A 71,395-nucleotide genomic window follows, 5' to 3' on the forward strand; every position below is an offset into this window, starting at 1 on the left:
GGACAGTAATGCTGTTTAGGAGCCACAAATCTCTCCTGGAAGTTCAGCTGTAATTTGCAACCTTCCCTGAAGAAAGGCCCTGAGCAGTCAGTGTTTATGACCAACCAGCCAAGCAACCTTTCCCTACAAGTTGCCAAAACACATCCTTGGCAGAAGCCTGGCCAGGTGTTCAGAGGGCCTTAGAGAAATCAGAACACTATTGATAGCCAGGTAGGATAGCCACTGCTGCAATAGCTCACATGAAGAAATGTAACAGGATGTCTGCCCTCCCCAAAAGAAAGAACCAAAAAAACCAAAACCAGACTTACTGCAGTGCCAATGTCATTATTATTACAAAATCCTGTAATCACACAAAACTGCTTAAGGGCTCTGTATCTTTGAGAAAGCTTCAAGATTACACCAAATATAGCAGTTATGGCAACAAGTCTTATTTTAGCTCTGTATAATGTCAGCATGACCACAAGTTGGAGATTGTCTCTTTACAAAAGTCATCAAATTCAAATAGAAGACACTGTTAATTCAACATCCAGACAAGCTTTTGCTAAGGTAGATTTATTAAGTATCAGTGTTACCAAGTGTCCTTCGTGAATCAAAAGCACCATGGTCTGCTTCTGTGTTACACTTCAGGTCCATCTTCTCTTGGCCAAAAACATGTATTTTAGTTCAGTATTATTTCTTGAACTAATGTACAAAATGTAACATGTGTCCCAATACAACCAGAATTGATATTTCTGGCCTCTAAGGTTGAAATAAATTACCAGCTGCCAAGCAGATTTGCCTGTTTATGCTCACAGACAAAACACCCTGTGCTCCTCTCTGGCTGTTTGACACTTCACATTGGGAACAGCTGAACTCAGCCATGCACAGAGGTACAGAAGGATTTTTACAAAGGTTTGTGCCATGCTATTACCCACCTCCACAGTGTCCCTGATCTGGTTTGGGGTCCTTTCACCTGGCAGCAATGCTCACCTGAAAGCCTGAAACCAGGAGTGTCTAAGGGTCTCCTGTTCATATGAGCACCTGAACTGCATCTCACAGGGCACCTTTTCTCTGCACCCTAGACATGAGCAGCAGGTGAGTATGTAACAATGAGGCAGGTGAGATGTCTAGCCAGATGCAGTTATGTGGATTTTTACAATTTGTGATCAGCATCCAACAAGGGCTACTGATTTTACTGAGACTCAGACCTGGGTATTTCTCCCCTACTTTTAGAGTTTAGGGGTTTTTTTAGGTATTATAGAGCACCACTCAAAAAAGTGCCTTAGTAAGAGGGAGGGGAAAAGTGGATAGAGAAAGGTTTTAAAATTCAGCTCACTATTATCCATGCTGCTGCTGCTACCAATTCTGATCTTAATATTTATCCAAAGAAAAGGCTGAGGGATGAGGAAAGACATGGACAACACTGGAGAAAGAAGAGTCAAAAGAGAACAAACAGCATGGACAGTCTGAAGCCTAGAGTGACAGGAGCATTACTCCAAATCCTCAACTAAGCCAGGACATGTTAAAAACTGCTGCTTATGGGGTTACAGGAATCCTCATCCCCACCATCTATCTGGGAGATTAAACATCACAAGCATTGGCTGTGAAACACTGAGGACTTTTCCTTGGCACTCCTGGCAGAGCTGCAGCCCAAGAACTGAATCTCACTGCTGGAGCCATCAGACACAGCCAGACTTCTGCAGGGCTTGGCAGGCACAGGATCTGTATAAAATGACTGCATGTTACCTCCCTCTAAAACTTCTGTTTGTCATCTAGATGAGACTGCAAGCATCTTCACACTGTGTTTTAAGCATATAATTAAGAATATATAGTATACAGTTGGCCCTTACTCAGCAAATGGTGATGATATAATTAAATCCCATGAACAAGGACCTGAACAACTGAAAAATTGTATTTTCAAATTTCTGTATATGATGGCTAAAGGCAGAAACTGCTTTTATGATGGAATAGAAAAATGTCATGTACTATTCAGTGTAAAATTGATCTGAAGCATTTTTAATCTACCAACATTAGCTCCCTCAGCTCCCCAAAGGGAAACTGTTTGTTAATTATCCTAGGAGATCAAAAGGACATATAGAGTGAAAATTCTTTTAGAAGAGGAATCTCTAATTTAACAGCCAAATAAAATTCACTGTTTGATTACCTGAAGTTGGGGAAAAAGCAAAGTACATCTAATGTATTTAAACTGTAAGGGTATGGTATTTTGGGGGACCTGATCTTGTAGATCATATTTTTATATTGGGGATTGTTTCTGTACCAGTTCTGAACATGGAGCCAGTATTTTTGCTCTGCTGCCTTTTAAGGTTCTTCACTAGTAGTTAGCCCAAAGGAAGCAGAACAAGTTCCTGCAACTCTGAACTGCAGTTCAGCTTGGCTGAGCAGCCCATCAGTTCAGGCTGGGCACCTGTCAACATTTCACAGAAGAGAAAAACTCCAGCCTACCCACCTAAAGGGACACTCCAGGGTGCACAGGCTCCCAGGAAACTGGTCCCATCATCAAATATGTTTTGGTGAACATTCAGCAAACACAGCTGAGAAAGTGGTAAACTGATTTGTGGAGCCCACGTGGAAGAGGTGGGAAACTGTCTTCCAACTTTAAACTAAGACTTTGTTTTTAAAGACAATAATCTGTAGTTTAGAAGCATTTATGGATCTATTGGAAGTTCAGGGCATCATCTGTGTAAAGGAAGGAAGTGTGGTTAGATCATCACAACAGTTTAAGTCATGGCTAGAAACTTTATAACAAAGAGGAAAGCTTTGTTCATTTTTTACACTTTGAGGTTCCTACCAGATTTAGAGACATTTATACTCAAATTATCCCTCTGGTGAGTGTGAGAAATACTCATCCAAAATCCTGCAGTATGGGAGGATTAGGTATAGCCCAGCCCTGAGTTAATATCATCTAATTTGAATACAAAAAGCTGTTGAGAAGCAGGTTCCAATGCTTCAAACAATGCTTCAATTCAGGGCAGACTGTTCTGACTCCAGCAGCTTTCATCTGTGATGTTTCATCAATGTGTGGATTTTTAATCTGCATAATCTTTAACTCAAGTAAGTTTTCATTCAAAAGAGAAGATGAAGACATTAGGTAATAATTTAACAACTTAGCTCAGATTAAACATCCAAGAACAGATTGTAACCAAGCACCATTCCAATCTGACAGCAAAAGCAAGGCAAAGAAACACAAACAGCTTTATACACACACACACACAGTATCACATAACTGGTTTGAAATAGGAACCAGCCTCCAGGGGTTATGAGCTTCTTCAAATGTCCTTTTGTTTCAATGGGAACTCTGCACACTGTTAATAAATTACTGATGCCATACAAACACCTATATCCAAAAGTCAGCTGGTGATTCACCTAAAACTGTCCTCCCCCACCTCCCAAACAACAGCAATTGGTAACAAGAGCTTCTGTTTCCCCAGATTTAGCCAAGCTTCCCTTTATACAAAAAACATGAAGTACCAAACAAATACAGAATTTTAAGATCTGAAAGAGTAATTGCTTTCCTAAGAAACTCAGAAATGTGACATAAAAGAAACAAGACTAAGTCTGTATATAAAATTATAGGTTGATGTTAATTATGTAGATTAAAATCACAGATGATGTCTAGTATGTAATCATGTTAAAAAAACAGGTTTCAAGAAAGCTTTACTATGAAAATGAAATTAAATTTGGTGAAGTTAAATGAATTTTGTTTCACTTTAGCAACTGTGAAAATATTACTTTACTTTAAATGCATTCAGAATTTCAAATTCCCAATATGTAAAATTTTCAAACTTTAAATAGTTTACTACGGCTATAGCTGTTCTCTGAAATGAAATATTAGCCCTTGTAACAAAGAAAAAAATCCCTTCTCCATTTTTAAATTTTTTTTTACATAAAGGATGAGAAGCGCTCCCAAAACAAAATCAATTTACAATTTTAAAAGGTTACTACAGATAAAAATGTACATTCCTTTTTCTTTGTGACTACATATTAAGCAAGACAGTGCCTAAATGCAGAGAATGCTCCATGTTGTTACTGCACAAACATTATGTGTTGCCATATTTACACTGGGGAGTCCAAAGGCATAGCTCAGTGGCATCAATCCTCACATTATGAGAAATGGAAAGCACTCGTTCAGCTGCACTCAGGCTGTTGCTTCTTTGCACCTGGAATCCACTGAGAACTCACCCTGACCTTTCATGTTTCCCTGAAAAAGCTTCCCTACACTTTTCTATAAACCGACAGACACTGGGGATGAACAGCTCTTCAGGTCTTTCATTGACTATAAAAAGCAGGTTTCCTTTAAATCAATAGTTTAATAGTTATGCTAAATACAGATTTTGCCACATTTCTTGCTTGTAATTCAATGTAATGCTTCTGGGTACCTCAGTCATCCTCTTGCTGATTTCTTTTCTGTCAACAGAACAGGAGAGTTCAGAATGTTAGGACACAGTTATCTGAACTAGGAGCACTAATAAATCATGTCAAGTGCTCCAGATACAATTGATTAGACAGTGACTGCATTTCTAAGTCATTTTTTGGAACAGTAAGAGAGAATTTTTCAGCAAATGGAAAAGAGCAATATCAACCCTCTCTCTTATCCCAAACTACAGGATTTTATCTCCAGTAAAGAACAAGGTTTGCCTGGTCCATTAACTCATGGAATACACAAGAACCAGAAAACATCATGGTGGTGACAAGAGTCAGTGAGCAGATGCAGGTAACCTGCCCTCCCTTCCCTAACTTACTCATGTCTTCATGTCACTGTGCATTAAAAGAAGAAAGAAAACAGACTGAAAAAGGAACAACTCTATCATGGCTTTTCCTAATATATTTGTCTTGTGACTTTTAAAGAAAAAAGTTAAAAACATTAGAAGTTAAAAGCATTAGCTCCAGGCATTCAAAAAGCACATTTCCATTCATACTACATTCATATTTACATTTCAGTAAGAAAGGAAACAGCTCAGTCCTTCAGTAAGATTTGTCAAACTACATTCACTGTTTTCCATAAAAAATAAAATTAATTAAGTGAAGTGAGAGCAGTAAAGAGCTTGCATTTCATCACTTCAGAAACAATCAACCCAACATTGTGTGATGGTTTCACACATTGCCTTTTCTGTAATTTTGTACTCTTTGTTAGTAACAAAAGCAGAGGTCCAGGGACTTTGGTGTTTCTATTTGACAAAGGCAGGAGGTTAGAGATTTTTTTCTGCTACTTCTTACCAGTTTTAGAAAGTCAATCAATTTGTGAACATCCTCTCCTGTGGAAAGGTCCACAAAGTCCTTGGGCAGTCGGTAGCTCAGGTAGGGGCTGGGCTGGACGGTGACTTTGCTGTTGGTACAACGGAACACTGGATAATCCTTTGGAAAAGGAGATAAGAACAGTGGACATGAATATGAAATGTTTCTGGGACTCCTCCTGAGACTGAGTCACGCTGCCAATGAGTTTATTTGGCACTCATTCAACTAAACTTGCGCTTTCTAAAAATTGTAGCTTTCTTATAAAACCTCTGCCCACTTAGGAGCAATTTGAAATGTCAAACATGTTAAACAGTCAAATAATGGCTTTCATTACCTCACTTTAAAGTTTCTACAGTGTATCAGTTATTAATGTGTTTAATAAATTCATGCTTGTGACAGTGCTGTAATAATGGAGCTATAAGGAACTTTGGGCAATGGTATCTAGATACGTATCTGGAGAGGGAAAAATCTTTTTGATAGAACCCCTAGATTTGTCTTCACAGTTTAAACACATTTGCAACTATAACCTTACTGAAATTATAATGTAAACTTTCCAACCAATTTACTTACTGAAGGAAAAAAAAAACCTCTATAAAGCGGCCAAAAATATCTCTAAATGCTGAATTGTAGCAACAGGTTTTGGAGAATGATATAATTTTCAGTTCAACACATTGAGATGCCATGCAATTGCCAGCTGTACTGCAATAAACAGCTTCATTTTAAGAAAGATCAGCAACTTTACACCCGATTATGTGACTGGATGTCAGATGAAACATGAAGACAAGTTATTCTACTTTTCATCCTGGACTGAACTACACAAAACTGAGTGAAGCATCTGGCAGCGACAAAAAGAAATCCCCAAATGAAAATTCACATGTCCCACAGACAGCTCTGAATTGGGAGTGTGTTCTAACAAAGGAGACACAGATTTTAACAGGAGGGTTCATGGAATGGGTTTTCATACAGCAACAGCCCCAGGGTGAGACAGAGGCAATGGCCTGAAGGACAGCCTGGAGTGGGGTGTCCTGTCAACGTGTTATGGAAAGGGCCACAGGACTAAAGAAACTCCCAGATGTTAAAATCAGCTCAATGAGGTTTGTCATTTCAGTGACCTCTAATGCAGTTCAACAGCCAGGAAATAAAGAAAAGCCCACACTGGCCAGCCACCTCTCCTCAGAAAATAACCAAGTGTTTTCACTAACACACCACTTCCTATCTCCTACCCAGCTGCACAAGGGCTTGTTAGGACGTGAGGACTCTGTCTCCAGATGCAGCGAGAGAAAAAAAGCTGGAATACAAAAAATAAGGACTATTTCTCCCTTTCTGTATTAATGGGAAGTTACTTGTTTTTACAGAGGAAATGTGGCTTGGAAGAGGGATAGAAAGCCTTGTTCTGCAAGTCCTGGGAGTTCAAGCAGAGGACAAGGCTTTGCTAAGGGTATTCCAGAGGAGGAAGAGACAGAAGTTAAGCTTCTGCTTGTCTCCCTCCAAGCTTAAAACTGGAGATGTGGGAAACTGCATGACATATCAAAAACCAAGTAGAAATTTAAGTGACTATATAGAAAAGTAATAGATTTTAAGAAAAACTGAAAGGAATGCATCAAAACTGTGTAAAAGCAAGATTCAGGGCATCTTCTTTGCAACGGGGTCAAAGCTGCAATATGGAATTATACTGGTTGAACTAAAAATTCCCTTGCAGGCATCTAAAACTAGCAGGTGATACTTGTTGAGATTAACTACAAGGTAGATTTTACTTATGTTTACATTTCATAGGAGCTTCCTTTATTTCAATGGGCTTTGCATTACCATTTGATTGGAACAGCAAAAGAAAGCAAAAATAAGGCCAAGAATCCTGCTGGATGTTATTCAGCCTCCCTCACCTGCTCTGTTGCTTCCCCTTCACTCTGGTCTCCTTTCAAGTTTTTTCCAGAGGTGAGTTCTTCCCATGTAAAGAGCAGGGAGTCTGTTACTTCACCAAATGGGTTAAAATCTATTAACCAAATCTTACCCTGCAAAGGAACCATAGATGAATTAAAACAAAGCAAAAAAGAGAAAAAAACCCCCAAAATACACATATACTTAGGTGATTGTAGTATGCTTAGTCTTTAGATAAAAAGATGTCAAAATTGAAACTACCTGGGTTTAAATGTTTAAAATATTCTAACATCCTCACCTCATCGAGTTTTATATCACAGCAAGCTATCATGTATTAATTTACTTTGATTTTCTTTGTAAGCAGAAGTTCAGACAGATCTCAAATAAACTGAATTTAGTTCTATGCAAAATGTTTTCAGATGAGCCCACCAAAGTTCTGGCTAATCCCCATGATCCAACAAGATCCCCAGAGAGAATGAACAAGGAATAGGGGAGACCACTAATCAAAAACCACAAAAAAACCCCAAACCCAAAACACAACCAACCAAACAAAAAAGCACAAACTGCCCACACAGGGATTTTGCTTTCCATGAAAAACCACCTCAGCAACACTGCACCATCCAGCACACCACAAAAATTGCTGTTCTTGGTCTTACAAGGGACCCTAAAAACAGAGAGCAGGGTCTGCAAAATGCTGGTGGAGCTCATGAAACCTCAAAGATGCTGTACAGACATAGATAAATAAAGAATAACTTGAAGTCATTTTTAATATAGTCATTACTAGCAGTCCACACTAGTTTCTACCCCATCTTTAACACATCTGTGTTCCAAACAGTAGTGGTAGGGTGCACAACAACACAACTGCTCTACAACTGAAAAATGAAAGCAGAGACTAATAAGATGTATTAGAAGTAACAGACATGTGGGGGAGGCAGAAACAGTCTGTGTTCCTTGAGGCACTTCAAGAGACAACCCCCAGCACTGGGCCATCTTCTCTTGCCCAAGGAAGTATCAACTACTTTAATAAAATAAAACACTAATAAATTATAAGGAAATATGACTACAGCTGCTAGTAAAAATTTGCAAAACCAGTATTACATCTGGATGAAATCAGTTCTATCAAACAGGGAAGGGAAAAGTTGCAGTAACATAAGCAGGGCTGAAGAGTTTTATTGTGTTTATTATGAAGATCAACTGGAATTGGAAAACAAACCTGACGACAGTTTAGCTACTAAACATTCATTTTGCTCTCTCCTCTTTTCTGAAGGATCTGGCTTTGAAAGATCTTGCCTATCTTGATTCAAGCAGCAAATACATTCAATTATTTACACTACAGCCATCTGGTTTGTAACACACCAAGATGCGTTTGAAGCGTGGGCAGAGAGTAACATGGAGACTGCCTCCCCCACCCACGCCCCCTGAGCTGTCCCACAGGCACTGACACTCTGTGGGACTGCAAGTGATGCAAACCTGTGAGCAGAAATGTTCTGGTGCCTCTGTGAGCATCCCCAGCCAGCTCCTGCTGCAGGTGTGGGGAGTCCCAGCAGAGATGAATGCTGTGGTTATGACTTGCAGGCTGGAGCTGGGCCAACAGCCCAGCAGGGAGCTGTGGTTGCACACATGCTTTCACAGGTGTCTGTCTCAGGGCAGGTCTAAGCTCTCACAGAGCACATTTTAAGAAGCCAAAGCACAGAAACAACAGTGCTGAAACCAGACAGCTACAAAAGAAACTACAAATTGGGGAGCACAGACCTGAGAGGTTTCTTATTTGCTCCGGAAGGGTGAGCAAGCCCAGATCCGCATGGCTGAGCTGCAACACCTCTGCACTAATATTGGCACCACCAGAGCAGAGAGCCAATGGGGCAAGCTCTGCTGTCATTTCCCATCCCTGGTCTTCCTCAAAAGGCTGCCACAAACTCTCATGATAAGCAATCTTTTACTAATGGGGGTGTCTTGTCAGCTCCAAGGCAGCACGAGGAGGAATCTGTGGGTTTAGATTCTGTCTGTGGGTTTAGATTCTATTCATTCTATCACTCTAGAAAAACAAGCTAATGAACCAATTTAATCACACACAGAAGCAATGGCTGGCAAAGTTCATTCAGCAGTTCAGAGAATCCTTCCTTGCAGCAGAAACGTTTCTACCTAATACTTCCCTATGCAAGGCTTTCACAGAAATTCCTCTTCACCCCAAATACATCCAGCTCAGCTTTTTCTCAGGAACAATAAGATCGTTTCTCTAGAGAATAAATGTACCCTGGAAAAAACTGAAAATTGATTTTGAGACTACTGATAGCAACATGTTTTTTTGAGAGCACCCAGCAGTGTTCCTCCACCCCTGCAGACAGCAGTGCAACAGTTGTTTCCTTGAGATGGTTTTAAATCTGCACTGAGCTTTGCTAGCTGCAAATTGATGACAAGTGGCAAAACAAACTCAATATCTCTTTTCAGGGCTCATTAACAGGAGTGTATATAACCCTGGGTCAGTAACCAAACTGCCTTTTCTTAAGATTAAATTCTCTCTCAAGTCTTACATGCAATGTTATGATTTAAATACTGTTTCAGATAACTTGCACTGTGTATCTAAAAAACAGCAGTAAGGCTATTTCTCTGCTGTCTTTTGGGTGCTATTAGTAATCTTTGCCATACAAGAGCAGAGAAATGCACAAGCCAGGAAAAAAAAGTAGTGCATAAGTGGAGGGGAAAAAAAATTCCCCTACTTGAACTACATGGTGTTTTCTTCTCATCCTAAAAGGATCAATAGATTTACCACACCCTGTCAGCTTCATGCTTTTTTTTGCTAAGGTATTAAGCAGCAGGGCACTGAAAGGAAGTGCCCATGACAAAGCCTGTTGGTTAAAGGAAATTACAGACAGATAAAATGCAAAATTAACTGTTACATCTCCCTAACTCCAGCTGCACCTTCCTGCACAGTGACAATGCTCACAAGGCACGGACACAAGCACTGGCCTGCTCCTTTACAAGAGCTGGGAGCCAGCAGCGGCCTGCAGCCACTCCCTGCATTGCTCTGCCTTACCACAGTGACTTGCCTTGAACTTGTTGTTCACACCTGGGGGACAGCAAAGAGCAAAAGCAGAGCCAACTCTCAGGCTTTTGTGAACTGATTCAGTGAGCAGGACCTGTGGAGCCAACTCCAGACAGCTCTAAAGCAACTGAAGTGAGCACGGGGAGGAGACTGCTGTCACTTACAATGGTAACAACAACTTGCTTCTCTCAAAGCTGAATATTTAGAGTTGAAAGGATTTAAAACAAGCAGTCAGTGAACATTTCTCTCCTTCTGTAGGTGAGGTTGCTGTGCAACCAGCCTGATGAGGAGCACGGGCTCTGGAAATTAATCATGCTCACAATATTCTTTTGCTGCCTGTAACTCACACGCCGAGGGAGCGATGAATAACACAGTTGCAAACCACAATAGTACGTGTGAAAGGAGAAGCATCTGACACACAAAGGGCTAGCTGGCAGTTTACAAGACCTGAGGGTAGAATCCACCGAGAGAAATCTACAAACAGATATATTTTATCTTGACAGATGAAGAAACACTGCTCATTTGAGATACCACAGGCTGAAACCTTTTACTTAAGTAATTTCTCTTCATGCCTCAGCTATGAGGCAGAGCACCCAATGGCAGAATCTGGTTCAATGCCCAAGTGCTGCTCCTCATTTTCCCTGACAGCATCCTCATGTCTATCAATCTGAGCCTGGGCAGGTAATTTCAATTACAGCACAGCTGCTCTAGCCCACAGCCTTGTTTTAGGCACCTACATTAAAAGCTGGGCTGAGAAATTGAGAAATGGTACAGTCGTTGTTTTCCACGTGAGACACGTTCCTGTTTTGTAAACTATGGCATGATTTACTGTTACACAATTACAAAATACTTCAGCAACATTCAAAATGAGACTCAGGACTTACTTCCAGTACACTCAACTCTAATAAAGACTTTCTCCAATCAAGCCTTTCAAGCACAATTCATCTGACCAAATATTTCTCCCCACTCGCACTAGGAGAAGTCAAGGTTACTAACTCTGATACTGGCACCTCTATAGAATTATTTAGGTTGGAAAAGTCCCTTAAGACCATCAAGTCCAACCTTTAGCCCAGCACCTCTGTGTACACCCCTAATCCACACCCCTGAGCACTATACCTACAAATCTTCCAAACAGTTGAGGAGGGATGTTTCTCCCCAACTCCATCACTATCTGGATGTTGAAGGTTCTGATCTGCCCAACTCAGAGCCACAGCTGGAGCAGTTTGAAAAGAAAAAACTGGCTTCCATCTGTCACAAACATTCATACCCTCTTTGGAGAATCATCCCTTCTTATCCTAGACTTCCAGGTATGAACCATTTTCGAATCTCACAAGGATAATCTGAAGAAATATTAAGGATAATTTTGATGAGTTCAAATGCTATAGTGAAAAAACAAACACAGGGAAAAAGAAACAAAGCCCAAGGAAATATCTGTCTTAAAAGAAAATGCCCCAAACCTGTTTATGTGTTTGAAAGCTATTTGGACCATACCCTTAATGAAAGAGTCACAGAATATCCTGAGTTGGAGGGGACCCACAGGGCCACTGAGTCCAGCTCCTGGCCCTGCACAGGACAGCCCCACAAATCCCACCATGGCCTGGGAACACCACCCATAACCACATGCTTTTAATTTTCAGTCAGCCCTGAAATGGTCAAGCAGTAGGACTTGATGACCATTGTAGGTCCCATCCAACTGAAATAGTCCTTTCCACTTTAAATTACTGCAGCAAGGACTCTCATGTCATAACAAAAACTAAGTTGCCTCTTGTAGATTCACAGAACTGAGAAAATTGCAGTCTAAACCTAAGTTCTGTGCTTTAGAACAGACAACTTCCCTGGAAGATACTAACTAAATAATTACATCACTGGCACAGACATATTTACACCCCTAATCCTATTATTCTCCTACTGTAGACAGTATTTATCACAGAAAAAGACCTGTGGAACAGAGTAACATCAAGTAGGTTTTCCTTGGTGCTTTTTTGTTTGGTCGGGGTTTTTACTTCAGTGGTTTTTTTGTTTGTTTGTTTGGTTGCTTTTTTCCAGGACCATTTCTAGGAAGACAAAGCCATTACTTGCTTGATCTTTGTAGCATTGCAAGTTTTCACAGAAGAAACAATTATATACAACCTATTGTTCACTTACCCTGCTGTCTCTGTACACATCAAAAACAACTGAAAAGGAGAAAAAAAGTTAATTGTAAAAGATATATAATTTCACAGAAGATGTCTAAATCTGAATAGATACTTGTGTACACAGTACAATCTGCAAAGTCAATATGTCTAATTAACTACAAGCCAGAATTGGCTATACTTCTAAGAGGGAGCTGAAACATTTCAAGAACTATTGTTAATGCACTAGGAAATCAGCTGCTGGGTTTTTCCATTTAATTCTGGCTTCTTCTGTTGATTTTTCTCCCATGAAGAATATTTGATAAACTCTTAGCCCAGGGAGCTTATCCTTGACATTACTGCTGTTTCGTTTTCAGCAGAACAGAGACGTTTAAGGGAAGGATCAACACTTCATTGTGTTGGACATTGCACAAACACTTAATAAGAGAAGGTTCCTGCTCCAGACACTAGAATTTCAGCAGCTAACAAGACTAACAGGTTGTAGGAACAAAGGGGTCGGTGGCAGTGAAATGGCCATGTTTGATGTCACCCAGAGCAGACACAGCACGCCTAATTAATATGAACAAATCCTTCAAACAGCCCCCTTGCCACTCAGTGACTGACTCAAAGCTGCCTTGCCTGGTTCCACTGCTGTTCCTCCCCTTGCCTTAATTAAACATGACTCTGTATGTGCAGCTTTCCATCAGCTCCTGTTCTGTATGGTTAAACAAACCTTTGAGCTGTCTTTCTGTTGAGCTAGGGAAATCAACAGGGAAGCATTCAGGATGGCTACATGCAAAAGTTGTACCAGTTTAGTAGGAAGAAAGGAAAAAGAAAAAAAAAGATTTAGAAAAGCCTCAGACAAGTGCTATATTGTTAGTTCCTTCACTAATAAGGGAATATTTCAGCTAAGAGATTTCCCAATACACGTGGATAAACTAAACTCAGGATGTGACTGCAGAACACTTGAGTCTCAGGAAGCTGCCTGTCAGGAACAGGGATGTTGACTGATCACATCCCTGCATGTAAAGCTTAATCTGATATTTCATGTGAAGTTGGCTGGGCTAAGGGCAAACCACAACTCCACAGAGCCAAAGCCAGTCACGTAGCTGGTTTTTACCATGCAGCCTAAAAATCCTCCCAGCTTTTGCACAAGCTGGGCTGTGTCAGTGCCAAAGGCACTCCAGGATTAAGTGCTCTGCTCTTCTAGGAAGACAAGCCCTCAGTGGCTAAGCCAGTCATCAATGCAGAGGGGGTACAGGAACCCCAGGATTTCTTCTCCAGCTGTTCAACTGAACTTAGTGCCTGCACCACATCCTCTCCTTAGTCATAGCCAAAAGATATCCCTTGCATCTGAGGGTTTCTATAGTGAGGCCTGTCAGCCTAAAGCAAGCCCATGGCAATCACTGAGGCTACTGGTATTTATTGGGATTCACACAGCTGGAATTCAGGCTGATTGCACTCTGGTGACTGGTTCAGGACAGGCACAAACATTGAACAAGAAGAAAAGCTGAATTATTCCCACTCTCAGAGCAGCAGTATCCTGTGCCAGTGAGACTGTAGTGAAACTTCACCAGAACCTGCTCTAAACAGAGGGAAAGCCAAAGCCCAGCTCTGCACTTTCAACACCTCCAGAGCACTGCTCTTACTGGGCTCTTACCAAAGGTATTTAGATGGTTCTAACATAATTTAGAAGTATTTATAAAGCATTCATCCATCTGTTATCCTACTGCTCTGACTCTGCAATGCTTCAGCTGCTCTGACTCAACTCTTCCATCTGGAGATGCTACCAGACCAACTGGAAAAAGCAGAGCAAACAGCATCAAAATCTCCAATGAAACAAGAAGTCAGGAAAAAAGCTGTAATACCTTTCCTTTTAAAAGCAAACAAACAAGCAAACCCAGATTTTTATTGTTAACAACACATATGCTACCAGGCAGTGGATCAAAGGAGATGATGGGGGATAAATGTAATGTAGTTAAAAAAGAAACACCCACAAAAACACAGAAAACATTTTCTGCATGGCATTTCTCTGCAGATGGACCAGCATTTAGTGGCTAAGAATAAAAGGTTAACAAACCTTCATGCCAGAAGGTTGCCCTGAAACCTCCTTTCCCTCAAGGCAACTCAGATGGCACCCTTTACATAAGATGACATTTCAGACCTTTCAGTTCACCAGCCAGCCATTTCAGAGCCTAAATCTAGGCATCAATTTCCAAAAATAGTGCCCTGAATTCTTATCTATCAGTTGATTACATACCAGCTAAAAATACATTGAAACACAGAGGAAAATTAAAAGGCAGTAATCAGAATGCCAGATCTATATTACTGATCTTACTTCAAAATGTAATGGACTTATTAAATTAATGTACTATTCTACTGGTCTTCTCCAAGCAGCAGTCCATGAGAACTTCTCTGGGCTGAAACAGAGCAGCTTTGCAGAGTAAAATTATTAAGAATTTCAACATAACAGAGACTGGCACTTGAAGGTGCCTTTTTCAGACAGTTAGAGAGGGCAGATCTATTTGACTGCTCTGGCATCTCAGTAAAACAATTAATGATGTTAAAAACCCACCTAAAGGTTTACTTTTCAAAGCATTAGACATGACTAAAACTGCCAGAAAATTTTTGTTTATGGTTTTCTGCTAAGCTGAAGTTTCGTCCATGCCAGACCTAATTTGAATTTCTTCATCACGTTTTTCACCACTATTGATCACCCATCATGATGCAACAGCATTCAATTATCACTAAACCATGTTAGAAAACTATTTCAAATCAAATTTGCTAAGGACTTCACATTTAGGGAACAACACAATTTACTTGGACTGATTAGGTGTATCAAATACTGTGGCCTTTATTCAAAGGTTTTGGCACCTAACCTGGTGTGCATTGATATTCTAGAAGAAATAATTAAAACTTCTTTTAAAGAAACTTAAAAATCCTTTATTCAAGGAACACATCAATAATTTAGCAGCAAACATCTGACAACACCCACAGATACCCTCAAGATACTTACAGTCTTCATCCAAGAATTTGTATTGTATGTGTTTCTTGAAAAACTCCTGGATGGACCTACAGATCTCTTCGTGCTGCTTAGAGATATGATCATAGTACTGGGTGTAGTCCCTCTGTGATATACCTGTCAATAATTTCAGGTAATTATAATTATAAAGAGCTCTAGGCGTGCAAAAAACCCAACCAGAAAAAAAAAAAAGGCAGTTCTCAGACACAGAAGATGGGATTTTCTCAAGTTTCTATCTTTATTAGTGACTTACTGTTTGGCTTTATTCTGTTACACTTAAAGTACTTCCATTAGGAATCTCTTCCTTGAACAGCTCTGTCCAGAATTTTGTGAACCTCATATATGTACACACTTTGAATATTTTAAAGTGAATTTCAGGAGGAAACTTTGCCTGTGTTTAAATTTCCAGGTCCCATCTTTTCCTTTCAGTTTTATTCCCTTTGGTTACTCTGGTCCAAAACTTTGCTCTGCACATCACAATAGGGACCACAATTTGGAACAATGAAATGCCAGGAGCGAAGGCTGAGCTTGCACATTAGCAAAGCTAATATCCAAATGCTTGGATACCACAGACTCTCATTTAACTGATTTTTTAAGTGTGGAATAACATGTGCCTGCTTGATAAGGACTACAGGTGAATTCCTAAATCCCCAAATCAGTGGGATGGCATGCAGGCCAGTACCTTAGTGCTCCCATTTGCTCCCTCAAGGGTTTTCTTGCTTATGTAGACAAACCACCCCTCCCACAAGTTCTTAATTTCATACATTTGTCTACAAGACACTGGTTTAAAATGACATCAACAGGATTATACACTTGCATGCATCTTGAGTGACAAGAGTTCTCATACAGGATATGTGTCAACATAAAACATTGCAATACCCTGCTTGACAAATGTCAAACCCAAGACCTGCCCCATCACTGCAGAATGAGTAATTCAGGCTATTTACATACAAAACCAGACAGAATTCCCCAAGGAAGATGTATCAGTGACCTCAGTTTGCTGTTTTAACCATATACAAAACACAGAGTTTTACTGTAAGACAATGCTGACTACTGCCAAAGATGTGCCCTTTTTAAAAAAGTTCATATAAAAAATTTGTGATGTCAGTGGAACTTTTGATTTTTAATACCACTGCAAAGCTTAAATTGAATCTAAAAAACAAAACCCAAAAGTTTATGGCATCTAAGGGGATGCAGATGTGTAACTGGAAAATCATTCACTATACTGCAAGCATCATTCCTTAGTTTGACTGACAGGCTTATTAATTTTAAGAGTATGGGAACATATTGTGAAGAATCTTGGAACTATCTTCAGAAATGCAGCTGGAGTGCTAGCTAAAAAAAATCCCATACTGGCAGATATACTAGGTTTCAAAACCTGGCCATGAAATGTACAGAGTGCTTAATTAGCCAGTGCACAAATGCTTTGTATCTCTGGCAGTTATGGTGTTCCAGCATCACAAGGCAGGACAGGATTCAGCTCTCCTCCCTTCAAAAAGCTCTGTCAGGAGCCATTAAGCAATACAGACTTAATGGGAAATCTCTGCTATTAGGAAGATAAACTCTGTTACAGAGAGTTGTAATACACTTGCAACTGGCATAAATGGAGAGAAAATGGGAAGATGAGTACAGGAACACCAGACAGAACAGCCAAATAAAAGGGCTTAGGAGAATGGTGTGTGTTGACAGTACCTGGATTAGCACAGCTGAAATACCTGTGTGCAGCTCCATAGGAAACCCAAATGAGGAAATGAACAACAGGGAGTGTGCTCCTAAAGGTTCACAGAGGTGGAACTGGATGGAGCAACAAAGTGCTGACAGCTCCCAACAGGTACAAAAAGGCACAGCCAAAACAAGCCCACACTCACCATGCTAAGACAGGAGGAACAGTGAGAACTACAAAGCCAATACCTCTGGCCTTCCATATCACAAGGAACCCTGGACAGACCACTTATGGATATGGAGCTTGGTGCTTGTGAAAATGTAGGCATGAGACAGGCAAAGTGAGCAAACCTGGTTTTATCTTAAAGCAAAAAAAAAATCACCTTCCTTCCTTTAGAGTCTGTATTTGCTCCATCACTGCTATAACACTTCCTTGTTAGAAGAGTTTAGGCAGAATGATTCAACCTTGTTCAGAACAAATGTGCACTAATCCTGTGCTATTTGAGTTTCTGTTCATCTCTAAAGATTTCATGGTAGACCACACCAAAATCAAACTTCAGAGTAGTAATTAGCCTGAAATTAAACCCCTCAATTCAAGCACCGGTATGTGCACTGGGTATCTCATTTCCTGCTATAGTCAGCAGAGAATAGTCAACACTACTAGAGGAGTACAACTGAGCTAAATTTACCCTAAATTACCCTAAATTTACCCTGCTCAGCTGCCTACAACACATGCTCTAGCACAATCTGCCTGTTCTCCAGCTGCCAGAGGTCTCCCAATGCACCCACCAGTTCTGTGCATGCTGTGGATGGATACCCTGGCTCTTCAGTGCCACTTGAAATGTTTTACATTTAGGAGTCTGCACTTGAGTAACAGAACAACAGGCTCTAACTAAGCTACACTGAATTTAATATGGACTCAAGACACCTCCTACACCTGTGGAGATGTTCTGACCTCCCCAACTTTCTGCATATAACATCCTCATGGGTTCATGTATTTACAGCACAACACACAACTGCCTCTGTATTCATTCTGCAAGTTGAGTCGATGCAATTTGCTCCTGAATATAAAAGACTCTGCCTTTGGGTGAAGTTTCTGAATTAACAATTAATTTAAGAATATTCCCACTGTAATGGCAAGCATGCTGAGCTGTCAAGCTTTCAAATACAGTGGAAAGTGAGATGTGGTAAACCACATTTTAAACTACAGAAAGAATAAACCATTAATTTCAGAAATGAGGTGTGGAAAGAAAGAGCTTTCTTCAGCCTTAGCTCTCATTCAAGGAATGAGATCGGAGAAACTCCTCAAAACTTCATCCAGTAATTTTGTTTTTAAGAAATTCCTTACCTAAAAGCTTGTTTTCCTTGACAAAGCATCTGAATTCTGCACCAGGGATTAGTTCACACCATTTGCGAAGAACAAGCTGTGCAGGAAAACCAAATGACAAAGCATTGTTTCAGAAAAGTAACAGCATCCTTTTGTCAACAGGTCTGCCCTTTAGAGCTACAGTTTTGCTGTAATAAGATGACCACTGATACTAAAGAATAAAACAATCTTAAATCTGCAGTTCATATAATCATCTTTGAAAATATTTTAAAACAATTAGATTTGATAATAATTTCAGAGAATCACAGAACGCTTTCAGTTGGATGGAATGTCTAAAGACCATATAGTCTAAACTAGCTTAAAGCAGAAAGGTTCAGATTGGATGTTAGAAACCATGAGGACTGTCAAGCATTGGAAGAGATCCTTCACAGAGGCTGGGCAGCCTCTACCCACTGAAGTTTTCAAGACAGATTTTATAAAATGCCAAGTGAGACAATATGATCTCATTCCTTACCCAGCTTTAAGCATGAGGATGGATGAGACACCTCCTAGGTCTTGGTCTACTAGGGACCTCCTGAGGTCCCTACCCACCTTAATTATCTGATGCTCTTCCACTTTGTACAGTATTTCTAACTGTGAACTCATTTATGAAACAACTTCCAAGTTACATTAATGATAAAGCATGGAAAATAAAAACCCTGCTGTACAACACAACAAATCTGTCATGGAATTGGCAGAAAGTTGCTCCCTAGTCAAAGGAGCTGATGAGCAGAATTAAATTTATCCAAATCAACCTCTATTCTGGTACACACCCAAGCAGAATTCTGTGACGCCTTTGAAGGCGCAAACCAGTTAAAATAAGGACACAGGACAGAAATAGAAAGCAAACTATTATAGTCAATAGGACAGACTGCCTGGGAATTAAAGCATCTTTCTGGCACTTTCTCAAGTTTCTGTATTGCCTAAGCTGAAATATTCTGAAGGATTGATGTTTTTAAAGGCCCCAGTTACTGCTAGTGGATGCTGGAAACTCCCAAACCCTTTAAGCTGCAGCACAAAGCTTCAGTAACCAGAGATGACATTCCTAACTATGGTGTTAACATTAAACTCTTTGTTCCAACTTTTAGATGTCCTGTATCTTTAAAGCACACTTGATAGTGCTTTAAAATAAAACAAGGTTCATTCACTTTTGAAAAGCCTTTAAGCCCACTGCATGATGACAAATGTTATATTTACATAAAAACTATTATTAGAGAGATGACTAGATGTTACCACAAGAGCAGTAGCTCCACATTAACAGTTTAAAGCATCTCTAGCTGAACATTTTGATCTGGTAACAAACATAGGAAACAAGATGTGACAGAGCAGTTCAGGATGTCCCCAGCCACTGCAGCAAGCCTCACCCTTGGTAACCTCAGTGTGATGTTCACAAGCAGCTCACCATCAAGAATACATTTATTTGAGGTACTGAACTTGTCCTTCCTGTCACAACCTGACAGACATGAGAAGACACTGCAAGGAAGCTTCTCAAGTCTGCACTTCAGCCCACCTGATCTGCAATTAAATGAACTTCTTATGACCTGCAGTGCTGAACCAGACTTCCCTTCATATTGAAAGCAACACGAATAAAACAAACATAACACATTTAATGGACAGAAACCCAGCCACAAATGTCACCCAGCCTGTGAGCAATTCTTTTAAATTACTTAGAAATCATGCAAGGAGTCCTACCTCATAGTTCAAGGAAGGATTAGGGGAATCATCAGTACAGTGAATAAATCTGGAAAAGTAAGGCACAGGCTTCAAAATCTGCTTTACATGTAAGATTTTAGCCATAGTGAGAAAAATAACCCCAAACTGAAACATAATTGAAACCCCAATAAAAATAACCCCAAATAACCCCAAACTGAAACAGTTCTCATGTGAAACAAAAGAACTACTGTTAAATTATTTCCAATATGTACAAAGCAATAAAATGCAATACATAACAACTCTCCTTTTGACAATTATCATGGGAAAAAACCAGAATAATCATCTCTTTTATTCTAGTGCAATTTGGAAGCACTTACATCCGGACAGGGATGTGTCCCAAACGTCAGTGTTTATTCACTGCTGATTTATTTCTGTTTGAATCAACAGTGCTGCTCTTTTCCCCTTGTATTGTTATGTTGGCATGACTGAATTCTCAAAAAACCCAATAAACTTGAGCAATCTAATCCAGTTTCACTGCAGCATGTTTTGCCAAGTACTTCTAATGTTTAACTTCCCAAACCACACAACAGAGACACATCATTGTGCCTTACAGCAGTTCATTTCCATGAATAAAGGATGCAAAACAGCACTGCTGCTCTGCACTCCTGATTCCATAGCATGGTATTTTCTAGATTAAGAAATACTCTTACAAATCCCTTGAGAGTGGGAATAAACAAAACTATTTCTACAGCTCCAAGCAGATGTCAAGGTTTTGTCCCTTGTGAAGAGCTGACTCTGTTGGTCTCCTTTCAGGAGCTAGCAAGAATGGAGTTATAAGCCAAGTCAACTTCCATGTACCTTTTTGTCATTTCACAGTAAACCTTGCAACAGATTCTGTAACTTTCAAAAGGTATTCACAGAAGAACATGTGTTTTTCTTCCAATTCTACTCCCTGACCTTATTGGCAACAAACTACTTGGAAGCACAGAACTGTGTTAAGGGTCATTGCTGAGCAATAGTCCTAAATACAATATTTACAGGATCTCCTTTTGGCAGAGAACTTCATTCAGCAACCCAAAAGGCTCATATAAACATTGCATTTGTAAGACATGGCTTCCCAGCCTTTGGTTTGAAGTGAAGAGCTATTGTAAGAGTTCATTCTGTATGCTGCCAGCAGAAATAAATTTCACACCTTTTACTTTAGACTTTAATATCCACAACACACAGAAAAGTAGGGCAGTACAGGCAGGCTTTCCAAAAGCACAGTGATCAAACACATCATATATATATCTGTAAGCCTGTGTAAACAGATAACATCCTTCAGCTACAGTTTAGATTCCCCTCAATTTAAGATCTGTCAAAGCAATAGAAACAAACCCATGAGAGCTTACAGTTTTGCTAGAGTCAGAATTCCTCCCTTACTGGAGTATATGCCTATCATGCTGCAGCCAATAATAAACTTATCTACAAAGGCAGCTGAAGTCCAGCATGTGGAGTTTTACAGTGCCTGCACACGAGGACTGGTATTACCTCTCACAGGCTCCATATCTGAGACTGGGGTACACGCAATCCACTTCATTCCAATTACAGTCTTTTCCAGCAGCCAAAAAAAAAACCCAGCCTTATAATCAAAATTATTCCTTAACTCAACCCTCAAATGTTTTGGGTAAGAGCTATGTGAGGAAGGATGGTTCCTCTTCCCTTCTAAGTCAGAAAATTAAATCCTTGGGTGCCACCCCAAGCCCCACAGACTGTGTAGGTATCTCTGCAAAATCAAGCAAACAGGCAAAAATACTTCAAGACATGGTAAGGGTATTTTTTTTGACCCTTAATGACACAGGACTAAGTAAAAATGAGGAAAAAAATGGGTGAACACAGCACAAGACAAAATAAACTCATGTTTTTGTAATCTAATTTTCCTTCTTGATATTATCATGAGTTTTCATTGACAAAAAGCTACATTTGTTCAGGAAGTAAATTTTGGGCAACTTGAGTTTGCAGTTTTATATTTTTTACCAGCTCACTGTACGATTTATTGCTGAGACCCATCTCTACTTGTGTATTACAGATGAGCTTTTGATCTCTAGAGGCACAGTGCTAAGTGGGGTGGCTTCAACTCACATCCTATTCAGGTTTGGACATACTTGAAAGAAAAATCAGAAAGATGTCAGGAACCCCAAACTGAGACATGCCTGAGCTGTGTTTTCTAAAGCCTCTGAAAACTATTATTTTGAATACTATGAGTGAAAGGATCAAACTCTTCTGTTGTGTTCTGGTCAACAGCTTTTTGACAGAGTTAGAAGTCAAGACCAGAAGGATCAAGATCTCTTTATATGTGGCAGCTCTATGTCAAACTCCAAATGCAAATACTTGACCGCAGGACATGCTACAAAAAGTGATTATGCAGGTCAGTTTTCAACACTAAGAAAAGCAAAAGGTTGGCAAGTTTCTCCAGTACCTACCCTGCTAAGAAATTCATGAACTCACTGCAAATCACTGAAAGAATTAGGAACTATTATGATTATGATAAGGATTGTAAAATTTATTCTGTACCTGATACTTCCCTGTTATTATCTCATGGTTTATTTTAAAATCTTATTTAAAAAAGATTAAGGAGAAGTTTTTAACAGCCTTTGAACTGTATCTTTATTCCTTTATTATTAAACCTTGCTGGAACTCTGAGGCCTAAAAGAAATAGGAAATTCATACACCACTGAAAAGAGAATCTTGTACCACACTGTAAATTGCTAGGAAAAAATGAGCAAGAGTAAAACCTCAAAATAAAAAAAATTGCCATCAAAGGCCTCATTTTCCACATCCTCTCGTGTGCAACTGCCTACCTTGAAACAGTTTATATTAAAGCCTTAACTATCAGCTCCTGCAAAAAGATACTGGAGTGCTAAGGCACATTCTTCATGGTCCAACACTGCCTCCTATGTTCTGTTAGGAGAACACAGGCTGTTATTCCTCCACATCTCAAAACACTGAAATTTCCCTACAATTTGGAATTCAATATTAAAAGCACCAAGTTTAGCATCAGAAATGTTGTCAGAATGCAGAGGCACTATCACATCATTAGAAGTACTGCTAATATTTCTACCAATCTCAAGGTGAGCAATCGATCATGTTTTAACAAAACATAGTCCACCCATTCTAACAATAAGGAAAAAAATGTATTTTACACCAATGCATCCATCAGGGCTATACAGAGCTTTTTGTTCAAAAGAGGTGTTTTAGTCACTCAACAGGAAATCTCAGTTAGAAAGGGATTTTTTTTAATCACATATACTCAACACTAAATTTCTGAAAGCCTACATTAATTCCTGAAAAATTAAGATCACACCACCCACAAGATTTTTTGTGAACTCAGCTAAGTAAAATACAACGCTGACTTTGAAGCAGAGACAACATCAACTGCATTAATGAGTAAATCGCTCTGAAGTCTTGGTTAATTTATTTAAAATTAACATGCTGGAAAAGGTAATTTATTAGTCTGAACTCTTCAACCAAGGTGTCAGCATCAAGAGAGAATACAAACTTTTAAAACACTCAAAGCAATTTAATCATGCTCAGTATATTTGCAATGAGTTCATATTTTTTAATAGTTTGTATTGAAGCATTACATGGTTGAAGTTTTCTCAGAACTTGGGACAGTTGAGAATTACAACAAGGGTATTCCCTGAGCTGAACAATGTTTAGAGGCAGACAGGAATTGGGAGAGGAAGAAAAAGGCAAAGAAAGTGATTTGTCTTAAGTCCCACATCATTGGCTTAGATTTCTAGGTCAAATCCCAGGTCTACAAATTGCCATTGCAGCATATTTACCATATTATGACCCATGAAGTGGATATTTAAGTTTATATAATTGCACAGGAAACAAAACAACACCACCAAAAAAAGGGTATTCAGCATTTCAGCTGTTACTTATGCAGGGCAAGAAACCTTTACACCATACTGAGTATTATTGACAAAGTAGAAATATAGTGCATTTCTCCTCTCTCCAAGTAGTCCTTCCAAGGGATTTGGATGCATTATGTATGTAATTTTCATTTGTTCAGCACTTCAGGTTCTTATGCCAGCTACATTTTTAATTTCTGCTTGCTAAGGACTAGTGAACTGGCAGCTAATCACTAGTATAATTAAGGACAACCACTGTTCTGATTTAGCAATAATCATTGCACTGTTTGGGGACATTCTGTACAAATAACTTTGTAATTTAGAAATACCAAGTAGAGACTGGACAATAATATATGCTTTAATCAAGTATGACATATTCATAAATGACAAGATGTACACAGAGGCCAAGGTGATTTCCCACAATCATGTCATAAGCTTTACCTTTTTACCACCTTAGCTGTGCTATCTGGTGGTCTTATCACATTGGAAAAGGAGCATAAATGGACTGGGGCAGGGGAGTTTGAGGTGCTGCCTTTCTGCAAGAGGTTATTTTCCCATAAAAGGATCAGGAGGAGGGAATGTGCCTGCTATGGGCTGCTCAGCCACCACTGTTCTTGTGTGAACTTCAGGTGAAATCACTGATGCTCCAAGGCAACAGCCACACTGTGAAACCCCACACCACAGCCAGCAGAACGTCCTCACTGCCCCTCCCACCAAGCCAGGGCTGACTGCAGGGGTGAAGAGCTGAGGCACTGACTGGAACTGACACAAGATTAATCCAGACAGAAAAGACACTGATTTCAGTATCAGTGAAGGTGGTTGAACCAATTCATTCTACCAATTCATACAAAGAGTTGCCACATCTAAATCAAGTGGCACTTGCTGAACACTTGCTTGTCTCTGAGACTCACTAGAAAACAGTTAACCAACAGGAATTCTGCAAAGAGCTCCGGGTATTTTTTGCTGGACCTCTTTATGCATGAAGACAGTAAATACAAACTCCATACTATTTAACATTCTCAAAGGGATGATGCAAAGTGTGCAGTCCTTTTCAGACCTACAAGAATCAGTCCTGAAAGCCATTGCAACAAAAATTTTACTACTCAACTCTGTGAGCAAGCCATCCTCCAGACACCTCACCTCTCATTAGGGGAAACCATGAAAAGCAGCTCCTTGGGAAGGCACCAAAGGCTTCTGAGAATTCACTCACCTCCAACATGTAAACTATAGATTTATAATCTCCCTCATTCCTTTCATTCTCTGTGACCCCAGAATCATGAATTCTCATTCTTCACAATTGTTTCCCAAGCCCAGCATACTTTTCAAACTGTTTTATCACTCCAATATCTTCTCCCCTCCTTCTCCTCAGTCTCTTCCCCAGCACCTCCTCTCATTGCATGTTAGGCATGGTGTAAAACCAAACATCAGAATTGGACTTACAGCCTTGCTGACAAGAGCCCCTGTTCCCCTTTTTTTCCTCATGTACCAAAAACTGGGGGAAGAGAGTCTCATTAGAGTTGCAGGAATAAAAAAGAAGGCAGTTGCACGGCATTAATGTAACTGGTTTCACACTTTAAAAAGAAAATTTTCATCAAGACATAAGCCACTTGACATGAAACTTACACCTATTACCCCCTATAAGGCACCTAGAACAATGGCTCTGCATTTGACTGAGTCTCCTGGAAGATCCTGTACTGTAAATAAGCATTGAATAATTATGGGAAAAGAATCTCTCAGCCATGGATTGCCCCTTTTCTGTGAAATTCTGCTTGTCTAGGAAAGACAAAAAAGTAACCATAGTAACAGAAATATCAACTCCAGTAATCTCATTTTCTTTCAGAAAAATGCTGTATTTTAGAAATGAGTGACATAAATCAAGGAGATGCAGGTACTACAGGAGGAAACTGTTCCTATACAATTAAATACTCCCTTCATGTGACAGATAAAAATCAACCCCAAGCACATCATATTTTTCATTTTATCTGTAACTGCTATCCTTAGTCACCTGGAATGCATTTGTTTCAAGAGCTACAAGAACTTGGGTTCAGAACAATCTCTACAAATATGTGAAATATGCTAGCAGAAGTCTCAAGCATCTTCCAGGCAGCCACACAAACCTCAACAGCTTTAAAATAAGAGGACATGGTAAAGTCACACTGTATTACCATAAGAAGTGGCACCAATAGGGAGGGTAGCAACAAGTAAATACCAGGAGGGGAGGGAAGGCAAAAAATCTCAAGAATACAACACGACTTGCTCTGGAAAGGAAGTCAAAAAAATATGTTCTTAGTCCATACTGTCAAGGCACACTGGTTGCATGTGCTACTTTAATGTGTTTCTGGTTTGCTTTTGGCTTTTCCTGGCTGTGCAAAACTAAGATTGTCTGCTGGAAATGGACTTACGGCTGAGTGAGGTCACGGGTGATGAAGTCTGAACTCTTGAAGAGGAGGAAGATGTCACTGAGAGCTTTACATTTCAGAGAGCTGTTCATTGCTATCCAGTAGGCATCCTAAAGGAAACACAGAGATTACCTGAAACACACCTTTATGAGCAGGAGAGACTGCAAACTTCAAGTCTATCTAAATATTATGCAAGGTTTGAAATACATGCAGAAAAGTATTTCTTTTTGTTTTGAGGAAAACTTCATTAGTGGTTAAAAGAGACAAGATAATTATTGATTTTCTTGTGAATACTCTGATGAAAGTAGTGCAAATTCATTTGCAAAATTAGGTTTTTTGCCTTACTGCTTCCAGGGACTTTCTCGGAATGCTTGATTGAACACAATGTCTCTTGAGAACACAAAACAACAATATTTGGGTGCACTCATCCTTACAGTATAGTTAAGAGCACTTAAAATTAACTAGAGGAAAGTTTATTGCCTTTTTTTTTGCTTTTCATCTTTATACCAGGTAAAGGTTTCAACAAATATCCTGATCAAGAAGAGCCTGCCCATCACACAACATCTGTAACCAGGATATAGGTTTTAGATAGGAAAGTTAGTGCTGCCATGCATCAGTCTCCCTAAAAATGCACCATCACCACCTAGTGATAGACAAGATATCAGTGAAGAGGTGGATTCACATTTAAGGTAAAGTAACTAGTATCCAACCATTTCAGTGATAGTGCTGCCATGTATCAGTTTTAAAAAAACTTCTTCCTTCATCAGAATAACTAGTCTCCTCTTCTTTCCAAAGCATTGAGAGAAAACAAACACAAAATATTTGTTACAAGTTTTGGGAGCCAGCATTCTTACCCTTGGAGCGCTCCAGTTGAGTTTAGGAAAAACACTGCCACCCAAGGAACTTATTGCTTCCTGAACTTTAGCTGTGAACTCGGGAAATTCTGGTGCCTGAACAAAGAACAGCAGCAAAAATATAAATTTCTATACATTTAATAGAAGTGTAGCCATCTTCTAAACACTATTAGAAATATATATTGCGTTAGAAATAAGTCCAAAATCAGTATGAACCTTAGAAACATAGCGCACAATAAAATCATTTAAATAAATCACTTTATCAAATCTGTCATTTTTTCAATCAGAGAAAACTGAAAAAGCTCCCACCCAGTTGTCACTCTCATCACTAGCAAATATCATGGAACTTCAGGAGAAAACCCAAAACATCATAAGAGCCACCATGAAATCAGCAACAGCTGGCAAAAATACAAGTCAAATAACCAAACCTTAAATCCTTACCTGTTGGTTTATATCCTATGGTAGATTATTGTATACAAATAAGATCCAGTAATATTTAAACTTCTAAAGAGTGATTTTAGAATTAAATATATCTTTATAAATTCATAGGCAATTTGAGAGACAGCTGCTCATTTAGGCTCTAGTTTTATAAAATGTTAGTAATACTTTAATTAATCAGCTCTTCAATTAGGTCTTAAAGTAGTTGGTTAACAATATATTGATTCAAAATAGAGGACACACTGCAAAGGTTGGACTCAACAACCTTGCCTTGTAAAGAACATTGAAAATGTAAGATTGAGGTTAAAAAAACCCAACTCTTCAGGTTGCTCCAAACTCTACTCTGAATGTGGTGCTACAGAAAATAAACAGGTTGCTGACCTTTAAAATAATATGAAGGGATTTGAAGTATATGTCAAAGATTTTTCATATAACAGGATTTATAGCAAGAAGTACATAGGAACACGATTTCTGCCTATTCTGAAACTCAATTCAAAAGTAATTCCTAGGCTAAAGCTAACTGATGCCTCTAAAACAAGAAAACCCTCACAGCCATACAAGTGAATAAAAAAACCTCATACATGCTGGCATCTCCTCACTGCAGCTTCCCCAAATGCAAACATTTAGAAAAACCTTCTCACATTTTAGTGCAGTGACCTAGACTGAACTTCAAGCATTCTGAACCTTTCCTACATACATTACCTAGTCTCCATGGGAAACTACACTCGGAAAACTGAAACAACCACTTCTCTAATTTTATTTTTAGACTTTCAGTTGATTCTAGAAACTGCTCCTGCAAGAAGTAAAACTCTTCATCCACTGCATTCTGATCCAAGCTTCACTTGTTTTGACAGGAATCAGGAGTCCTACCATATATGTAATACCAGCACATACTAAGCCTCCTTGGGAAAATGTTCCAATGTGTTATTTGATTAACACAAGAAGATAAATATACACACAAGAGGGAAGTTCTACAACTGCATAAACAAGCTGGACTCCATCATTTCCTGAATTTTGAATGCCTGGCTTTGTAACCATTAATATTAATGCAAGTTATTCTAAAAACAGAATTTAGTGCCCCTCCACTTCCCTCATGAGGAAGCTGTAGACTTACCTAGATATACTAGAGTCATTTGCCCTGTGCTCTTCTGACAGGTAAATACCTCTTAATTATGTATTTCCTTATTGTGTTCTACATTATAACAGAATCTGACTCAAAACTCTGGTTTTACTTATTTAGCATCATCACCGTGAGCTTTGCAAACCATATGATGGATCCTAAAACCCTTGTTTTAAATTATTTACAATTAAGGGAATCTAGGTTATCAAAGGTTAGATATCTGAACTGAAGATTAATCAGTGTGCACAAATATATTAGTTTTAAACTCTAGGCTATAAATTCTGTGCTAGCAGAAGCACCACTCAAAGCAGGGTTGTGATTATATGGCACCCAATCCAACATGAGCAATTCCCACCCTGATGAACATTAGGGAGCTAAAGGACTGAAGTCACAGCATCGATGGCAGACAAGTGCCTTGAGTACTTTGACAGTGACAGGGCAACAGCAAATTAAAAAAAAAAGATGCAAGAAAAACATCAAGAAAACCTGGTTTGCATCCACTATGATCTTGATTCCATGTGCAAGGAAACCATAAAGACAGGAAAAGAAAAAAAAACACAATAGCGAGAGATGTACTTAGAAGAAATAATGGCACATCAAGAGAAAAGTTGTGAAGATTAAGCTGCAGGGGCTTGGTTTCTTCTGCATCCAGTCTGATTAAATAATTTGGAGATACTCAAAGTGGTGAAAATGAAAGAGCTATATTTAGAGCTGTACTGCAGTTCATTTCCTAGGGTCTAACAAGTGTATGATTGTCAGGGATGAAGAAAAGTGTTTTATTTTAGTTAAATAAAATTAAGCCAGCAAAACTTTTTGGAAGTTACAGACATCTACACTGCCATCCATCTAAAATGGTCTGAAAAATGTTAAATACAGCAAGAGATATCTCTAACCAGCAACAAGTTTGTATCACAAGGCTGCAGAAAGGAAAACTGCTGACAAACCCACACTGGGCTTTTACAGGACCTTACCTTAAGTGTTGTAGTGTTCTCATCATCTGACCACTGTTCAAAATAAGAACAAACCAAAGGTTACCAGCTTCCTAAGCCATCCTTTATAATTTATGAGAATATCAGAATTCATGCAGCCTCTTACAACATGGAGTTCAAATCATTACCCCAGCCAGCATAACCATCCTGCAATTATTTTGGCTGTTAAGTAAGACAGGAAAAACACTGTACACTCAGCAGAAGTACTACTCTAAAGTATTGATAAAAAAATACCTGTATATATTTCAAATTTGATTTATATTAGAAAGATGGGCATTTCAGAACTCAGTCTTCCCTATCTACAGCTTGTCTCCAGCTCCAGCATTTCCATCCTTAGACCCATGATCCATTAGCTTCACTTTTATTTCTTTTTCATCTCCTTTTTGTACCTTCTGTCACTTTGTAATTACAACATTTTTCAGTGTTTTTCCTCTAGAATGGCCTTCTGAGTTACTATGGCTTCAGAAACTTTCACTGTTTCTTGAAGTAACTACTCCAAATGTACTCCTAATTTTTCAGGGTATGAAACAGCATTAAGTTCAATTTCAACATTCCCCAATCATGATTACAAATGCAATTATCAAGATAAGAAAAATAAAATCTTCTGTGGAAGAGCATAGAAATATCTTAAACTTTCCCTGACTTCACAGAATAAGTGATCACATTTTTATGTTTTTCATGGCAACTACCACATGACAATTATTTCTGTGAAGGACTCTCCACGCCTATAATTATGCAGAAAAAGTTATAAACTCATCTTTTTCTCAAGAGACTTGACATTAATTTGCATTTTATGACCTGTATCTCCTCTGCATCATCGCTCCCCTCCTGAGCATGACTTGGCGGATCTTCTCTGAAAAGAAAAAAAACAAAACAGGAAAAAAAATAAGCACTGGAGTTTGACTTGACCATGTCCATTACATTTCCAGAGCATTTACAGCTCTTGATGTCAAAATGTTTTCATAAGAAGATTAAACCTCAAAACTCTGGCAGAGAAAAATCAGAGATGCCAATACTGAAAACCAAAGACCAAATAACTGGCATTAGGCCTAGGTCCTACTCTGAACACTTTGCTTCTTTCAAATCAGCAGATCACTTTTTGCTCTAAAACACCATAATTGAAGCTTTTTGACACCCTGCTCAGGATTCTTTTCCAACTTTACTGTACTCTGACACAAACTTTTTTTTTAAAATAAGTTCAATTTAAAATTTTGCCTCCATACTCCCTTTCCAAGTCAAAATTCATAAACGTTGAGTTTCAAATGTTGACCTGTGAATTTCTGGCTCTGAAAAGAAAATGTTCTCACATTCAGCACATAGACAAAAGAAGATCCTATGGAAAGTGGAGAGTGTAGCAAACAGGGCAAGGTCAAATGTATATCCCTGCCAAAAGTCAATTCTTAGACAAGCTGAGTCTCTGCAGTCCCTCAATGCACTTCCACAAGGACTAAACCATCAGTCTAGTTTTTGAGATCTAGAGGTCAGATAAGGGTGCACTGAAGGTCAGAAGCAATCTTGGTCTTGACTGCAAGAAGATCACATTCACTTATAGCTAAGGAAATTAAATTCAGTGAAAAAAACGGTTTCTAAAAGGAATTTTAACTGCAAACATCTTAAAAATGTAATTTAAGTCGATCATACAGCTGTCCATTACTCCACTGAAGACAGCAAAATTGTAAAACACAGCTGTTAAGTAAAACCTTCAATTTCAGCTTTTCTGAAGCTTATTAAAATAAACAGCTGCTGCTAAAGAAATTCCACAATTCTGCAGAAGCAGGTGACAATACTACCTCTGATCCAAAATAGTTTAAAAAACAATTCTAATTTTCTGAATATACTTTAATAAGAAAGACAATTTAGAAATTAAAAATTAAACCCTTTCATGTTTACAAGGAGTTCAAACAGCTTGAATTTTTATATAAATTGATAGCTGATAAATCAAATCAAGCTCCCTTTCACACACAGCCTCACTGGTTGCTCTGCAAGGGGCAAACTCCCAGTTAGGGAATCATGGAGTGAGGATTGATTTCTGACTTTGATCATTAACAAGATGCATGCAGCAACCATTCCACAAGGGAACCACACAGTGAGATCCTACACAGAAACAAAGAGCAAGGCCTGTGTTCTTACCAGCTGCTCCTGCTACCTCTCCATCTCATTCTTCTCCATCCAAAATCCTGGCATAGGTGTTCATACAGGACATTCAGCTTTGTCATATGCATGGATTACCCATATGCAAATAATTATATAAAATGTTACTAATTATTGAGTCTTTATGCAGCTTATTTTATTGAGAATTAAGCTCAGGTAATGTCACTTCACCCTTGGACTGGCATGGGACAGGTCAAGCCTGTGAATTGGACCCAACCAGATCCAAAGAAGCAAACACAAACCAGCAGCTGAGCATCCCAGAGACTGGTACTCTCCCCAAAGAAGGGTGGAGAAAAAAAATGAAAGGACTTTGTCCACTTGGTCTAGAAAGAATTGTAGTTCATGGATTTTAGGATCTGCTTCAGGCACCAGCAAATCCAGCTGTACTAACAACAGTCAGCCCTTTCACATGCTCACACAGTGTGAGGTTTACTGCAGTCACACTGGTCAAATTGAAAAACTCATTATGCTCAATACAATATGTATATACAAAGTGGTGCTGTGAATAAAAAATGGCATTAATACTTGGAAGCTGGGGAGAAAACACACTTTACCTTCCAGAAACAACCAGTGTTCCATCATCCAGCAAATACTCTTTCACATTCTCTGGCAGGGGAAGAATAACACTGGAAGAAATGTGAAAATCTCTTTAATACCTTATTGTTACTTGTTATAATAAAATCCTAGTGGAATAAAAGAATTTGTTTTTTTCATAGCCCATATCCCATCAACACTATGTTTTATCCTCTAACATTATGGAAGAAAATTCTCTTTCACCCATCTTATCCCTCACCCAAAAAACCATTGCCCATTTTCCCTCCATGGATGCATAGGACAAAAATTTTAGATTAAATACACAAAATGCCCCACTCCTTCATAGCTCTAAGAAATTCCAAGTAAAACTGTGTGCAGCTTGTGAGGAGACAACATGTTGCTCAAACTAAAGGTTTTCCTTCTGAAATCCAAATCAAAATATGCCATCCTAATGTTCCAAAAACGCAGGACTATCACTAAACTTACCAAAAATAAACACTAAGAAAGATAAAAGATCAAACGCTTTGATTACTAAAAGCACAATGTCAGCACTTTTTGATCCAGCAGGGCAGCTATCTCAACTTTCCTGAGCTACTGGTAGTTCTTGTAACCATCTCATGACCTGAAGCACTTTAGAAACTGCAGAATTTCCTACTGGCTTCCAGAAATACACACAAACACCAAGGTGGCCACTTGGGTTGGACCTATTCAGTCATAGTTTAAGTAGTAACAGCAGTGTGGGGAGCAGGATGTGGATAATGAGAACAGTGTGGATATCTTCTGATGCTCAGCATGGAGTCCCATCAGGAGAGCAGGGAGCACAGGGGTACCTGGCCTGCCCCGGGGCTTCCCAAAACACTCCCTTGGGATGTAGAGACAAGACCCCAGCTCCCTGGACTGCAGCTGATGGCTTAATCAATGCTTCATGACCTCCAGGCCAGCTCTGCCCCACGCAGGTCCCTCTATCTGACCCAACCCCACAGAATCCCAGAATGGGTCAGGTTTGAAAGGACCACAGGGCTCATCTGTTCTGACCTCCCTGCTCAAGCAGGGCCATCCCAGAGCACAGGGATGTGTCCAGACATTTCTGGAATATCTCCAGTGAGGGAGACTCCACAGCCTCTCTGCACAATCTGCTCCAGCGCTCGGTCACTGCACAGGACAGAAATTCTTCCTCATGTTCAGGTGGAACTTCCTGGGCATCAGTTTCTAATCTTTACCTTCTATTGCTGGGCACCACCAAGCAGAGCCTGCTCCATCCTTTGGAACCCCCTCTTTAGAGATTTATATTCATTAATGAAGTCCCCTCTCAGTCATCTCTTTTTCTTTCCAGTACCTGAGGGGAACTTGCAGGAAAGATGGAGCAAGATTATTTACAAGAGCTTGTAGTGACAGCACATGGGGGAATGGGTTCAAATTCAGAGAGAGTCAGTTCAGATAGAATTTCTTCCTAATATCTTTCTTGTGAGGGTGGTGAGGCCCTGGCACAGGCTGCCCAGAGAAGCTGTGGCTGCCCAAGGCCACGTTGGAAGGAGCTTGGAGCAACCTGGTCTAGAGAAGGGTGTCCTTGCCCATGGCAGGGGATTGGAACCAGAAGATCCTTAAGGTGCCTCCTAACCCACACCATTCTGTGCTCCCCGAGGCTGAACAGGCCCAGCACCCTCAGCTTTTCCAGTCCCTTAACACGCTCGGAGCCCTGCACTGGAGCTGTTCCAGGATCTCCATGTCCCTCCTGCTCTGAGGAGCCCAGAAGCGGACATGACACGACACTCCAGGTGAGTCTCGGCAGGGCTGAGGGGAGGAACAGGACACCCTTCCTCGCCTCACACTCCTCCCCACACGCTCCCCTAATGCCCGCACCGCCTCTCCCAGCCCCCGCCGCCCCTCACCGCCCACACCTGCGGATGGTGACTGCCTTGAAGAGCGGGTACCACACGGAGAACTGGCAGTGCGCCACCTGCTCCTTCTTCATCCTCCTCTTCCTCCTCCTGAGGGCGGCCGCTCCCGGAAGCTCCCGCTCCGCCCGGAACCTCCCGCGCAGCTCCGGGCGCCGCCCGGCGCCATCGCCGGCGCACAGGGCCCGGCCCCGCCCCTCGCCTCAGCGCTGCCCGGAGCCGGCGGCGCCCCGAGCGTCCCGCAGCGCTGCCTTCGCTCTGCCCTGCCCGAGCCCAGGAATGGCTGAGTAACGCCTTATCCTTGTAGGTTCTGCTGTCCTCCCTGTGCCCGCGTGTGCCCTGCATGGAGCTGTTTCATAGATGTTAAGGAGCTGGAAGGGATCTTAAAGATCATCCAGTTCCAATGACCCCCTGCCACGGGCAGGGACGCCTCCCATGAGACCGGGTTGCTCAAGGCTTTATCCGACCTGACATCCACGGCTCCCTGGGCAATTTGTTCTGGTGTCTCACCACCCTCACAGTAAAGGATTTCTGCCTAATATCTCACCTAAATTTCCCCTCTTTCAATTTGTACCCATGACCCCTTGTTCTATCACTGCAGTTGTGATGAACAGACCCTCTCCAGCTCCCCTGTAGCTCCTTCAGGTGCGGGAAGGTCCTCTGAAGTCTCCACACAACCTTCTCCAGTTTTCCCAGCCCGTCTTTGCAGGGGAGGTGTTCAGTCCTTTTATCAACTTCATGGCCTTCTCTGGGCTTGCTCTGACAGTTCCATGTCCTTGCAGTGTTTGGGACACAGAACTGTGCTCAGGGCTCCAGGTGGGCCCTCACAAGGGCAGGGGAGAGGGGCAGAACCTTTGGATGCAGCCGTGGGCTGTGAGCTCACACTGTCAGCTCATGTTAAAATTTTTATCAACCACTATTTCGTTTTGCTCAGTCCCAAGTCAAGCATTAACCGAGTAGTATAGGGGATATTTAAGCCCCGTGGTTTAGCTGTTGTGTCCCCTGCGTGGTGTTGTTTCCATGCCATGTTTCCTCCTGTGCTCTCCCATCTGCAGTCTGGGGATGTCTCCCCTGTAGCCATGATATTTTCTGAAAAATCCTTTCCTTAGGATTTTTCCTCCTGAGAAGCTGAGAGGCTTCAGGAACAAAATGTAAACAATTATTATCTGCTGCTGTGGAATGCAACAGGTGGATCTGTGATTGGCTCATGTGGTTGTTGCTAATTAATGGCCAATCACAGTCAGCTGGCTCAGACTGTCTGTCTGAGACACAAGCTTTTGTTATCATTCTTTCTTTTTCTATTCTTAGCTAGCCTTCTGATGAAATCCTTTCTTCTATTCTTTTAGTATAGTTTTAATATAATATATATCATAAAATAATAAATCAAGACTTCTGAAACATGGAGTCAGATCCTCGTCTCTTGCTCGGACCCCTGTGAACACTGTCAGACTCCCCAGCTGTGTGACACCTCAGCTGTTGGGAAGTTTGATAACACCATGGAGCTGCCTCTCACCCTCTTCTGCTTCCGGGAGATAATCCTTGTTTGCTTTGCAGTTACTTGCCCATGTTTTATTTGGCACTCAGTGGGTCATCCATGCTTCTAGATACCATGATAAAAATGAAATGTTGTCCCCCTACTTTTCTCCCTCCCCTCAACTTAATTGCTACTTAATTGATTTTTTTTTCTAGAATCATAGCATTAAAGTGCAAGTAACAAGTTTAAAGTGCCTTAGGAGTTTTTAATGATGTTTATCTTCAGCTTAGATATCTCAGAGTGCTGTTGGTTAAATCGTGCATAAAATGTTGTCAGTGTCTCTTTTGCACATTCTTTATAGGAAAATCTGTATTTTGTTTGACCTTGACCTTGAATTTGCCATGGGACCCCCATTGCTGAGCTTCCATTAGATCTGGTTGCTGTCAGCTAGAATGTGTGTTTGGATCAGAGAATGTCTTCTGGAAAGTGATTTAGGAAAGCTAATCCATCTGTCTAAGTATTAATATTGAAGCATAGTTCTGATATCTTGACTTCTCTCTCCAGCTGCTTCACAGACCTTGGCTGGCTTAAGATTTTAACTGCTGAGAAAAATAATTTGGAAACTGTAGAATGGCTGAATGCTGCCTTGAAAGGAAGCCACTCCATAAAGAAATAAGCAATGGGAATAAAGTTTCATGTTTTATAAATGGCATGGCTTTTTCAGGACAGAATTTGACCCCAGTTTGAAATAAATGGAAGAGGTAGCATGATTTGCCAGCAGTACACTCTAACATTGGGCACAAAAACTACCAAAGTAGAAAACATTTATTTTTCCCCATAATTCATCGTTTGAGTGCTGTTGATTCATGTTAAGGCAGCTGATAAATGTGGGCACTTTGACATATTCTTAAGATTGCACTTATAACAATTAAAAATGTCTATTCTTAGAGCTCATGTAATCCTAAATCAGGTAGCCAGGCTGCTGTATCAGCTGTGTTGAATTTTTAACTCAGATGAACTCATATTTATATGCAGAGTGAATTTTATGAGGTAGAAGAACTGCAAGACAAGGCATGTTTTGAAAGCTAAGTAGGCCTTTACAAACCTCACATTTTAGTGTTAAATTTAATTTTCAGTTGCAGCTAATTTTGTTTATGAACAGGAGACGTTGCCATCCTTGACAGCATGACTAACATGAGATGCCAGAATTGCAGCCTTCATTTTACCAAACAGTATTTCAGCTTTCTAACAGCAGAAATTCTCACTTTTGTACTGCCAACTGAATCTGGACAAAAATACTGTTTTGGTGGAACTTCTAAAAATGTCACTATACGTAGAGTTACTGCACCCACTTGTGGAGGAGACCCAAACTACAGAAGCTGGGCTAGATCAGCATTCCCCTCTCTTTGAGGTGTTCACCCATTTTAGGTTTTAGTGATCATTCAAACCGCTGAAACTGTGTATTTTTGATGTTGTTATTATAAGTATCAAGTCACTGCTGAATCTTTCAGGAGAGAACAAACTGTTTTGAAAGCAGGTTCTGCCATGAGATGAGGTTCTAGTATTTTTTTTCATGATACAGCTGTGCTAATCCACATTTGAGAAAGATACACTGGTATTTGTGCAGAAGGATTGGGGTGATCAATGGAACAGGATTTCCTGTGAGAGGAGAGTAAAAGAGGAAGACTTAGCCCAATCCAAAGCCAACTTTAACAAGGCTATGGTTCACTCTCTACTCCTTTGATATATTTATATTGACAATACAAAAGGTTATAATTCATTCCAGATGCAGGAGGTGAATTTGCTGTAGCTGGGGATGTAAGGTTTTTGTGTTTTTAAAGACATCACACAGAGCCTCCTTTGACTGTTTCTCCTGGGCTGTGCTTCTTTGGCCTGTGTTTGGTGGAAAGCTTGATCTTGTGTTTGAGAGTCACAGCATGAGACCATGGCCCTTGTCCAGATAAAACTCTTCGATCCTAAGAGAAGGGAGTTCCAAACATTGGAACAGCTGATTGAACTGAAGTGGGGTAGAAACTGGAACACAAGCAAATGAGCAGTTTGTGTTACAAATAGTGGTAAGGTAGATAATAAAACTGTAGTTTTGAAAATAATCTTCATTGCCTTAAAAGAGTATTATAGAACTTTTTTTTTTACTTTTTTTTTTTTTTTTTTTTTTGTGAAGGAACAGAATTGGGTTTAACAGGTTAGGGTTTCTTTTCAAGACTTATGTTACATAAAACCAGTCTTCACATTTGACTTTTATCACCAACTTCACCCAAAACCACTTCCTTAAGAATTAAGAGAGAGCCTGCCCAGTGTACAGACCAAGGAAATGGATTAATGTACTTCAGTTTTACTCCTGCTGATAAACAGAAATATTTAGTCCTACCTGTTCCTTTTAACTACTTACTGCAAGCACATGTCAATGCAGTACATAAGAAAGCTGATTGTTGCTCTTTCATGTTTCACTAGTGTGCAACAGATGTTACCACAAAAGGGATAAAGATGAAGCAAGAAATGAAAGTGCTGAAGTTGAGTGTGACAGAGATGCTTTTCTCATACTTTGCTACTGTTCTTTGCTAGACACCACACAGAGCCTTATTAATCCATAGCTGAAGTCATGGAAAGGTTCTTTTTGACTTTTTGGAAAGATTATGACCGTCAATGCTATGGATGATTGAGATCTTTAAGATTATCTCATCTCATCTCTCCTGGTGTTTAAACTGATTTGTTTCTTTTCACTGGCTTTTGCTTATGATTCATGATTATTTTCAGGACTTCAGTATTAAGTTCATATCAGAGATGGTTTCCCTGGTATAAGTTTCTGTGCTGAAAGTGCCCTGTAGTTCCACAGTGACACAGGGTCAGTCTCTAATACATTTTTTTTCCTGCTGCCTGCTGTGTTTTTAGGCTGGAACTGGATGGGGGAGTGCATAATCTCATTTTCCTGGAGATGCAGGCTGAGGCACAAGCTGCAGGTGCAGAGCCTTGCTTTGGGCACTTTTTTAATGAAAATGCTGCCTTTTGCATGGTGTTGGGTACATAATTCCCAATAAGAGACTGACATGTCATGGTCACACCATCACACCAGCCCCATGTGCTGCCCCATGTTTTTTGACCTTGTTTTTAGTGGAAGGATTGAGTCATTTACGTGTTTATTTGTGGTGTAAGCTGGAGGTAGGTTCTAGTTCTTATTTTTAATAGCAGAAAGTTTTATCACTGAAGTCCTCTTGGTATAAGGGGTTTTTTTGACTTTCACAGTGGAGTGCACAGTCCTGTTGTCCAGACACTGTTGACAGAGCATTTCACCCAGATCAGAATGAAACTATTTGAAATGGATTATTATCTGTATATGTCTCTGACATTTGAAGACACTTAATTAAGTGTCTTCAGCTGGCATAGCTACCTGACAGCTGATAGGGCTGTTAAAATTATACAAATCAGGGATTTGACCCAAATTTACATTTCTCCTTTGAATTATTTGGCTCTGAAATCACTGGGTGGAGCTGAAAACATGAACTGAACTTGCTATCGCACGTCCCTGACTTTTTCCAACAAGCTATATTTGTTAATTTACGGTGCAGAAATGAACCTTTTAACTTTACACTGAAAGCAAATATTGATTTTTTTTCTTATATATCTGGACTTTGCACAGGAGGGGAAAAACCTGACATTGCTGAAAATGGCAGCTGAGACATCCACAGAAGTTGTAAAACCAGCAAAACAATCCGTCCTTAAGGAAGAGGTACCGCATGCTTGGGTTGGGCACTATTTTGTTGTTAAATAACGATTATTTGTGAGTTTGTGAGTGCAGAGTACAAAATGCTAGAGAGGCTGGATGTTCATAAAAACCTGTTCAATAGACAAAAAATTTCTTCCTGATTGTCAGAGAGTTTAACAGATGTGACATTCCTCTTTATTGAAATAATTATACAAATTGTCACTGAGGAGAGAGAAATCTAGAGTGTTGCATTATTTTAAGCTGCTTCTCTTTTTTTTTCAGATTTTATATCTGTTTCTTGTATTGTGTCTTCAGGAGGTTTTTCAGTGTTCAGAAATAATGCTGATATTTCTGAGAGACTTTACAAATTGGTGGGTTATGAAATGCAGCAACAATTGTCTCTTTCAAACAGTTTTCTGTTTCTTTAAGGTGGCAAACCACCAAGGGTTGCTTTAACATTTAGGATTGTACCACGCTTTATGTTTGCTGAAAAGATTTGAATTTAGATAATTGCTGTTTCAAAGACATCAGTAAGGAAGTAGTAAGAATAATACCAGTCCTAAGAAAGGATTCTGGAGGCACTTCATTCTTATTAGAAGCCCTTTCACCCTAAACTGCCTATATTTGTTTCTGTTCCCTTTAAATGAAATCTTAAAAGTTAATCTTTGGTGTTAAGGCAGGTTTGGCAGTGTGCTGCTCTTGCTATAACACAAATGTGGTTTCTTTTATTTGTTCTTCATGGACTGAACACACTCTTGTAGTTTATTCCGGTTTCATGGCACAAGGAAGGAAGAGATTTGTTTGCATTATGTCTTTTCTCTTAGGCATTTTTTGAATATGAATATTTCACAAGCATAAAGGACTTAATTTTTGTGATCTTTTTGGGTTTTCAATTAAGAGCTGGGTATTTTGCAGGCAGCATTTTCATTTTATCCTCTTTTGGTTTGGTTTTGTATAGGTTTTTTTATGATTTTTTGTTTGGTTTGTTGTTTGGGTTTTTTTAAATTTTTCTTAGTTATTCTCTTTTTTTAAACAATGTGCTCTTTGATATCACTGGAAATTTATAATTAGATCTTACATATTTTAAACTATTTACTTACTTTTTTCGATCATTTTTTGGGCTTAATACAGAGAAGTATTTACCTTCCTTCTGCCAGTGGCTTTTGTATCAGAAGTGGTTCTGTAACTGTGCAGTAAGAATGTGGCGTGATGCTGGAATGTCTTCCATGAAAGTGGGAGCTGATCTTACTTCATTCTTCCTTTTTCTGGGAAGGCACATTCAGGCTGGTATAAGCAGATGTTTTTTGCCCATCAAAGTAATAGACAAAAAAATAAAAATAACTCATTTTAAAGCAAGTTACAGTAAAAGAAGCAAACTGCTAGGCTGATATCTAGGGATTTTTCTCTTTTAAATGAATTACATAAAAGATGAGGAAACATAGGGAAAATAAACTCACTTAGCCCAGAAAAGGCATTTGGTCATAGTATTAATGTCAAGCACTCACTCAGCAGCTCTCAGAACCCTAAAGGGACAGATATGTGTCACTCTTACAGCTGCAGAATACAGCAGATACACAAGGACAAGAAAAGTTTCAGGGTAGCTTGGTTTTCAGTCTTGCATGCTCAGCTTTTGGGCTGTGCCCTCTGCTATGGAGGCACTCGTGAGCAGCAGTGTATTTAAAGTCTCTGGGCTGCACAGAGACTCTTTTGCAGCTGATATATTACCCTTGCAAAATCCTACTAAAAAATGAGGACTTTGCAGTACATAAAATCCCGCTGAGTTCATCAAAACTTGGTTATAAAACTCATGTTAAGAAAAGCTACTGTCTTGGGGTTATATTTTTATTCATATTCAAGAATTTAGAGTAATTTTTTTTCTGTATTAGCAGCAGGAATGCTGTTGCATATTCCTGCATGTGGCGTGATGCTGAAATTTGTCTTCAAAAAAACCTAAAAAAGTTGTGTTGTTTCTCCCAATTCTTTGAGATTGATTTTATAATGTATTTAACAAAGACTTCTTTATTTTAGGTAATTGTAGAAAGACAATGGTTGAAGCTTTCAGAAACAACTTACACTGATCCCTTTGGGAAAACCAGGTAATTGCCTCTCTGCTATTCCAGATTTCCAATTGCACAGACTGGGCCCAGGCTAGAGAGCGTGAGCATTAGCAAACACATCACACAAGATGACAGGTTTGTGAGGTTTCTTCAGAGTTCCTGCTGTTCAGAGGAGAGAATCTTACTCTGGCAGATGTGCAAGCATTGGGATTGAATTTGGCTCCTAAATCCTCTTGGGCACATTGGACTTGGATTGTGCTGCATTTCCAGTTCTTTGGAAAGATTTTACAGAGAAGCAAGTTCCAGCTGTGCAACTACTCTGTGACAATCAGACTCCATCCTGTGGCTTTTCTGGTTCTTCATTATGGGCTCCTTTTTCCCTGCTGGTGGAGCAGGATCCTGCATATTATTGACAAATTAGTGTCCTCTTGTATGTTATCATTTCTGTCCAGTTCTTTTGTACTCTTTAGTTTTGCTGTGTTTCTGTAGGTGTTACAAACATGGCTTTAGTTCCCTCCCCTTAATGTGTTAGATTCTGTACTGATTGCTCTCTCTAGTGCCTCCCACTTCAATAGCAGTGTCCTCTTAAAATTAGCAAGATTGGATTTTTTGTGTAACTAAAATTAACTATTTTCTCTCTCGCCCTTAAGTAGGCAAAAGAAAATTATACCATAGACATTTTATAGTGCCAGTGTATGACAGGGCCTGCCTGTGGCCTGCTGCTTCTTACAAGACCTCACTGTGTGGTGGTACATTTTGCTTTAAGTGAAAGTAGCAAGGGTAGAAGATGATTTATGTATTCATTTGTTCTTTTCTCTGTTTAAACAGAACTTGGGAAACTGTAAAGCGTACTGGTAACAAAAAGGGAGTTACAGCTGATGGTAAGAATTGGTGGCTTTTTCTGTTTCCATTTTTTTTCCTGTGAAAATCCTTCTGATAAGCTGACAATGCAGATTTTGAGCTGATCTGTTCCTGAATGAGTGAGGATGTGGAACAGGTGGCTTGGCAGAGCTGGCTATACCCTGAGCTAGTGAAAGGCTTACTGAAGTGCTGAAGAATCAGAACCTTACTGGTGGGAGTGCTTTCCCAAGGTCCCTGTGTTCATTTTAAAATGATGGAGCACTTCCTAAGACATCAGGGGTGCTCTGACACAGAGTAGCTCTCAAACTGGTGATTTGGTCTGCTGTTAGGGGCCAAGGGGCTCTTTGGGACATGATTTAGAAATGGAGAGTAGAGAATTCCCTACAGAGGCTTTCAAGCAATTTTTGTAGGCAGGAGAGCCCTTCCCTGAGGCTCAGTCTTGCTTGGTTTGTGTGCCTCTGGCTTGCTGGGGAGCTTTGAAGTTCTCTCACCGTGCATGTTATAAAGAGCTTTAATTCATCATTCAGGATTCTGGAGCAGGCATCCAAACATTTAATGCTCAGAGTACAGTGTGTGTGTTCCTTTCCAGATCTGGCACTAAAATCTCACTTCATGCTATGCTCACATTCCATGTCCTTGTGTCTCCCATGGCTGTGATAGGTGTAGCAGTGATAGCAGTGCTGCAGAGAACCCTGCACTATGACTGCATTGTCCTGGTGAAACAGTTCAGGCCCCCAATCAATGGCTACTGCTTGGAATTTCCTGCAGGTAAGTGGCTGAAACATTGGGATGAGTCACATATGGTTCAGTGTGTTTAGATGTGCTTGGAGTGTCAGTCTTTATGTATTTTATAGGTTTGACTTGAGGATCTCCAAGATCTTTTCCAGCTTAGTTGATTCTGTGATCTTAATGAAGCTCTAGCTGGAAAACCGTGCAGAGCTCAACATGCTATTCCAAAATAGGAATATCTGATAATGAAAAAACAAAATAAGCTTGTTTTAGCAGATTGGAAAAAATTCCCTCCACTTCTACTTTCTCTAAGAGTCAAAGCATTTGGCTTCTTTCCCTCATGAGAATATTAATGCCATTTTTTGGAGAAGGCATCATGATTCTGTAGATAATTGGTTAAGGATGTGGGCAGCAGCATAATGAATCCAGAGATTGGAATCCTTCCTAACACTTATCCCTCTGTAAAGACAGAGTAGTGAGGATGTTTTTCCTCTTCCAGAAAGCTTGATTAGATCTCAGGATGGATGTTGCAGTTAAGTGGGAAGCTTTTAATTGTTTTTGTGTGTTATGTATCTCCCAGGCCTCATTGAGGAAAACGAGTCAGCAGAAAGTGCTGCGCTTCGAGAGCTGAAGGAAGAGACTGGGTACAAGGGGGAAGTCATTGAATGTACTCCAGGTCTTTGCTTTTTTAAAATTTTTTCCTACTAAAGCTAATTCTGTCTTGATGGCTACTCTAAATGTCTGGAATGCTCTAAACCAAAGGGAAAGCCTATGCAGATTAGCAGGGTAGCATGTAAAAGTGAAACTTTGATTCTTGATGTGAATCAGTTGCTGAACTTCAGTCTGAAGTAAGTTTGATGTCTGTAGGGAGCAAATTGCTATTAATTAAGATCCTTCACACAAAACCCAATTCTTCAAGCTGTGATTTGGCATTTTAATGTAAAGGTCTAAATTGCTGGACTTCTGTGAACAGCATCTGTGAACTTAGAAAAAAAAAGCTGTATGATGCAGAGGTCACCCTTGTGTCAGCTGTGGGGAGGTGACAGTACTTGTGGGAGGTGACAGTACTTGTGGGGAGGTGACAGTACTCGAGTTCTCCAGCTGGAAAGGAGAAAGGAGAGTAACTGGAGTAAATTCAGAGATCCTTTGGAACACGATTGTTCCAATCCTATGCTTCCTACATAAGATAAAATGAAGGCAAAATGAGGATCATAAATCAAGCTTGAGAAGGTAGGTGAGGCAACTTAGGATTTTGAGGAAATGTCATTGCAGTTGAGTCTTGTCTCTCAGTTATTGGGTACAACTGCATGCTGGGGATTGGGAGAGGCTGGAGACAGGTGATGGCAAAATTACACTCCAACAGGCTGAGGAAGTCTGTAAGGGATAGTTCACAGTAATTCTTTAGTCTATGGAATGGAAAGTAAATTTGGCTGTGAAAACAAGTCTCCCCAGGGATCTGTAAAAGAGCTGAGAGTTACAGAAACATTACCTCTAAGAATTTGTGAAGACAAAGTTTTCACTACTCTTACAGCACAAACGTCTGCCAAATATATATTCTCCTATTGTATCAGATACATTTCTGTGAAAGCTTTTGTTAAAATGTCAAGGTGCCTGATTCCTGCTCTGAAAAATGAACCTCTCCATGTGCTTGTTGGCAGCTCTGTGCTTGGACCCAGGAATATCAAACAGCACAACACACATCGTGAGTGTCATCATTAATGGAGATGAGGCTGAGAACACGAGACCGAAGCAAAACCTTGGTGAGTTTTGAAAATGTTGAGAAGATAACAAAACAATGGGTTGAAAACAATTAACTCCACCACTTCATCTCTTCTGTCCTAGCTGATTTGGGTACTGCACATACTTCCAATCACATCCTGCAGTCTAGATGAGTGTGTCTCTGCTAAATCCACTGGGGAAGCCCAGATGTGAAGTGTCAGCTTTTGGCATACTCAGAATAAAACATTTCAGTGCCAAATTTCAGTGAGGGCCATAAGCACTTGTGAACCTAGATACTGCTCTCAGTTGTAGCTTTACTCTGGAGGTAATTGCAGTGTCACTCACAGTCAGTTAGCCATCAAATGCTTTTTAATTATAAACTCTGGTGTATTTCAACCCCTTAACCCACTACTCTTTTCACTTGCAGATGATGGAGGTACGTAATGTGACTGTGATCTCATTGACAAGAAGGTCATGATTCTTCGTATGGCAAGTTTTACTTAGAAAAAGTCAGTTAAAACTGGTTTTTATTTGTGCTTGGGTAATCTCCTGAGCCTAATCAAATGTGCCTGAGGTTGACTTTGGCCTAGATGCAAATCCCTGTGGGTCATTATTACGTCAATTATCTTTCCCAGTACCGCACCTATAGCACCAGTATTTCAGGAAATACAAATTACTGCCCCCCCAAGAGCTGTAGGTCAAGCCCTGAAGACAAGTAATTCAGAGACTCAGGGGAGGGGTAAACCAGCATAAATTCATCATTAACAAACCCTTTGAGATGGTTTGGTCTTGAAATGCATCTCCAATTCATTCCTGTACCAGGAGAAGCCAAACAGTTTTCTTCAACAGTGTATTTTTCATTCTCAAAAGGGAGATTTCTCTTTTAGGAATTCTTATCCTTCTAGCTACCAGCTACACTTTTTTCCCCAATTGTTTTTCCAGCTTTTTTCTGTCAAACATGTTTTTTAGTGAGCCCAGTCACTGCCTGTCCCCATTTAATTGATCTTTTTTTGATATATCAAAACTCACAACTTTTGGGTGGTGATGAGCATTAAATCAGTTTCTTTCCCCTTCTAAATTGAAAGAAACAGAAGACAGAGTTAAGTTTCTTTACTGTTCACTAATTTAAGGATGTGTAAACCTTTTCCTTCTCTCCTAGAATTTGTGGAAGTTGTTTCACTTCCAAAGAATGACCTACTGCAAAGGATTGATGGTAAGAGCTTTCTGACACATTAAATGCACTAACATGAACTTCAGGTATCCCTTCTCAGGGCTCCTCGTGTCATTTCTCACCCTAGAATACATTATGTTATGTGTTAAGCAAAAAGCTGTGAGAGACTGGCCAGGTATGTGAGCTAGTGAGATCAGGAGGAGTTTGCAGTGTCTGGAATGCTACACATCTTCATTTTAGCAAGGACTTACATTTCTGTAAAGGTTTTAACAGCATCTTTTTTTTTTTTTTTTTTTGATTTTCAGAACTGGTAGCAGAGGAACAGCTGGCAGTAGATGCCAGGGTTTACACTTACGCGTTGGCTCTGAAGCGCGCAGAGGAAAAACCGCTCCAAGTTCCTTTCATGAAGTTCTAGAACTGGACGATGAGAAATTGAATTCAAAACTGCCCAAGCTGAATGGCTTAGAAGTATAACTCTTCTTCTAATCAAGGTAATTTGCTTTACTTGTAGAGCAAGAAAAGTGTTTGTAGTAATGATTCTGGTATTTTTATTTCGAATTATGTAACTGACAAAAAACATTTCTTCTAACTGCTCTGTCAAGCCTTGACAGAATATCCATAATAAAAATACTGTTTAATTTTCAGAATGGCTTATTTCTCACTAGGTTCCTCTCTGCACTTAGAGTTCAGTATAGCAAAGATGCCTAGGTAACCATGGTTGGTGTTGTATCACCATGGTTCCAAAGGAGGCAGAGGCAGGACAGTGAGTGCAGGTCTCTCTCACTCACAGCACTCGCTCCTAACACCTGGAGAGGGAAGAGCTCATGGTGGGCTGCAACTTCTTTATGACAGGCAGCAGAGGGGCTGGCACTGATTTCTTCTCTCTGGTGACCAGAGACAGGACCCAATGGAATGGCCTGAAGTTGTGTCAGGGGCAGTTTAAGTTGGATATTAGGAAAGGGTTCTTCACCCAGAGGGTGGCTGGGCACTGGAACAGGCTCCTCAGGGCACAGCACTGAGCCTGACAGTTCAGATGTGTTTGGACAATGCTCTCAGGCACATGGTGGGTTTATTGGGATGTCCTGCACAAGGCCAGGAGTTGGACTCAGTGAGTCTTGCAGGTCCCTTCCAACTCAGAAATCATAGAATTGTAGCATATCCAATTAAGTAGTAATTCTCTGTGACAGGAGTGGGGACAGCAGTACAGGAACACTGTGTGCATGCTCTGGCTGAAGTAATTGAAATGGCAATTTCAAGAACTTCCTATTGTGATTTAGACATGAAGAGACTATGCAGAAAGAGAAAACTGGTTTGTCTGATCTAAAATAATGATTACGACACCACCATCTACCAGTGCAAACCAGAACCGTGCAGGCCCAGCCAGGGGATCCTGCTGAAGGTATGAGGTCACTTATGTGCCCTGAGGGGGTACAGCCTTGCAGTTTTCCCTCTCCTGAGGACATGTGTGTATCCAGGCTGCACATTCATTCAGTCAAATCATTTCTAGGTACATCTTATCCCAAATAAACCTTCAGTGCATCTGCACACAGTGGGCTGCTACTAATTATGTAAACAGCCACCACAGCTGAAAGGTCAGGATCTCGGAGTTTAATAAACACACATCAAAATTAGTCCAGCTTCTGAAATAGATGAGGACGAATGTGCATAATTAGGGACACCTTCTGAAACAAAAAATTGTTTAAGAGTTTCTAATGTTCACAAGCAACACAAAGTTACTTTCAAATTAAGAGTGAGAAAAGACAGAAGAAATGTGACATCAAAGGGAAAAAGTGATTACAACAGAGCAGAAAAGCTCAATGACTTTAAGGGGAGGAATCTTGCGATGTTTTTTTTAATTGTGGCTGCTAAAAATTAATCAGAATTATATTCTAGAAAGAAAAAAATAAAGAGGAAGAAAGGGAGCCTTCTAGACCTATCTCCCTGTGGAAACCCAGGGCACTGGGCATATTTCTCTCTCTGCTCTGGGGTGCCCTGACCCCCAAGGGAGCACTGACTTTGACCCTCATTCATGGAGAAAGTTTCCCAGACTTCAAGATAGACTAGAATCCACAAAAGTGTGCAATAGATTATAGAGAGTAGTGTAGGTGTATCACTTGGTGAGAAATTTAGGTTTTGGGATTTTTAGTATGTTGTGGATGAAAGCAAGATGGAGGGCACAGGGTGTCATCCTGGGTTTCTTCTTCATGCTTCTTCTTCCTTCTTCATGGGTTTGGGTGGCATTTTGTAATTGGGCAGAAAAGTCCCCATTGCATCTCTTTGGGATCAGTTATTGGGTTAAAAGGGAAAATAATCTGAGTGTCAGTTCTTAATTGGATAGTTTAGTCTTAAAAGACCTTGTACCAAGAGATTGTTGGCCATTTTGTGCCTTCTAGTGAAAAGCTGCCAAACTCACAGTAGTGAGACTGTTTTACTGATAAGAAATAATAAACACTTGAGTCTGAACATGAACTGCCATCTCAAGTGCCTTCAATCCAGACCCAGAGAAACTGACAACTGGGACCCCCACACCTCCCTATCAAGGCATTGTAGAAATCACCAAAGACTGCACATGAATTACATCTGGCACACCCAAGACACAGGAGAGAGTTTAATTAAATAAGTTTATTGTCTAACGCTTACATTTGTTACATCGCCGCTGTAAAGTGCGACAAATTTTCAGCAGGAACTCCCCGTTCCCCCTTTTCCCTCCTATGAACTGCTTCAGGAACCAGGCCTCGTTCTTTAGACTCACAAAAGCAAAGTGGACATGAAGTTTCAGTGGCACAGTTTTCACAAGTACATGGTTGAACAGAACTGCTGGGCAGGGCTGTGACAGCGGCTGCCAGGCTGCCCCACAGTCAGGGGCAGAGCCCTGGGCACAGCAGATCCCCCACAGGCAGAGCCAGCTCACAGGTGAGATGAGTATCAGCCGCCAGGAAATGTTTGTTTGCCACCCTCAGAGCTCACAGAGAGGTGCCTGGGTGGAGGCACGGCAAAGGAATAAGGAGTGCTGAGTTCAGTGGTGGGGAAATGCAGTTTAAAAAAGTATAAAAACTTAATGTAAAATACAGATACAAATAAATTTTGTCAGGAATACTGGCACGTGGCAATCTGAACTCAGGGGTTTGGGTTTTTTTTTTCTATTAGGGACAGGGAAATTAATTTAACACTTTACTGCTCTGTGCAAAGACTTTTACCGGCTCTCAAACTGATACATTTTACAATCTCACTGTAGTGTCTGAACAGCAAGGTAGATGAATTGTTTCCAGCATTACAGGCAACACTAGATAATACTTAAACAAGATAATGTAAACTTTATTCTTAAGGCAGCTGGTACTAATGCTGCACACAGGCATTGCTCAATGCCCATTACAGTAATGGGACACGTAGCACTTGAAAACAGGTAAAAAGAAAATAGCATTATTGGACTAAATGACGCATGTTGTCAAAATACCTTCCCTTTCACACAAACCATGAAATGTTTGGACATCTAGAAAAATAATGCACCTACTCCTCCAACTTCAGCCTGTTCTTTTACAAATATTTCAAAATACTGATAAATAATAGTGACTGCAAGCAGAATGCCAGTGCCAGAGCCAATGGCTCCTAGAAAGTCAGCCAGTACTGAAAGGGCACCGATGCACAAACCACCAAATGCAGCTGCTGTAGGGATGTATCTGTAAGAAAGGAAAAAACAGGGAAGAAGAAGGTAATAACCAAGGTATCTTTCTTTTACAAACATGGAAGAGATTCAAAATCTCTTATTATGTCACTTTAAAAAAAGAAGTACAGGTTAATCTCTAATCTGCTGCTGCAACTTCTTTTGCATAACTAAGAAAGGCAACAGCTGAATGGGAAGAATCTTCCCTTCTGCAGTGGAAACAAGTATCAGATTTTTCCAGCAATCCCTGCTCTAGTTGACATTTCCCAGCACTCTTCGCCATCCAGCTGGAAGTCAGCACTTCCTTACCTGTTAAGCTCATGAACCATTGATGTATCCCTGTGGCCTCTCATCACCATTTGCTGTTCTTTGAGTTGCTTGGCAACCTGCAGAAAACATTATTTTATGAAACTGCTGCAGTGTTTCACAGTCACTTGATGTTTACTGGGATAAACCGATCAGTCAGTAGCTGGGGTCAGTTCTAAATCAAAAGCACTGTTTGAAAACCATTAAGGTAGAACACCTACATCTTTTGCTGATGAGCCAGACACCTCGATCCAAGTCTTGGAGAAGAATGCACAGGATCCCAACATAAATATTATATAAACTATTACATGGACAGGATCCTCAAATATTGCACCCATGGATTCTGGAGGAGACAAGTAGTAGCACAGGCCACCAACAGGGTAAGAGCGAGCAGGGCCACCTCCACTGACATCCTGAGAGGGGAAGAAAAAGGCAATAAATTATTTTTCACAGATTTCCCACATTCCTATCCTGTATTAATAGAGGAATTCCTCTTTGATGTTTGAAACAGCTTTTATACACAAATGTTACAAAGTAAGTATTCCAGTTGGTTAAATACCAAGGAGTCACATCAAAGTAAAAATGCAATAATTCTACACAGCTAAAATGTGATAAAATACTCACCGCCCACTGTCCCAGTAAATTCACCAAGAAGTTGCCACTGAAACGAACAGACAACATCTGGGAAATGACATAGAGGTTTGACACCAAGGCAGACTGCAGAATGATGGGAATGTTGGAGGTATAGAACAGCTTGATGGGATAGCTGCTGTACTGCCCACGGTACCGTGCAGACTTGATGGGTAAATCCACTCGGAACCCCTGGGGAAAGAACACAAAAGCACCAGGGTTCACCTCTGAGACACAAGGTATTCCCAGAATACCCCCCAAAGCTATTCCTGACCACACAGTTCTTGCTAGATAAACAAGGACTGCAAGGTCTGAGATAGAAAAGCCCCAAGGCTTTCTGCTACAGTCTGGATTACAGATTTTAAGGATTTAAAAGTGTTCTGCTTGGTTGTATTACATTCTTTTCACATAAACATGTTTTCTCATCTGCTAACTGGTACTCCTGCAAAAAACATTTTATAGCTTAGGGGTTGATAAAAGCCTGTCATGGCTTCCAACTGAACTAACCAGTTACCAGCAGGCTTTTGTGTGTAAGCCCAGGGTCTTGTGTAGTTTTCTGGGGCAGGACCTTTGCTGAGTAGACCCAAGAAAAGCCACATGAACTTGAAAACCTGTTTTGGGGTTTTTTTTTGGTTGGTTTTTTTTCCTTCCCAAAACTGAAACTCAACAACTTAAAAAAAAAAAATCTTAAAAATTACATTTTAGCTGCCCTCGCCCCCATTATCTCCACACAGATTCTCCTTTAGTGTCCATTTTAGCAGATACTTAGATTTAAAAAGAAACACTAATTAAATGTTTCAAGAAAATTAGGGAAAAACTGATAAACTACACACCCCAAAGAAGCAAAATTCTCCAGCTCTGTCCAAAAGTATTCTTTTCAGTCAATGATGAATATTAAGAATATTATTGGTGTGATGCAACCACTGCAGTACCAGAATTCATTTTATTAAAAATATTCCCATAGTGTGTATGGCATTTAATGGAATGTGAGGTTACACTGAGTGCAACTAGGCCTGGGTGTAGAATTTTACAGCTTTACTGTCACAGAGGTAATTGTTACTGAAATAAAAAGAGTTCATTACTCAAAGCTAAGATATTTCAGTTACTCTGACTTAAACCTTCCCATCTTTTCCCACTGACTGCAGTGTCCAGGGTGCACTTCCCCCTGTGCAGAGCTGCTGTGAGGAGTTTTACCTGGAAATAGATGACTACAGCAAACACAAACACTGTAGCAATCAGGTTCATGAGATTGGGCAGATTCTGTCGGTAAAAAGCCTCCCGCAAAGCCCGGACCTTGTCCGTTCGTGTGGCCAGGAGATGGAACAATGCAATCACAGCACCCTCAAACTCTGTTCCTGCATGAAGCAAGAAAGGGAAAGAAAGGTTAATCTCCAAATTAAAAACATTTTTTTAAAAAGTACCTTTCTACTGGAAATTTGATGTATGACACACAGAAAATGTGATACAATAGGACACGGATCCTGTCATAACAAATATGTCACAACATAGGACTCTTTTTTAGGTTATGGAATGTAGAATGATGTAAAAAACCATTATTCTTGGTTAGAAAAACAAAACAAAATGAAACAAAATCATCAAAGTCACACACTTCAAAGAATACTCTCTTCCCTTCTTTTCTGGGAGTAGGAGGATGTTCAGAAGGAAGAAATAATAAACAAGGTGAAAAATAGCTTTTAGAACTACTAAAACAGAACTACTAAAAACATGGCTCAGGATTTCAAATGAATGCAGTAAACAAGTTCATTTCCTGATGCTGTATCTTAAGGTGCTATTTCAGGGGTCTCAGAACAACCAGATGTTGTCAAAGACTGGCTGTGGAATGAAGAGACTGCAGCCTCTGAAGAATCAAACCAATTAAACTAATTCAGAGGCACCAATTACAAAAGCATCCTATAGCCACAAACAACAGCTAGATCACAAGCAACTCCTCTGAGTGTACAACATTTCCTCTCTTCTCTATTTCCATGGACTAAGTGATGCTAAAACAAGATGACTTCAGTTTGGGAATCCAAAAATTTTCCTTCAAGGGGCCTGAAGTTCCATTTCAATTGCTGCATGTCAAATCAGCAAAGGCAAACTTGTATTAATCTCCATGTAAATCCAACATTTTCATGTTCAGTGTTAATTGGACAACTGACTTAAGAAGCCAATCACCACACATTAGAACTTTTTTAAAACGCCATCCAATAAAAATCTGATAAGTTTATGTGTAGTACACACCCACTGAAACATGTTGTGACTGACTGTAACAGCACACATACCTCTGCCAGTGTTGATGGTAGTGGGACTGAAAGCTTTCCAGACAATGGTTTCACAGATGTTGGTAGCAATAAACAGGGAAATACCAGACCCCAATCCATAACCTTTCTGTAGCAACTCATCTAGCAGCAAGACGATCAAACCAGCCACAAACAGCTGTGAGAAAAGAAACAAAACTGAGCAGAAACAAGAATAAATCAAGTCAAGAGTTGTGTATTAATTCCCTGCTTCAGTATTTTCATCATGTTGGAGAGTGATCATTAAGTCTTTCACCTAAATGTCATTCATGCACTGTTTCTGACCAATGCCTGCACATCTCACCTGGCAATGACCTCTGTGCCTTTTTTCAAGGCAGACTCAGCAAACAGACTACTCAGTAAAAAACTTTTTTTCTAAAAAAATAGTTAAAGCTTGTGCATTTACTGTTCTGTTCTGCAGGAGAATGTCTCAAAGCTGCAGCTGTGCCATTTAGTCAGAATTCCACCACAGCACTGAAAAGCACCAGTGGAATTCCTGTATTTTTTATGGCCACCAATTCCTGTATTTTCAATTAAGCACCTCACCTACCTGAAATACTTTTGATATTTACTATCCCAGCATTCTCCTCTTTTATGGAATTTTTTAGAATTTCTCATATATTATTTTCTCATATCTCTAACATTCAAATAATGATGCTTTGCATCATTTAAAATAAATAAACTGAAGTCACCCAGACACAGAAAGATTTTTCCTTCCAGCTATACTGTCTCTAATCAGTCTCAGTTACACACAAAATAGCTCTTTACAAACCTGAATTATAATAAGAAGACAAATTCCAGCACCCATTTCAGCAGGATCTCCATACATTCCAGTCATAACATACACAATGGCTTGCCCAATGGTAATAATCATCCCAAATACTAAAACAGAGAGAAAGCAAATCCTTTAAAAACATCTGAAGTCACCTACCAAAGAAATCTCATATCTATTACCACTTAGGCAGGCTGCTTTCCCAAGAATAAAAATACACTCAGTAATTTTAATTGGAACAGTGCTTACATTTCTGAGCTCCATTGAACAAGGCTCTGTCTTTTGGGGTATCACCAACTTCAATGATCTTTGCTCCTGCCAGCAGCTGCATGATCAAACCTGATGTCACAATGGGTGAGATACCCAGTTCCATCAAAGTACCTAGAAAAGAAGAAAAATGAAAACAACTGCCATTCCAGCACCTCTCCTAAAGCATTAGGTCTCTTCAAAGGTTCCTGACCTATAACAAATATTTCTAATAATGCTCCCCATATGTATATTCCTGTACAGGTATGACAAAACAAAACCAGTTATGGCCTCACAAAAGGCTGCTGTGTTAGAAGCTGTAATTTTGAAGGCAGCATGGAAAACCCATGTAGCTTTTAATTACAAATATTTTTGTGGAACTATGCTAACACCGAAGGCCAATGCACACTGAAGCTCAGCTTTGTTGGCATATCCTCAAGGAACCTTTCCCTGAACAGCATCTTGTCCCTGGTTGTTTACTCTGTCGGTGCTTCAATGTCACATTTTCCTTTTCCAACAGTTTAATGTTGCAGCACAAAAATATGCTGTAAATCCACATTTTCTGATAACAGTGCCCTTTGAATCACTGGCTCCAGCTGACAGTTTAGGATTAGTTCTTAACAAAACAAAGACCATCATTAAGCTGCTCTTAACTCTGCCAACTCACTGGCACTGTGCCACTGAGGTACCAACTCCCAAATGTATACAATTCAAAGAAGGAAAGCATTAACTTAATTATTATAATTTGGCTCTTTCATACTTGTATCCTGGAGTTTCCATGTAAAATATTACATCACCTGTCATGGAAATCTCTATTCCTCCAACAGCCAGAAAATTAGATGTCAAAAAGTTTAGGATTCACCTCACATCCTCCAATGACTTCTAGTCAGTTGACTTAAGTGAAAACTCACTTTCCCACTCCTGCTTTTCATTGCTTTCAGTTTCTCTAGCCTTTTCTTGGCCACTGTTACCATTCTGTTTGGGTAGTGGACAGCATATTTAATATCATACACTGCTAGGGACACACCAAATTCTGCAAACTCTGCAAGAGAATTTGAAGTAGAGAACTTCTTTACCTTACTATCCTCACTGGTAACAAAATTTGCTATTCCTAAGTAAGCAGTACCTTCACATTAGAGGGTTCCAGTGATTTTCTTACTTCCAGCCAATTTTCCAAGCTACAGATGAGATCAGTGTCCTCATTTAGAGTCAGGCATGACTGGTCACCCATCTTAAGTTTCAGACTTCTAGCATTAGTTTGAATCTTATACATTTGGTTGTGGTCCACTTTACTCTTCCTAAATGTGTTAGTTTTGCTAAAGTTTATACCAAATCATCTCTGCCTTCAGCCTTCCTACCTAGCAAACTACTCACCCATAACACTGCCAAACTATGATGAAGTGTAACTGACTTGCACAGATGAGGCATTTCCTAATCAGCACCCTCGCACTGCACATTAACGCAGTTTTTAACTGGTAAGTCAGAAGATTCCCTATCCCACATACTAGTTAGAGAGAGACAGCTCTAAAATCCTGAATGGAATCATCCCAAAACTTGTGAATCAATATTAATCTCATCTGCATCTCAAAGAAATCCCATTCCTAACATGAAGCACTGCTCAAGTACCAATTTTGATTCCATCTGTGTTAAGAACTTGACAAAGTGTTCCAACCTGACATCTGGGTGGTGTGGAATTTAACAGCCAACTGTTTTCCTCCTGGGCTGTTTATCCCAACAGAAAACAGAGAAAGGAGTGAGTACCAACCTCTGTTTGATGCAAGAATGACTCTCATCCAATAGAAGGGGTCTGCAGAATCTGATGACATGATTCCAAACAAAGGGATCTGTCAAAGTGCACAACAGCATTAAACAGATACACACAATTAGCATGCATTCATACAAAATCTTAATATGGAATGATTCAACTGTTACTTGTTTAATTTTTTTTAATTAAACCAGAAGTATTGACACCATCTCTTTTAATCCTCCAACTGGGGCATAACTCAGAGGACTGAACGAAGATCCTTCTACAGGAAAAAGCAGAAACCCCTAAAAAGAAGTTTAAATATGTTTTGAAATATCCCACATGGAACTATCAATACTAAACATGTTCATACAAAACTTCCAATATTCTGTATGTCAATATTGAGGGATTTTGAGCTCTTTAAAACTCTTCCTAATCAACAAAACAATAGAGTAAGAATCCAGGCAATCTTAGGGATCAATTTCTGAAATCTCTAGTCTGCACTATCTGTTTTCCTTATTCAACTTCTATGATCTCTCATATAGATGCAAAATTCTAATTATGCATACATCCAGCTGCTAGTAAACCCAGAAAAACTACATGTTCTTCTAGCTCTACTATCATTCCCACTTCCTCCCAAAAAACAGATATGTACACGAGCTGGGTTTTAGCCTTTAAACAGTCCTTCAGAGCTGAAAACAAAAACTATTAAACTACTGCTCTGCAGTCTGGAATGGCTGCATTAATAAACATAAGCTAAAAACTCTAATTCTGAAATGTACAATTTGTTTTGAATCTTCCAAGACATAGACCTGTAAGTCCCTAAAAATGTAGATCAAGTAATGCATGGATTCTCATTTTCTTCATTATCCAGGTTTTTAAAAAAAACATTTTTAAAGAACAACAAAAGCCTCCACTGTTTACAAGCCAAGCACAGGTTTTAGGAATGCCTACAACTAATAAAGATCACATAAATGTTTACAAAGACAGGCATTTTGAAAGGGATTTAGCTCACAATTTTACCAGGATATTCACAAAAAACAAGTTCTACATGCCAACTTCAAACACTTCACAAAAACATTTTCCTGCAATCTTTACAATCCATCAGCTTGTTGAAAAGGAATTTGGTAAAAAGTCACTTTGATTTAGTTTTCACCCTTTTGAGTGCTGAAATTTAAATGTAGCTATGAACAGAGGGTAAACAATGCATTGAATTGCTCAGCTTGTTTATGCTGCTCAATAAATAATTACCTTGGCTGTTTACCCTGCAGCCACTATCATCATTTGATAGGACTTTTGTAACAAGAAAAAAACATTATGTATTTCTGACTAAATATAAAGCTTTAGTTTCTAAAAACATCTATGATCAACACTACAGACTATTTCAGAGAACCAGGTTTTTTGAACTGAACTTTAAATACTTTAACACAGAAACAAAAGCTGAAACTGGTAGGTCAACACGAAACAAGAACATCTCACGCTTTCAGGGTACTTTTTATGTAAAGAACACACACTTTCTGACCACAGATGACATCAATACCTACCTGGCAGCACACTAAGAAAATGAAGAGTGTGATGGCTGTCCATAGTACCTTCTCTCTGAACTGGATCTACAGGACAGAGTGGAGACACAAACATGTTCATGTAGGCAGAACTTCCACTGCACTCTCACAACAGTACTAAATGCTGTTATCACTCAGAATTCAATGGAAAGATATCAAACCAGAAAGCATCACTCCTCACTGGAATGCATTTTTAATATGATTTCAGATTTTAGAGAGAGACAAAGGTAACTTATGTGGGACTGGCAGACATTCAGTCACTAGAATATATTTTATCTACAGTATTCTAATACAGTGGGTATTTACAGAAGAGCAACAGCACGGCTAAAATCATGGACTTACCAGAGAAAACATGAAAGATTAATGCAAAAAACTTATCTTCAGTACTTAGTGCTCTAGGCTTCAACAGAAGTTTTATAAGGCTGGAAATTATTAAACTAAAGCACTACGAAGTTTTTAGAGGGATTGAACTGTTGGGAAGACATGTGATTAAAACCAGAAGAACCATGAGTTTTTGACAGCAATTCAAAATATTTAGAATTAAGTTCTTCAAAGGGTGTTAGAGGAAGCTTTAAATTCATCATTATGTTCATGGACATACAACACAAAATGATTTTAAAATATTCTTTGTTTTCCTCCAAAATATTTTATTGATATAGGTTATACATTACTTTAAAAAGAATGCCAGACCAATGATCACTAGTCATTAATTCATTGAAGAGAATCTCAGAGTCACAACATTTGAGGTGCCTGTAATTAGCGCCAGGTGCAAGAAGAGAAGAATCACAAGATTTAGGTTTGAGTCAGAGGATTACTCAAAGCATGAGACAGAAAGAAATGCACTTGAGAGCAGAGAGAGCTGGGATGCAGGGTTATGTTCAAGTTCCCATCTCTCCTCCAGGGACTGCAAACGTGAGGGTTAAGTGTGTTCACTGCAGACAAGTGTAGAGCAGCTACTAAAACATGACATGAACTAACACATAAGAGAGATACAGCAGAAATGGTTGGAGCTCTCTGCCTCCAACCATTGAATCTGCCTGTGGAGAAGTAACAAGAAAAAGGATTAGTGCCTGGTTTAATAGGTACAGAACACCCACAAATGAGAAACTACAAACCAGTGCAGCAGCAGCACAGGTCCTCAAGCAAAGAAAACCCAGAATGTAGTCTACATCTTTATGAGTGAAACCATGCACTTAAAAGCAAAATAATCCAGGTAATTTAATTTACTTCCTGCTACTGCCTCACTCTTAAAAGAGGACAGATGCTAAAAATACTTACAGCACAGAGTTATAAAAAGAAAAATAGTGACAGCAGCAAATAAATCCAAACAATACCTTGTGTTAGACTATGCAGTGCTGACCCATTTTACCAAGTCTGAACTCCACAATTCAGACTTTAAGCACAGACTTTTAGAACCAAAAATGCTCAGCCAAATTATCTCTATAGCCTCACAGTTAAACTTGGCTTCAGAGGCATCAGTGAGGGTCTAGAACTGCTCTGGTTCTCTCTCTAACTGTGGTGAATATGAGCATTAGAGGAATTCTGCATCGCCTAAATCACAGTTATTCACAAGGAAAACAGTCTCTATGAGTCAAGATGACAAAAAAGAAAAAGGAGTCATCCAAACCCATATGTCAGGAATGGCAAAATACAGAGTGGTACCAAAATATTCCAGCCACAAATGCTAACAAGCACAGGGACAGTAAATTTCACCATCTGATCTGATTCAATTGGACATTTTCTTCCTCTGACATTTTTCTTAAATCATGTGAAAATGAAGGGACTTAAGCATTATCATCTTGGTGCTCTGAACAGTGTGTTCTACTTAGCAAATCTGTGCACGAGGGAAATACGAGCCCATTCTACTCACTACAAAAGTAGCAATCACTTTTGCTAATCGAGTTGGCCAAAACACAAAGGCAACACTCCCTAGAGACAGAAGAAACAACCTTCCTCATCAATGAGAACAGCAAAATGATTCAGTGAGAGCCCAACTGAATCAAAACATCATCTTCATTTAATAATCAATGCATGTTTAATGAAAATTAATCTCTTTTTCTATTTGGTTACCTAAATTTCTTGTCCTGGCCTTAAACCAATCCACTAAAACCATTATTGATCATATCTGCCTGTGACAGCTTGCAAGAAAACAATAAATTACAGAGACCTAGAGCTACATGGAATGACCTAAATCACTTGATAAACTACACAGAAGCAAGGACATGACTGAAAATGGTCAAAGGGCTCTTCAGCCTAGGAAAGATGGTCCCAATTACATTTTCACTTTAAATTTGTACAAAGCTGGCAACTGGCAGCCATTGTCTAGACAGTGACCAAAATAGCAGTAAAGACAAAGTGACCCAAATAGACAGGACAGGAATCTTGGCACTTCTCTGGGCATCCTTCATCTGATGATGGACAACAAGGACACCTCGAGCCCCTCTTCCTCTCTGGCAATTAACATCTGCCAGTGAGCTTTACAGAAACATCTGTACCTGTAGGCTTGTATCAGCTTTCTCTTCTCACTCATCTCACAAGACAAAAATGGGATGGCTGTAACAAACTAATCACAGATGTGATTAGTCACATAAATCAGCACCAAATGATTGCACCAAGGTTCCCCACTGCAGAAGCAAAGATGGGCACCTGCCAACCAGACCTGGTGCCTCCAAGCCTTAGCACGGGGGTCTGGCTCTAGAGACTCCTGCTCTGAAAAAGCCTTTGTCTGGACTAAATAATTTGTTTAGAAACCTGTCCCAAAGCTGAAGGATGATGGAAAGCAACTAGATGGAGCAAAGAGCCAGGAGGTAAATCCCAGTTTTTGAAAAAATCAATTCCAGAGGGCCACAATCATATTTTTTCACTGTATCTTCTCCATTCAACTGAGCAGGCTCAGCTATGGTCACTGGCACAAACACCTCTACATCCAGGTCTAACCTTTGGGAACCTCTCATTAATCAAAGAGGATTCTCTGAGATGGTGCCATGTTCCCAGTTAAGCTTTCCCTTTAAAGAACATAAAACCCAACATTTAGCACTTAAGGAATTCTCATGGAAGCCACGACAAGTCAATTTGTTACTTTAATTAGATTGGTGGGTAGTATGTGCTTGCTTGAGTTTTGAAAGCAAAAATGGTGTTTGGTTGGGGTTTTTTTTTGGACAAGGCAGGTCTCTTTTTGATCTGCAGAAATTACCTATTTTTAATTTAGAAAATGTGCCAAGAATGGGGGAGGAGTTTCAAATGGGAGGAGTTTCAAGGGCTAGAGGATGACAGAGATCAGCTGTAAACGAACTGAGTTCACTGACTTCAGATCAAAGAGAAATGTCACATCCAGAAGGTGAACAAGGCAATTACTTGAACTGTACCACAGACCACTCTCCCACCTCAGCAAGGTCAATCATAGCTATGGCTGTAGGAAATACTTTGTGGGAAGGGGAGAATTACATTTGTGCTTCCTGATATACAGAACAATCCTTTTGCAAGTAATATACAAGCCAGCTCAAAACCAACAGTGGCATCCACAGGAAAACAAAGCTTGAACACTCTGTCCTAATATGTTAAAATAGATCACATGGAGCTGAAACTAAATAAACTTAGTCTAGAATTGAGATTTTTTTTAATGAGTTAGCATCATTACCAAAGGGAACTACTTACCAGAAAGGTGGTCAGAATTCATCATCACAGTAATGTTTTACCTTAATATGTGTCTCCCCTGCTCCAAAGAATATGTTCTACTTTAGGGCCTCATGTCTGTATTTATATTGGAGCCTGGACTACAATATCACAATATTCCCCCCACTGTGAACTAATAAAAGTAAGAACATAATGTGGCACTCACTTTTCTTTCCGGTTTCTGGATTTCAGGTAACACTGCACAGAATGGCTTAATAACTTCTAAAAATTTTACTGCTCCAGAAAAACAAACACACACACAAAAGAAGACAGAAAAATATATTAATGAACATTTATGAACTTATAAAACTTCACAGAACTTTATTTAGCTTCCAAAACTGTCTGAAAACTAATACCCTCTTCTTAAAACAGCTGAAAACAGGGCAAAAATGTGAAATAGAATTCTTGTTCTAACCAGATTTGGCCCATTCTTTTTTCCACAGCTGGAATAATTTTAGAGAAGTGGTGCTGTATGTATCACCAGAAGTGAACTGAATTGTATTCCATCTAAAAATAAATGACCTAGTATCAGTCTGTGCTAGTTAAACACAGAAAGAGACTGACATCAAAAGGTATCCACGCAGAGATTACAATCTTGGGTTTATTCAAGTATTTAGCTGAAAAAATAATTCAATCATTAAAAAATGTTTAGAAATTGTAATTTAAATGAGTGCAACACTTTTTCTGATTGGAACTTCAGGGGATTTTATTTTAGCTTTTAATACATCTCTCTTCACAGTTTCCCCTTTAGAAACACAGAGAAGCTCAACAGTTTGAGCTCTTTTTCTGGGCAAAAAATGTAGTCAATTTAGGGGCAGAAAAAAATCAAAGTGTATGTGCTTGGTAGGGAATTTGCCATTCAAAACTTGAACATTATTTCCAGCCCCAACACACTGGGACAGACATAAAAATCCACCACTGGTTCCTTTGCAAAGAGAATGCATTTATTACACTGCAGAATGCATTTATTACACTGTAAGTAACACTTTGGCTGTAGGGCCATGTTTACATGTACACTCTGATGTGACATATGTCTCCCCTATGTACCCCAAGCCCTCACACAGCTGGTTTGAAGGTGCATCTCAGTCCACAGAGGGTGGCACAGCTCCATCAGAGCATTAGAGCATCATGGAATGGGTCAGGTTGGAAGGGACCACAGGGCTCATCTGCTCTGACCTCCCTGCTCAGGCAGGGCCATCCCAGAGCACAGAGATGTGTCCAGACACTTCTGGAATATCTCCAGTGAGGGAGACTCCACAGCCTCTCTGCACAAGCTGTTCCAGTGCTCGGCCACTGCACAGAACAGAAATTCTTCCTCATGTTCAGGTGGAGCTTCCTGGGCATCAGTTTCTGCCCTTTGCCTCTTGTTGTATTGGGGAGCATCACTGAGCAGAGCCTGATCCATCCTTTGACACCCGCCCTTTAGACACTTATACACACATATATAGGTGTACATAGGGTATATATGCTCTACACGTATACATAGTGCATATATAAATATATATCTAGTAGGGCTAGAGTGGAGCACGTCACCCCACCACGAAGCAGTGCCCGGCCTCACGCCGTGCCCGGCAGCACCGACCCTGTGCGGGGAGCGGCTGCTCGGCACCGCCGGCCCTGCCTGCAGCGGCACCCGGAGCACGGGGCCGCATCACCGGCCACGTCCTCCCCGCGCTGCCCGGGGCCGCTGCTCCCCGCCCCGGGTCCCGGCCCGCTCCCTCCCGGCTCTGTCCGCACTCACTGCCCATGGCGGTGGCGGCCCGGCCGCGGTCCCAGCGCTGTCACCGTCGCTGTCGCCGCCGTCACGTGACGCGCGCTGCGGACGGGCCGTCCCTCCCCGCCCGGGGGGGACACGGCGGTACCGCCCTCACGGAGCGCCCCCCGCGCCCTTCCCCAGGCGAGGGGAGCCGGAGCGGCGCGATGGGCGCGGAGCGGTGGCCGCCGCGGCGGGATCAGGCTGAGGGCGGGCAGCCGCGGCGGCGAAGGACCGGCCGCGCTCCCGGAGTGCTCCGCGCGGCGCGGGGGGCGGGCACGGCCCCTCAGGCACGGCTCAGCCCGGCCGGGCGAGGGAGGCTGCTCGCTCTTCTCTCGGGGCTTCGGCGTTTCTGAGGTGGTGTTGGTACAGCAGTACCAGGTTGTGAAAAATGAGTATTTTATGATTGGCTTTTCGCAAATGTCAGGACCCAGGACATCCCTCTGGCTGTCATGAGCAGCTGAGACCCCTGCCAGGGGTCTCAGAGACCCTGACACAGAGCCCGAGACACCTGTGGTTTTGATTATGACCCGTGGAGCAAGTTACCAACCTTAGATGAAGATCTGCAAGCCATGACAAATGAAGTAGAATGATAGTGAATTTATCACAAGGTGAAAAAGTAGATTTTGGGGTTTTTGGTATGGGGGTTCAGGAGGCAAGATGGAGGAATCTGGGCATGTCCAGCCTTTCTCCCTCTTCTTCTTGGCCTCCACCTTCTGCTGTGGTGTTGGCACTTACAGATTGGTTTAGAGTAGAAGCTCGCTGTCTAACATAGGTGATAGGTATTGGAAAGTAATTGTAAACATTGTACACGTAGTTTTTAGTATAAAGACATAACACAACCCCGGGGGCAGGCAGTGTGCCTGGAACTGTCCTGCTGGATGGACCTCGGCAGGGCAGGAGAAAAATTTTTATAGATAAGATGCAATAAACAACCTTGAGACCAAGAAATGAAGAGCACTGACTCCTTCTTCAAGCGCCAGGCTGGGAAAAGAGACTTTCTAACTTTTCTTGGGGTCACTCTCACAAGCTAATGATCTCGACAGCAAATATTAAAATGAATATTATATGTGTTGTGTCAGAAAGTAATGCTGTATTCATTCTCTTAAGTAGTGTGTTAAATATAGTTTTAGGTTATAACATTATGTTAAAATAGAAACTATGCTATGTAAGATACTTTTTTTAAAGAAAGAACTTGCAGTGAGATAGCAGCCACAGGACACCTGAATCTTTCAGAGGAAAAGAATTTATTGCCCTTTTATCAGAAGAAACGAACTTCTTCCGGCCTCGAAGGCGCTGTTAGGATTCAGAGGAAGAAGTTGACACTGACCAGACAGAATCTTGTGTTTGAATGGAATTTATGCATCATGTATGAGATGAATGAATATGCAACAGGTTATTGTTTTTAAGGGTTAATCCTTTGTTAACGTGGGTCCTTTTTCAGGCTCGTGCTGCCCAGAAAAAGGTACCCGGACGTCCATAACTTTTTGTCTCTATTGTCTCATATTGTCCTAATTCAAATTGTCCAAATTATTATTACTCTAATTGTATTACTATTTTAATAACCATTTTACAACTATTAAACTTTTAAAATTTTAAAAACAAGTGATTGGCATTTTTCACAAGCCCAATCCACCCGTACTGACAGGTGGATGTGATAATTTCACAGGGTGAAAGGACATTGGGACATTGGAGAATGTCCAAAGAAAGGCAACAGAGCTGGGAAAGGGTCTGAAGCACAAGTCCCATGAGGATCAGCTGAGGGAGTTGGGATTGTTCATCCTGGAGAAAAGGAGGCTTGGGCTGCTTTTATCACTCCCTACAACTCCCTGACAGGAGGGTGCAGCCATGTATGGGTTGGGCTCTGCTCCAGGGGGAGAGGACATGGCCTCAAGGTGCAACAGGGGAGGTTTAGGTTGAGCATTGGTAGGAATTTCTTCACAGAAGGGGTGATTAGACACTAGATTAGATTAGAATAGGCTGCCCAGGGAGCTGGTGGAGTCACTGTCCCTGCGGGTGTTTAAGGAAAGCCTGGATGTGGCACTCAGTGCCCAGTTTGGTTGACAAGATGGTGACCAGTATAGGTTGGACTCAATGGTTTTGAAGGTCTTTTCCAATCTAATTGATTTTGTGATTCTGTGATTCTCTGAAGTGAACCTGGAAACCTATTCCAATATCATCCCACAATCACCAAAACAAGAATCACACCTACAGAGCTCTCAGTTACAACAGCCAGTGGCATATAAAATTAGGATCATCAGAATTTACTGCAAGATTTAGATATGACCATTAAAAACAGTATTTATTCCTTCTGAATACCTGATCTGATGCACAAGTTTGAATTCTTCCTGTATTAGGCTAAGTTACCAAAAGAGAACACAAAGTGTGTGAAGCATTAGGACTCCTCCCAAAACGTTTGAATCTATATTTTGGATTGCACCCTGCATTCCCTAAGAAATCCTCTTAACTGAGACCTTGCTACAATACCTAAACAACTTTGTTCAATAGCTTCCCTTATCTGAAATCACTTAGAAAAGTTTTTTATACTCGTATAGTTTTATATACTCATAACTTAACAAATGCTAATGAGCAACTCCATAGCAATTACTTTCACCTAGAGTTCTTGTACAGTGTGACAAATGCCCATGATTAACGTGCCTGGCAGTGTACTTGTAGATCACAATCTTCAAATAATAACTGTATTAGTAGCAAAGCTTCAGGAAGTTTGTTGTAATCACCCTTTGTTCAGATTTTTAGCCATACTTATTTGAGAAGTTAATTAAATTACAGTTTCTCTCTCTAAGTCACTGGCCACTGTTTTGGTGATTGATAAAAGGTCCAGGAGGTTTCTTCAGTCCATACTGACACAGATACACCACTTCAGGTGTTTCTATGTCACCTTCTTCACTGACAGAAGCAAAAAAATAAAAATGCAGTATTGTTTTCTTTGCTTATTCAAAATACCACTGTGTTCAGAACTGTTCATCTTCAAAGTTCAGACTGTATTTTTTAAATCCAAACTAACATCAGTGCTACTAAATACTTGTTTTAATACGTTTTCCTGGTGTGTTTTCTTTCTGAGAGCTTTTGCTGCCTTTAATGAACTGCTCAACAGCTCATTCCTTCCATGTCTTTATTTTTTTCCTTTGTACTTGTACTTCTCTCTGAAAATCCTGACACGCCACAATGCACAAATCCTGTAACTCTCTCTCTCTAGTTAGCTCCTTGTACCTAACAGCAGATAAAGGCTCACTTCTCCTTGTGTTAATGATCCACTGAACTTCCTGACAAAGGACTGGGAGCTGCTCTGTTACCGCTCACTCAGCCTGTGCAGCAGCTCAGGCACATGCTGTCACTCTTGGGGTGCCCTGTGCAGGGCCAGGAGCTGGACTCAGTCCTTGTGGGTCACTTCTAATTTCTGCTTCTCTTTTCCCCAAAGCAAAAGCAATCCAGCAGTGTGCAGGATGTCCCAGCCAGCATGCAGGGAACAGCAAGGCACACAGATGGAATGTGTGCATCCAGAATTGCTGGGAGAAACAGTGTCAGCCCCTCAGTCAGCACACACTTTGCCTTGCTCCTGGGAGCTGTTATCCATCACACAAGAGCAGTGTTCTGCAGGCAGTGTGTGTCAGCTGACTGAGGAAATGCTAAAGCTCTCCCTTCCTACCCCAGGATCCCTGGGGAGCTCCATGGCACACCGATGGGGCTGGGGACATGGAGCCAAGCAGCACTGCAGAAATAGTTTTGTATCCTACCACGAGGATTAAACAGGGTCAGAACACTTGAGCATCCTTTATTTGGTCGGATAACCAGACCTGCACAGCCTGTGGGGGAATGGTGTGTAACAAGGTCAAGTTTGGGCCACGTGAAACTCAAAACATGGGGTCTGTTCTTCCCTTGTGTGCACTAAAACTGTGGGTTTATGTAATCATCAGTGTGCAGTCAAGGCTGGTGATTGTGCTCTACAACTTCCTTGGCTACAGCTGCAGCCAAAGCAATGGTACTCTTCAGCCTCCTTTTTCTAGTTATCAGCAGAAATTTAAAGCAGAATATGCTTTGATTAGATAAAGCTGTTCAGGATGTGCAGGAGGTTGTGTAGTTTGCTAGAGCAATCAGGATGTGATGTGATGGATGCGCTAAAGCAGTGATGTGAAACATCAGAGAACAGAGGTAACTTCTGGTCATATGGAGTTAATGAATGAATATGTCAATTAACTAGGATGAAATACTAAAGCGGGCTTCAGAGATGAATTTGGGAGCCATCTCCCCAAGTGACTGGACACCCTGCCTGTGTCCTGCTTTTTCTCACCTACCATGACTTTCCATCTGCGAGTGCTGGGTCTGGTTAAACCCCACTTGTTTCTTTTCAGAAATGTCTCTGGCTCACAATGAGCTTGGATTACTTAAGCATTGCTTGCACAGGTAACTGAGAAGAGCAAGGAGGTGCCAATTCACCCTGAAACCAGGAAAGGAAAAATGCTGGGAGAAATCCTGTGGTGGTGAGAATGCTGCTGTGGGGCACTCAACACTGGGGTCAGCCTGGGATGCCTGTCTTCCATTTGGTTTCATTAGTCTCCCACTTAACCTCAATGTTTTGGTCCTTTATCCTTTGTTTCTCGATAAAGACTGACTTCTTTTCTTTCTCCAGATGACAGCTGTGCTGAAACCATTCCTTGTGATTTCTCACCCTTTGGTGAGAAGAACAGTGGTGCCTGAAGCCTTCAGGAGCTATCCTGCATGGTCCCTCCAATAGAAATTCTGCTTTAACAACTCATACACTGAGAAGAGCACTAACAGCCACAACAGATTGCATTCCTGGCCCTCAAGGAAAGAAAAAAGATAATCCACAACATTCTGCTATAGAAATGGCTCATTCCCAGACATGGGGAAGCATTTACTTGATCAAGCAGTACTAATATTTCTGTAGAAAGAGAAGAAACAGAACCTGTTTCCACACACACACCATCTCAGGAAACTGTCAAGTACAAATAAGCAGCATGATTTAAGGTATTCCACAGTCACCTCACCACTGTCCCCTGGACTGGATTTTTAACTTTATAAAGACATTTTGTAGAAAATTGTGTAAGCGAAAAAGAAGTATCAGGAGTAACAGGCACTTCTCATTGTTAGGTATGCCCCAACATGAAAAAATTGCTTCATCATTACCAAACTTATTCCACCTTTTTTTTTTTTCCATTTTGGAGAACTAGAGTCTTCAGGATCTGGCTTTTGTTCTTCACAGGAGGAGACACTAAACATGACTGACATCAGGAGCAGTTCATCCATTGAACACTTAGATAAATGTGTGGGTCAGAACATCTTCCTGCTGCTTGTTGTGGAGGGTTCCAATGCCAACTGCTGGGGCAGGTAGAGGAGGTCTGCTCACAAGACGGAGCTGAAATTTGAGTTGTGGGGAAATGATTAATGAAGGACAGAATCACATCTCAAGGTCCTGATGCCACAGTGATATCTGCTGTCAGATAACTGGGCATTCCCTGCTGGAAGTAATGCAGGAAGTTATCCCTCATCTCCTAAAGACCCTGGCTCCAAGGACTTTATAGTGCATGATCTGCCAGAGCAAATGGCACCTTTGCATTCTCCTCCTACTCCCCTACTTGGGATCTTTCATTATCCTGTCTGCTTTGACTGAACACCATGTAAAATAAAGCTCCAGTCCTGCTCTTCACTAATGGTGCTATAAAGAGCAGAAGCAGCTGAAATTAGAACACACATTTGGTTTAGGCATCAAGATTAGGTTTTTTGTTAAGCACCATAAAAATTTGCATTTAAGGAGAACTTCAAACCTCATTTTAAAGACTAAAACACCCAGGGGACATCTTACCTTAAGCCCCAGCTGCTTTTCAAATCGTGGAGACACAAAGGACCATGGACCCATGTTCTGGGGTTCTTCCTGACTCCAGATGAAGACTAAAGGAAGGATAAGGGTACATAACAAACATACATATTGATCTTTTCAGCAGAAAAAGAAAAACAGTTTTTTTGTTTTTGTAGCACCTAGATTTTTTGTCTGGGCACTACCTTTGAAATGAAGGCATGCCAGACTTAATTCCCTTGCAGCTCAGAACTGAAATCAAACCCAAAGTATGTCCACCATTGGGGTGTACTGTGTGTATATTCTGCTTTTCTGCTGCTGTTTTCAAAAGCTACTGAAAGGACTGGACTGCAAAGACCAATGCAAAAAATATCTCAAATGGTTTGCTCTGATTTTCAGTGCTGCTTCTTGGAAGCTAACAATAGCAGAGAGTTCTTTTAACACAAGTGATAAACATTTCTGAAACATCCCACTCCAGAAACACTTGGATGTATGAGGGGGAGAACAAAGAGGGAAAAGCCACTACAGCTCTTCATCTTAAAAGGCAACAGATTTAGTTCAGTACTTCAAAGAGACTAGAAACACAAAGGTAGAAGTTTGGCTGACCTTTTGCATGGCTGTACTTGCTCAGCTCTTGCTGTAGAGCTTCCAGAGGGAAAGGACAGAGCTCTTCAAGTCTCAGAATAGCTGTGCTGCGCTGCTTCTCTCCCAGTGTTTCTCTTTGCTTCACCAGAGCATAGTAATGCTTTCCAGAACACAGCACCACTTGGGTGACACTAAAAAAAATAAAAAATAATGTTTCCAAATTTAGTGTTTTACAGAAACTTAATGCAGAACAGCTCGGAAGAACACTTCCAACCAAAAAAAACAGTCAAACTTCACAGACAACTTCATAGAGCTAAATTGCTTCCCTAGACCATTTTTTCTCTTCCTTGCCTTCCCTTCCCTCCCACTCCCTCCAACAGCTGGCAAACTAACCTTTGAGCACAGTATGCCAGAGGTCCTGTTTCTTCAGTAATTCTGGTAAAGTCACCTTACAATGGGATTGATCTCTCTTAGCTCTGACTATTAAAAATTAAACACCCAGTCAAAGCTAGTCATCTGTAGAAAATAAACCAGAGGGAGAAAAGTCCCTCCAGAGGACAATTCTCTGCCATGCCAAAGCAGGACTGCCTGCTGGGAGACACCACACCTCTGCAGTCACAGAGGTCTTGGCTGCCTAATCTTACTGGAAAAAGCAATGAGATAAACTACACCCTTTGTGCCTCACCATCCCACTTAAAAACCCAAGATGCTAAGGTACTTCCAGCCTTTTGATTGGGGGTCAGGAAGTGAAGAGGAAGGAGGTTCAGAGTTGGGTACTGCTGGGACAAGCAGCAGATCAGGGGAAAAAATATTAAGGCTGAATTAGTTGTTATGAACAGGATTCACTGTAACATCTGAAAGTAGAGAGATGTACACATACTTTTGTTATTGCCCCACATCATCAGCTCAGGTGTTCCAGCCCCAGAACAAAAATTCTGGATTCAGTTTTGGGCCAATCATGACAAGAAAGACATTGAGGAGCTGGAGCCCATCCAGAGAAGGGAACAGAGGTGGTGAAGGGTCTGGAGCACAAGTCTTGTGAGAAGCAGCTGAGGGAGCTGGGGGACCTCAGCCTGGGGAAAAGGAGGCTCAGGAGGTATCTTTTCATTCTCTCCAACTCCCTGACAGGTCACAGCCAGGTGGGAGTTTGTCTCTTCTCTCAAGTAACACACAATGGCACAAGAGGAAACAGCTTCAAGTTGCATCAGAGGAGGCTTAGATTGGATGTTAGGAAAAATTTCTTCACTGAAAGGGTCAAGCATTTGAACAGGCCTCCCAAGGCAGTGGTGGAGTCACCATCTTGGAGGTATTTAAATGTCTAGATGTGACACTTGGGACATGGTTTAGTGGTGGACTTGGCAGTATTGGGCTGTGGTTGGACTTGATGATCTAAAGGGTCTTTTCCAACTTAACAAATCTATGATTCTATAATTCATGTCACAGCTGCTCCAGTGACTGTCAGCTAATGGACATGGTGCAGAATAGGCCCCATCGGGTTGGTAACTACAGTCACAAACTCCCTGTGAGGCCAAGGGGTGACAGCCTAAACACTTCCCTGCTTTGCAGACAGATGGGGTAACTACCAAGAGTTACCAGAGGAAAAGGAGAGGAAGTAAAACTAACCACAGTCACCTACCATAAAACATTTCCCCTCAAAGTCACCTCTTTCATACCACCTCAAATTGAAGCTGTTGGGTAGGAGAAAGGGACAGGACATCTCTTTTGAGCTTCTCCTCTAAGAAAGCAGAGCTACCTTTTAGGATCTACTGAGGAGTCACCAATGACAGGCTTGAATGTTGTCCCTGGGGCCATTTCTTCAAAACTTGATACAGCAGCCTACATGGGGGAAGAGTTGGAAGTTACCAAATCTTGCTACTTTTCCCTCAGGCCAGAGTCAGAAAGAATACTGAGACAGGGTTGGTAAGTACAAAATACAAAGTCTCCCTCTCCCTTATATTCCTATTCCCAGTGAAAAGTGAGATGATAAGCTTCCCAAGAACACCATCAGGCCAGAAATGAACCCTGCTTCTAGCTCACCTCCACCCAGCTTTAATCCTAAACCTGTTTGGCCCCAAACAGGCAAAAATTCCACTGATTTGACCCCAAAACAGCAATCGGAGAACACAGAAGAAGTTAAAAAAAAAGGAAGAGAACACAAAAGAGGAAAAGAGAAGAAAAAAAAAAGGGAGGAAGGACATTTTTCAGCTTACTGGAAGCCTGAGTAACACTTTGGGAGAAGCAACAATGAGAGGTTTCCTGAAGTTTCGGACCATCTGCCTCCGGAGTAAATGGAAATACTGTGCTGGGGTGGTGGGATGCACAACTGACATGTTGACCTGGTCACCATCAACACCCTCTTCTG

The 71,395-nt window shown here is 40.5% G+C and overlaps 4 protein-coding genes across 5 annotated transcripts in view; 1 reads left to right on the forward strand and 3 right to left on the reverse strand.

Annotated features, from left to right (window-relative positions):
• Positions 1-270: 270 nt before the first annotated feature.
• Positions 271-34,447, reverse strand: CDC123 (cell division cycle 123). The gene is made up of 13 exons (XM_030960620.1): positions 34,244-34,447; positions 32,366-32,437; positions 30,459-30,513; positions 29,643-29,675; positions 27,114-27,209; positions 26,263-26,369; positions 20,004-20,052; positions 18,294-18,369; positions 15,278-15,400; positions 12,296-12,324; positions 7,113-7,241; positions 5,215-5,352; positions 271-4,404 (listed from the first exon to the last, which is right to left on the reverse strand). The coding sequence occupies exons 1-13, from the start codon at positions 34,315-34,317 to the stop codon at positions 4,378-4,380; spliced, it is 1,008 nt and encodes a 335-aa protein (XP_030816480.1). The 5' UTR covers positions 34,318-34,447; the 3' UTR covers positions 271-4,377.
• Positions 34,403-46,584, forward strand: NUDT5 (nudix hydrolase 5). The gene is made up of 10 exons (XM_030960621.1): positions 34,403-34,543; positions 39,370-39,459; positions 41,464-41,531; positions 42,321-42,373; positions 43,014-43,121; positions 43,663-43,758; positions 44,741-44,842; positions 45,229-45,237; positions 45,961-46,014; positions 46,278-46,584. Exons 2-10 carry the CDS (start codon positions 39,397-39,399, stop codon positions 46,385-46,387), a joined length of 663 nt encoding a protein of 220 aa, XP_030816481.1. The 5' UTR covers positions 34,403-34,543; positions 39,370-39,396; the 3' UTR covers positions 46,388-46,584.
• Positions 46,585-48,579: 1,995 nt separating this feature from the next.
• SEC61A2 (SEC61 translocon alpha 2 subunit) lies at positions 48,580-62,873 on the reverse strand. Its single transcript, XM_030960661.1, has 12 exons — positions 62,604-62,873; positions 61,029-61,096; positions 57,173-57,238; positions 55,650-55,728; positions 53,888-54,019; positions 53,639-53,748; positions 52,852-53,005; positions 51,764-51,924; positions 50,564-50,761; positions 50,161-50,352; positions 49,943-50,019; positions 48,580-49,649 (listed from the first exon to the last, which is right to left on the reverse strand). The coding sequence occupies exons 1-12, from the start codon at positions 62,608-62,610 to the stop codon at positions 49,463-49,465; spliced, it is 1,431 nt and encodes a 476-aa protein (XP_030816521.1). The 5' UTR covers positions 62,611-62,873; the 3' UTR covers positions 48,580-49,462.
• A 1,356-nt stretch (positions 62,874-64,229) lies between these two features.
• DHTKD1 (dehydrogenase E1 and transketolase domain containing 1) overlaps positions 64,230-71,395 on the reverse strand; it is a 22,816-nt gene continuing 15,650 nt past the window's right edge. For both annotated transcript variants that reach the window (XM_030960611.1, XM_030960612.1), the window contains exons 13-17: positions 71,244-71,395; positions 70,787-70,869; positions 69,055-69,224; positions 68,458-68,543; positions 64,230-68,010 (exon numbers count right to left, since the gene is read on the reverse strand). The exon at positions 71,244-71,395 is cut by the window's right edge and continues 13 nt beyond it. In XM_030960611.1, the coding sequence (XP_030816471.1) occupies positions 67,909-68,010; positions 68,458-68,543; positions 69,055-69,224; positions 70,787-70,869; positions 71,244-71,395 (593 nt within the window). In that variant the 3' untranslated portion in view covers positions 64,230-67,908. The remainder of the gene's footprint in view (positions 68,011-68,457; positions 68,544-69,054; positions 69,225-70,786; positions 70,870-71,243) is intronic.

The sequence above is a fragment of the Camarhynchus parvulus genome, chromosome 1A (genome assembly GCF_901933205.1).
Source record: "Camarhynchus parvulus chromosome 1A, STF_HiC, whole genome shotgun sequence".
NCBI classification, from domain to species: Eukaryota; Metazoa; Chordata; class Aves; order Passeriformes; family Thraupidae; genus Camarhynchus; species Camarhynchus parvulus.

Bases quoted from the DNA above. Each gene is read 5' to 3' on its own strand.
- NUDT5 (XM_030960621.1), top strand. From the start codon at position 39,397: ATGGCAGCTGAGACATCCACAGAAGTTGTAAAACCAGCAAAACAATCC. The intron at 43,759-44,740 runs GTCTTTGCTTTT...GCTTGTTGGCAG, and splicing joins AGTCATTGAATGTACTCCAG to CTCTGTGCTTGGACCCAGGA. The intron at 46,015-46,277 runs GTAAGAGCTTTC...TTTGATTTTCAG, and splicing joins CCTACTGCAAAGGATTGATG to AACTGGTAGCAGAGGAACAG.
- CDC123 (XM_030960620.1), bottom strand. From the start codon at position 34,317: ATGAAGAAGGAGCAGGTGGCGCACTGCCAGTTCTCCGTGTGGTACCCG. The intron at 12,325-15,277 runs GTAAGTATCTTG...TCTCCTTTTCAG, and splicing joins CAAATTCTTGGATGAAGACT to TTGTTTTTGATGTGTACAGA. The intron at 7,242-12,295 runs GTAAGTGAACAA...GTTCCTTTGCAG, and splicing joins ATGTGTACAGAGACAGCAGG to GGTAAGATTTGGTTAATAGA.
- SEC61A2 (XM_030960661.1), bottom strand. The intron at 51,925-52,851 runs GTATGTGTGCTG...TGCTTCATGCAG, and splicing joins TACCATCAACACTGGCAGAG to GAACAGAGTTTGAGGGTGCT. The intron at 50,020-50,160 runs GTAGGTGTTCTA...TGTTTTCTGCAG, and splicing joins CTGGCTCATCAGCAAAAGAT to GTTGCCAAGCAACTCAAAGA.